We start from the raw sequence: 72,089 nt of genomic DNA, 5'->3' as shown, positions 1-72,089 counted from the left end.
TTGCCCTTAAGTTTCATTCACATAGTTGTATGCCTAACAACTTCATTTCTTCTTGGAGCTGCTCAGTAGTCCATTGTATGTATTCAGCATAGTTCCCCCTTCCTACCCTCACTTGTTGTACTTAGACCATCTCCATCCATTGTGAATCATGAACACTGCTGCCATAAACACCAGTGTTCAAATGCCCATTCGTGTCCCCACACTCAGTTGTTTCTTTTCCATTGTTGAGTTTTAGATCTCTTTATATATTCTAAATATTAAACCCTTACCTGATGTGTGTTTTCTAAATGTTGTCTCCCATTGCATAGGCTGTCTTTTTACTTTCCTGATGAATTTCTCTGATGCACAAAAGTGATTAATTTTGAGGAGATCCCATTTATCTATTTCTTTTTTATTGTTCGTGCTTTGAGTGTAAGGTCTAGGAAACCATCTCCTATGATAAGATTTATAGCTTATATCCCTACATTTTATTCTAACATTTTTATGGTCTTAGCGCTAATGTTTAGGTCTTTGATCCATTTTGAGTTTTTTTTGAATGGTGTGAGACATGGATCCTCTTTCATTCTTTCACATATGGATACCCAATTCTCCAAACACCATTTATTGAAGAGGCTGCTCTGTTCCAGGTGGGTTGGCTTGACCACCTTATCAAAGGTCAATTATCCATAGATGAGAAGGTCTATTTCTGAACATCCAATTCAATGCTATTGGCTTGTATATCTATCTTTCTGCCAGTTCCATGCTGTTTCAAGAACTGTAGCTTTGTAGTATACTTTAAAGTTAGGTTGTGTGAGACCTTCCACTTCATTTCTCTTTCTCAAGGTATTTTTAGCTATTTGGGGCACACTGCCCTTCCAAATAAATTTGGTTATTTGTTTTTCTACTTCTGCAAAGTCAGTTGTGTTTTTAATTGCTATTGCCTTAAACCTATAAATCAATTTGGGCAGAATTGATATCGTAACTCTATTTAGTTTTCCAATCCATGAAAAACAGTATGCCCTTTCATTTAATTCAGTCTTGCATAATTTCTTTTAGCAATTTCTCATAGTTTTCTGTGTATAGGTCTTTTGTATCCTTAGTTAAATTTATTCCTAAATATTTGATTCCTTTGCTTTGCTATTGTAAATGGATGTTTTCCTTTATTTCCTCCTCAGATGGCTCATTACTAGTGTATAGAAACACTACTGACTTTTGGGTGTTAATATTGTAATCTGTCACTTTGCTGTGCTCATTCATTAGCTCTAGTAGCCTTGCTGTAGATTTTTCAGGATTTTCAACATATAGCATCATATCATCTGCAAACAGTGAGTGTCTTACTTCTTCCTTTCCAATTTGGATGTCTTTCATTTCTTTATCTTGTCTCATTACTCTGGATAGAATTTCCAGCACAATGTTGAATAATGATAGTGACAGTGGTCATCCTTGTCTTGTTCCTGATCTTAGAGGGAAAGTTTTCAGTCTCTCCTCATTGAGGATAATGTTAGTTGTGGGTTTTATATGTATTCCCTTTTCATGTTGAGGAAATTCCCTTCTATTCCTATCCTTTGAAGTGTTTTCATCAAGATAAGATATTGAATTTTGCCAAATGTCTTTTCTGCATCAATAGAGATGATCATGTGTTTTTTCCACTTTGACTTATTGATATGGTGTATTACATTAATTTATTTTCTTGCATTGAACCAGCTTGCATACCTGGAATAATTCCCACTTGGTCATGGGGTATAATTATTTTAATGTGCTGCTGGATTCAATTGGCAAGTATTTTGTTGAGGAGTTTTGCATCTATATTCATTAAAGAGATTGGTCTGTAATTTTCTTTTTTTGTAGTATCTTTGCCTGGCTTTGGTATTAGGGTGATGTCAGCTTCATATAATGCATTATGTTGCTTTCCCTCCTGTATTAGCTAGGACTCTCTGGAGAAACAGAATCAACAGAAGATATCAGTAAACATGAGATTTATGAAAGTGTCTCATGCAACCATGGGGATGTAAGGGTCCAAGATCTATAGGGCAGGCCATGAGCTGGCAGCTTCAGTTGAAATTTCTCAATGAACTCTCAGGAGAAGCTGGCTGGCTGAAGATGAAAGAGTGATTGCCTCTTCTGAATCCTCCTTTAAAGCTTTCCAGTGATTAGATTAAGCATTACTCATTGTAGAAGACACCCCCCTTAGCTGATTGCATATGTAATTAGCTGTGGATGGAGCCAATGTGGTCATGATTTAAGTCCATGAAATTTCCTCACAGGAATAGACAGGCCAATGCCCATCCAACCAGACAACCAGGCACCACCACCTGTTCAAGTTGACACATGAACCTGACCATCACTGTTCACCCCTTGTCAACTTGGCAGCTGTACACATCACCTTAAACAATACTTAGTATCTAAATAGAAAACAATAACAGCAAGCACCTCAGCTAGCCGTGGTTCTTTACCTGGTTGGGTGACCCAAACCTTCATTCCTGAAGTTTGAGAGCCATGGGTAGCCCTGCCTGGATTGGGTTGTTCAATTTTCCATTGATATCACAGGGCATGGTAGTACTGAGAGACACCCTAGGGGATCTCCTATATTCCAGGAAAACTCTTTTTTTGCCTTCATTGTGTAGTTGCAGTCTTATTTCACCCTGATAGGGTCAATCACACCAGCCAGTAAAGTAATCCCCTTCTTGGTTTGCTGATCCAGGGGCAGGAGAAACCCAAAGTGACCAGGTGGCAGTCTTAGGCTCCAGTTCAATGAATCATTGTTATTTCTCCTGGTGGCAGCACTCCCCTTTCTGGAACTAAAACCTGTAAATCAGCAGAGCTCAAGGTTGCAGGGACAGGAAGCAAAAAATTTCCTAATGGATCACTAGGGGTAATAGTGAGTGGTGCCACTCCCATTTCCACCCCTTTATTCCTGGACCCAGGGATCCCGGCTGTTGGAGAATCAGCACCATACAGTGGACGCTGATTCAGTGCATACACAGTCTCCTGGAGAATATTGCCCCAGCCCTGCAAGTTATTGACACTTAGTTGGCATCGCAATTGAGTTTTAAATAGGCCATTCCACCGTTCCATCAATGAGCTGCCTCTGGATGATGGGGAACATGGTAAGACCAGAGAATTTCATGAGCATGTACGCACTCCTGCACTTCATTTTCTGTGAAGTGGGTTTCTTGATCAGAAGTGATGCAGTGTGGAATACCATGATGATGGTTAAGACATTCTGTAAGTTTGTAGATGGTAGTTTTGGCAGAAGCACTGTGCTCAGGGAAAGCAAACCCATATCCAGAGGATGTGCCTATTCCAGTTCAAACAAATCGCTGCCCTTTCCATCATGGAAGTGGTCCAATGTAATCAACCTGCCACCATATAGCCAGCTCATCACCTCAGGGAATGGTGTAATATCAGGGGTTGAGTGTCAGTCTCTGCTGCTGGCAGATTGAGCACTCAGCAGTGGCTGTAGCTAGGTCAGTTCATGGTGAGTGGAAGTCCATGTTGCTGAGCCCATGCATAACCTCCATCCCTACAACCATGACCACTTTGTTCACGAGCCCATTGCACAATGACAGGAGTTGCTGGGGAAAGAGGCTGACTGGTATCCACAGAATGGGTCATCTTATCCACTTGATTATTAAAACATCCCTCTGCTGAAATCAACCGCTGGTGCCCGTTCACATGGTACACAAATATCTTCATATTTTTAACCCACTCAGAAAGGTCTATCCACATACCTTTTCCCCAGACCTCTTTGTCACCAATCTTCCAATCATGCTTTTTCCAAGTCCCTGAACATCCAGCCAAACCATTAGCAACAGTCCATGAGTCATTATACAAATGCACCTCTGACCAGTTCTCCTTCCAAGCAAAAAGGACAAACAGGTGCATTGCTCAAAGTTCTGCCCACTGGGAGGATTTCCCCTTACCACTGTCCTTTAGGGACATTCTGGAAAGGTGCTGCAGTGCTGCAGCTGTCCACTTTTGGATGGTACCTGTATATCATGCAGAACCATCTGTAAAGCAGACCCAAGTTTCCTCTTCCTCAGTCAACTCATTGTAAGGAACTCCCCAAGAGACCTTAGCTGTTATGGGAAAGAGAAGGTACTGTGATAGGAGTGCAGACCATGGACATTTGAGCCATTTCAACTTTATGATGGAGTACTGCTCCACACACCCTATTTTATGGCTTGGTGGGTCAGACAACACCCAGCTCATGATAGGCAACTCAGGTCTCATGGTAACTTGGTGGCCCATGGTAAAGCGTTCAGTCTCTACTAAGGCCCAGTAGCAGGCTAAAAGCTGTTTCTCAAAAGAATAGTAATTAACTGCCACAGATGGTAAGACTTTGCTCCCAAATTCTAAGTCTGTGTTGTGATTCTTCTATAGGTGCCTGCAAAGGTTCCAGACAGCATCTCTGTTTGTCACTGACACTTCCAACACCTTTGGATCTGCTGCCTCGTATGATCCAAGTGGCAGAGCAGCTTGTACAGCAGCCTGGACCTGTTGCAGAGCCTCCTCTTGTTCAGGTACTCACTCAAAATTAGCTGCTTTTCTGGTCAATCAATAAATGGGCCAGAGGGGTACACCCAAATAAGGAATATGTTGTCACTAAAATCAAAGAGAACAACTAGGCATTGTGCCTCTTTTTTTGGTCATAGGAGGGGCCAAATGCAGCAACTTATCCTTCACCTTAGAAGAGATATCGCATCATGCCACACATCACTGGACACTGAAATTTCATTGAGGTGAAGGGGCCTATATTTTTGTTGGATTAAACTCATCCTCTGACATGCAAATGCCTTACCAATAATTATACAGTAGTTGCTACCTCTTGCTCACTAGGTCCAACCAACATGATATCATCAATATAATGGACCAGTGTGATGTCTTGTGGGATGGAAAAATGATTATGGTCCCTGTGGAGAAGATTATGACATACAGCTGGAGAGTTAATATACCCTTGAGGTAGAACAGTGAAAGTATATTGCTGATCTTGCCAGCTGAAAGAAAACTGTTTCTGGTGGTCCTTACTATCAGCTATTGAGAAAAAAGCATTTGCCAGATCAATAACTGCATACTAGGTACCAGGCAGTGTGTTGATTTGCTCAAGCAATGATACCACAACCGGAACAGCAGCTGCAATTGGAACTGCTGCATGGTTGAGTTTACACTAATGCACTGTCATCCTCCAATACCCATCTGTTTTCTGCACAGGTCAAATAGGAGAGTTGAATGGGGATGTGGTAGGAATCACCACCCCTGAATGTTTCAAGTCCTTAAGAGTGGCAGTAAACACTGCAATTCCTCCATGAATCTGGTATTGCTTCAGATTTACTACTTAACTAGGTAGGGGCAGTTCTAGTGGTTGACATTTGGCTTTTCCCACCATAATAGCCCTCATTCCATGAAGCAGAGAGCCAATGTGAGGATTCTGCCAGTTTCTCAGTATGTCTATTCCAATTATGCATTATGGAACTGGGGAAATAACTATAGACTGGGTCGGGGTCCCACTGGACACATTGTGAGATGGATCTGAGCTGAAACTCAATCAATCACCTGATTTTCATAAACCCCCACTCTGACTGATGGATCAGAGTGACGTTTTGAGTCCCCTGGGATTAATGTCACTTCTGAACCAGTGTCTAACAATCCCCCCAAATTTGATCATTTCCTTTTCCCCAGTGCAAAGTTTTCCCCAGTTGCACAGACCTATGGTAAAAGGCCATAGGTCTCGTTATGGAAGGCTTGAGGAAGATTAACAGTAAAAAATTGTGGAAGTATAACAGGGTCCTCCCCCAAAGGGACCTGGCCTCCCCCTCATTCAAGGGTTATTGGGTCTGTAAACTGTCTCAAGTCTGGAAATTGAGTAAGGTCCATAACTCTCTGTTTTTGTAATTCAAGTTAGACTTCTGTTCACTTCATCTGGAACTCCTCTGCTTATACAGATAAAACAAGAATTTAGTAGACTGCCCATCTATTGTACTTCTAGGTACCCCATGATCTACTAGGCAACACCACAAGTATCTGCAAGTCAGATTATTTTGATTCCCACTTTGTGTCTGTTGTCCATTATGATAACCATGGCCACCTTCCCCTTGGCGATTAAGTGGTGCCACTTGGCTTCTGCCAACTTGGGATCTGATCATCCCCATTGTGTTTAAGGATTCCAGCTCAGTGACAGCAATTCCCATAGTAATATCTGACCTACAGAGGAGGGTGACTTACAGAGCTCTTCAGGTATGATGGAGCTAGTCACACAAATTTACTACTCATACTTCTGTTAAGAGGTGTGTCCTCTAGACGTTCCTGGCTCAAAGTATGAACAGGTTTTCCACGATAAATCCACTCTAACATTCCAGTCTCTCTAAGCCTTTGGATCCCCTCATCTACATTATAACAGGGCAGTTCTGGCATTTCAACCTCATGTAATATTAGCCACCTTTGGATCCATGTTTCAACCAACCGCCCAAACAAATGGTTAATGCTTTTTCTAACCCCTCAATTTATAATGCTGAATGCAGAATCTCTGCTTAGTGGGCCCATATCAACAAATTCAGCCTGATTCAGCTTTATATTCCTTCCACCATTATCCCACACCCTTAAAATCCATTCCCAAACATATTTCCCTGATTTCTGTCTATATATATTGGAAAACTCATACAGTTCTTTTGGAGTATAGTGTACTTCCTCATGGGTGACATTTTGTACCTCATCTTTGGGGGCCTGTTGGAACTTCAGTCTAGTTATAGGTCTGGAAGAAAAGAGGGGTGGTGGTGGGGGTCATAAAAAGAATTAGAAGTGTCTTCCAAACCAATTACTTCAGGGCATTCACCTGCAGTTTCATCTGGTGAAACAGGATTAATCACTCCAGGCAGAGGAGCAAGGGCCATTTCCCCATGGGGGTTAATTACATGCTTCACAGGCACTGAAGGGTTAATCTCTTTAGATTGAAGCTGGGTGGCCAACTCCTCAGGACTGACCGGAGGTTAGGAAGCCATTTTCTCAGGGCAGGCTGGAGATGGGGCAGCTATGTCCTCAACACAGACCAATACAGGGTTATCTAGAAAAGACTCAGCATAATCTAGGGTTTCAATGTCTCTACAGCCATCATTATCAATCCAAATGTTGCCATCCCATTTTTCATGGTCGCACTCTTTTCCAATAGCCGACACATTACAAGGTTGAGATTTGAGTTTATGTTGTAAAGTTGCTACTCTAACAATGAGACTCTGGGTCTGATATTCAGAGTTCTCAAGTCTGTGGCTACAGAAAATAAGATCTTCCTTCAGGGCACTCATAGAAACATTTACATATGTCTATGGCTTATAACCTTCTTATATGAAGCTTTCAGCTCATCCCTTTGCCTCATCATTGTATCCAGCATATCTAACAACAACCAGCCAACATCTTTATACCTCTTAATTCTACAAAATTCTGTAAAGGTGTCAAAAACATTATCACCCAGAGCCTTGCCTTGTATAAGCATACAATTAGCAGAATCTAATAGTTGTATTCTGACTATCTCTTTTGACAGCTCACCCCATGGACTGTCAGTGCCATCCTGATTGGGAAATGGAGACATTAGTGTCTTTGAGTCTAGTCAGAGTAGAAAACCAATTGTAAAAACCCATTTTTAAGGTTTTGTTTCTTGAGAACCATTCCCGGTACCAAGCTGTATTAGCTAGGGTTCTCTAAAAAACAGAATCAGCATGAGATATCTGCAAATATAAGATTTATAAAAGTGTCTCACACAACTTTGGGGATGTAAGTGTCCAAGATATCTAAGGGCAGGCTGTGAACTGGTAGCTCCAATGAAGGTTGTCAATGAATTCTGAGGAGAGACTGGCTAAAGCAGAGAGAGTTCTTATCTCTTTTGAATCCTCCTTAAAATCCCCCCAGTGATTAGATTAAGCATTACGTATTGCAGAAGATACTCCCCTTAGCTGACTACAGATGTAATCAGCTGTGGATGCAGCCAACATGGTCATGATTTAAGTCCATGAAATGTCCTCACAGCAACAGACAGGCCAGTGCTTGTCCAAACAGACAACTGGGCACCACCATCTGACTAGGTTGACACATGAACCTGATCATCACACCTTCTTTTAAAAAAATTTGAAGAGTTTGAGCAGGAATGTTTGTAATTCTTTCTTGAATGCCTGGTAGAATTTACATGTGATAACTTCTGGTCCTGGCCTTTTCTTTTTTGGGGAGCTTCTTGATGACTGATTCAGGCTCTTTACTTCTGATTGGTTTGTTGAGGTTATCTGTTTCTTCTCTTGTGAATGTTGGTTGTTTATGCCTTTCTAGGAAGTTGTCCGTTTCATCTATGTTATCTAGTTTATTGGCATAGGGTGTATGTCCCCTAGAAAAGCCATGTTTTAATCTAAATTCAATTTTGTAAAGGCAGAATAATCCCTATTCAATACTGTATATTTGAAACTGTAATCAGATCATCTCCCTGGAGATGTGATTAAATCGAGTGGTTGTTAAGCTGGATTAGGTGACAACATGTCTCCACCTATTTGGGTGGGTCTTGATTAGTTTCTAGAGTCCTATAAAAGAGGAAACATTTTGGTGAGAGAAGGAGATTCAGAGACAGCAGAGCAGAGCAATATAGTCACAAGAAGCAGAGTCCACGACCCAGCAACCTTTGGAAATGAAGAAGGAACATGTCTCCCAGGAAGCTTCATGAAACAGGAAGCCAGGAGAAGAAGCTAGCAGATGATGCCGTGTTTGCCATGTGCCCTTCCAGATGAGAGAGGAACCCTGACCATGTTCACCATGTGTCTTTCCAGATGAAAGAGAAACTATGACTGTGTTTTCCAGGTGCCTTCTCACTTGAGAGAGAAACCCTGAACTTCATTGGCCTTCTTGAACTAAGGTATCTTTCCCTGGATGCCTTAGATTAGACATTTCTATATTCTATATTTTAACTGGGAAATTCCCCTTTTTAAAAGCTATTCTGTTTCTGATATATTGCATTCCAGCAGCCAGCAAACTGGAACAGCAGGTAGTTGGTCATAGTATCCTCTTATTACCTCCTTTATTTCTGTGGGCTCTGTAATTATGTTCTTTTTCCCATTTCTGATTTATTTATTTCCATCTTCTGTCTTTTTTTTTGTCAGTCTAGCTAAGGGTCCAATGATTTTATTTATTTTCTCAAAGAACCAACTTATGATTTTGTTGATTTTCTCAATTGTTTTTGTATTCTCAATTTCATTTATTTCTGCTCCAATCTTCATTATTTCTTTCCTTTTTTTGCTTTTGGATTAATTTGCAGTTCTTTCTCTAGTTCTTTCAAGTGAATGTTAATCCCTTGATTTTTGCTCTTTCTTCTTTTTTTAATATAGGCATTTAAGGAAATAAAGTTCCTCTCAGCACTGCCTTTGCATATAAGTTTGATATGTTGTGTTTTCATTTTCACTTTCCTCATAATATTTATTGATTTCTCTTTTAATTTCTTTCTTGAGCCACTTGTTATTTAAGCATGTTTTGTTTAGTCCCCACATATTTGTGAATTTTCTGGCCCTATCCCTATTATGGATTTCCAACTTCATTCCCTTATGATATGAGAAAGTTTTTAATATGATTTTTCTTTTTAATTTTACTGAGACATGCTTGGTGACCAAGCTTATGGCCTATCATTGAAATGATCCATGAGTACTTGAGAAAATTGTGTATCCTGCTCTTGTGGGGTGGAGTGATCTAAATGATTTATCATATCATTCAAAATCTCTGTTTCTTTATTGATCCTTTGTCAGATGTCCTATCTATTGATGAGAGTGAAGAATTGAAGTCTCCATCTACTATGCTAGAGTTGTCTCCATCTCCCTTTAGTTTTCGTCTCAGGAATTTTGGAGTATTCTGGTTCAGTTTATAAATATTTATGATTGTTATGTCTTCTTGTTGAATTGTTCCTTTCATTATACATAGCATCCTTTTCGTCTCTTTTGTTTTACATTTGAAGTCTAATTTGTCAGATGTTAGTATAGTTATCACTTGTCTTTTCTGATATTTGTTTGCATGAAATATCTTTTTCTAACCTTTCACTTTCAACCTTCATTTGTCCTTGGATCTAAAGAATGTCTTCTGTAGACAGCATATGGCTGAGTCCTATTTTTAAATACATTCTACCAGTCTATGTCTTTTGGTTGAGGAATTTAATCCATTAACGTGGAATGTGATTACTGTACAGGTAAATGTATTACTACCATTTGTCTTTATAATTTTATATGTCATGTCTATATTATATGGCAGCTTGGCCAAGAGAAGCAAAAGAGTTTCTGTACACATGGATACACATAGGCATATATGTGAAATAAATTAAATGACATAAATAAAAAAACAACTGTATTACATTTATTCTCCAAGTCCCCTTACCCCCTTAAATACCTTTAATTATACTTTTATAAGTGCTTTTATCTTTTCAACCCCCTAAAGCAGCACAGTGTTTGTAAACAAGGTTCAGCAAGGCTTATATGAAATTTACTAAAACTTAATAACCATAATTTTAATACCTTTCTTCTCATTTTTTCCTCAGGACTTATTAGCTTATTTTTAATTTGAAGACAATTTTGAAATTTACATTAAAATTTTTTATGATTTGATGGGCTGTTCTAGTTTGCAAGCTGCTGGAATGCAATATACCAGAAATGGAAGGGCTTTTAAAAAGGGGAATTTATTAAGTTGCAAGTTTGCATGTTCTAAGGCTGTGAAAATGTCCAAATTAAAGCAAGGCTACAGAAACTACAGTCTAAGGCATCCAGGGAAAGATACCTTGCTTGAAGAAGGCTGATGACATTCAGGTTTTTTCTCTCAACTGAAAAGGCACATGGTGAACATGGAGATGTCTGCTAGTTCCTCTCTAGATTTCCTGTTTTATGAAGCTCCCCTGGGACCATTTTCCTTCTTCATCTCCAAAGGGCTCTGCTGGTAGCTCTTTCCAAAATGGTTCCCTCTTAAGGGACTCCAGTAAGCAACCCCACCTTGAATGGGTGGAGACACATCTCCATGGAACCCTTCTAATAAAAATTACCACCAATAATTGGGTGGATCACATTTCCATGGATAATCAAAAAGGTCCCACCCAGTAATATTGAATGAGGATTAAGGAACTTGGCTTTTCTGGGGTTTACGACAGACTCAAACCAGCACATTCTACCCTTTGGACTCCCCAAAGACATGTTCTTTCAAAATGAAAAATACATTCATTCCATCATAATATCAGAAAGCCTTAAACAATTTCAGTAACAATGCAAATGTAAATGTAATACAAAGTCAGAAATGGTTTGTGCTGGTTTGAAAGGATGTATGGACCCTAGAAAAGCCATGTTTTAATCTAAATCTTATTTCATAAAGGCAGAATTATTCCTATTCAATAGGGTATGTTTGAAACTGTAATCAGAGCATCTCCCTGGAGATGTGATTTAACCAAGAGTAGTTGTTAAGCTGGATTAGGTGATGACATATCTCCACCAATTTGGGTGGGTATTGATATGTTTCTGAAATCCTATAAAAGAGGAAACATTTGGAGAATAAAGGAGATTCAGAGAGAGCAGAGAATGCTGCAGCACCACAAAGCAGAGAGTCCACAAGCCAGAGACCTTTGGACATGAAGAAGGAAAACGCCTCCCAGGGAGCTTCATGAGATTGGAAGCCAGGAGAGAAAGCTAGCAGATGACACTGTGTTTGCCATGTGCCCTTCCAGCTGAGATAGAAGCCCTGACTGTGTTTGCCATGTGCCTTCTCACACGAGAGAGAAACCCTGAACTTCGTTGGCCTTCTTGAACCAAGGTATCTTTCCCTGGATGGATGACTTTGATTGGACATCTTTATAGACTTGTTTTAATTGGGCCTTAGAACTGTAAACTAGCAACTTATTAACTTCCCCTTTTTAAAAGCCATTCTGTTTCTGGTATATTGCATTCTGATACCTAGCAAACTAGAACACAGTTCAAAATCTCATCCAAGTTATTTACAGGCATGGTCTGTCCTAAGGCAAAATTCTCCTCTGACTCTGGACCTGTTAATCTCAGAACAAGTTATTTGCTGCCAACATTCTAAGGAGGGACAGTCACAGGCTAAATGCCTCATTTCCATAGGGATAAATTGGAAGGAACACAGGGGTTGCAGGACCCAAACAGTTCTGACAACCTGCAGGGCAAATTCCATTAGATTTCAAAGTCATTTATGTTCAGGGCATTAGAAAGCAGCAGTCCTATCCTTTCCAAGGGCCTACACGATGGTGTGCCTCTCTCTGAATGCAACCTTGGGGGATATTGGGGAGACCAGCTTTTTCTCAGTTCCACCCTCTCCAAGCATCTGGGCCACACCTGGGTTCTCTGCCACCTCCAGGGCACAAGCTCAACCCTTCTATGTGGTGGCAGCCAGGCTCTTCCCAATCCCCAAGGAATGTGCTCCACACTCTCCAAGGTTTGAGGCAGCACAGCTCCTACATTGCAATGAGGTGGAAGGCCCACCCTCTGCCTTTAGGACAAACTCAGCCTCTTTAAGTACTTGGGTGGGCCCCCTTTCCCGGTCAGAGGTTTCTTGACTTCGGACCTCAGTCTCCATGGTTGTGTCTCTGAAGACTTTTTACCTTCCCTTTGTCCTTTTTTCTGAGACTGGCAGTTATTCTGTTTATACAAATCCCACAATACTCTTTTTAACTTTCTATGCAATATGCTTGGATCATGCCCATCAGACAGAAGGAGTTTCCACAAGTCCTTCCTGGATATCTCCATCTCCCAAACTGGCTTTTCTGTGATGGCTGACTGCTTCCAAGTTTGGTTAAATCCTCATGTGGGGAATTATTCTCTGGAATCTCCCTTTCTAGAAACTCAGAATTTTTCAGACCATCAATTTCTGGTTTCTTTATATCCAGGAATTCAGATTTCGGCTTATCTCTTCCTGTTATATTTCACTATAAGCTGCAAGAAGAAACCAGGCTGCACTTTCCATATTTAACTTGGAAATCTCTTCTGCTAAATATCCAAGTTCATGGCTTTTAAAATCTGCCTTCCTGGGGCAGGCCACGGTGGCTCAACAGGCAGAGTTCTCACCTGCCCTGCTGGAGACCTGGGTTCTATTATTCCCGGTGCCTACCCATGCAAACAAAACAAAACAGAAAACAAACAAACAAGCAAAAAACAAAAAACTATCTTCCAGCCAAAGCCACTAGTCAATTTTGCCAGATTATCTGCCATTTTAAAACAAGGATTGCCTTCCTTCGAGTTTGCGATAACACACACCTCATTTCTGTTTAGATTCTACCTTAAATGTCCACATTTTTCCCAATAGTCTATTCAAAGCATTCTAGGCCTTGTCTATCAAGCTCCTCACAAGTCTTCCAGAATCTTCCCCTTATCCATTTAAAAAGCCATTCCAACATGTTTTGTATTTGCAAATCACAGCAGCATCCCACTTCTCCAATACCAAATTCTGTTTGAGTTTGTAAGCTGCTGGAATGCAATATACCAGAAACAAAATGGCTTTTAAAAAGAGGAAATTATTAAGTTGCAAGTTTATATGTTTTAAGGCTGCAAAAATGTCCAAATCAAAACAAGGCTATAGAAACTTCCAATCTAAGGCATCCAGGGAAAGATATCTTGATTCAAGAAGGATGATGACATTCAGGATTTCTCTCTCAACTGGAGAGGCACATGGTGAACATGGAGACATCTGCTAGCTTCCTTTCTAAGCTTCTTGTTTCACGAAGCTCCCCCGGGAGCATTTTCCTTCTTCATCTCCAAAGGGCTCTGCTGGTAGCTCTTTCCAAAATGGTTCCCTCTTACAGGGCTCCAGTAAGCAACCCCACCTTGAATGGGTTGAGACACATCTCCATGGAACCCTTCTAATCAAGATTTCCACCAACAATTGGGTGGGTCACTTCTCCATGGATAATTAAAATAATCCCACCCAGAAATATTGAATGAGGATTAAAGAACTTGGTTTTTTGGGGTTCACAACAGATTCAAACCAGCACATGTGCTGATGTTTTTCCAATTCCAATTATGAAGGACTTTTCCCTTTCACAATACTGACATAGCACCCTGACTTTTTTCTAAGGATTTCTATTTCTTTTGAAATAGAAGCAAAACTTTCCTGGAGAGTAAATTTTAATAATAATACAGTTGACCTAAAGCAGCCACTAATTATGAAAGTGTTCAAGCTCAACTAAACTGGTTAGTTAAATACCAGGAATTAAAATCAACTTCTTGGGTGCATGGGTGGTTCAGTGGTTGAATGTTCATCTTACATGTGGGAGACCCGGGTCTGACTGCTGGACCAGGTACCTTCCCAAAAGAAAATCAACTTCTAATATAATATTGGAATAATTTGTTGTTATGTAGAAGAAATGATGTTAATATAAATAACAAGAACTCTTCTCCATTGCATAGGTTTTTCATCAGAACAGACAACTACTGATAGTTAACAACTAAATAAGTATAACCAAAAGGAAATAGTTGTAATAAAATAAAATTCATTGTTTATCTGAAATTCAAATTTCACTGGAAATTTTGTATTTTTATAATTAAATCTAGCAATCTTAGTTATTTGGGACAGTCCCAATTGAAGTCTGTTGCACTGGTAAAAGTATTAATAGCACTACCTCTTACTCTCAAAAGTATCCTGGTTTGGACAATAAATTATATGGTCACCCCACTTAAAGATCATAACAGTGAGGTCTTCCCAAGCTGTCTCACCTAAAATATCAAGCTCTCACCTGCCCAGTGTCACCAGCTCAAATTCCCCTTTGCCTGATTTATTTTGTTTTCTCTTTACACTTATCACCACTAACATATTATGCATTTTACTCATTCCCCCCCCCCCCCAGTAGAATGTGAACACCATGAGGGCAGGGATCATTGTCTACTTTGTTTATTGTTATCTCCCCAGGGCTAGAATAGTGCCTGGTACCTAGTAGTTGCTCCATAAACAGATATGAGTGGGTGATACCTAGTTGCTTTCCTTGCACACTTGTTCTCCATAGCATTTAGCACCAACATACTACATATTTCAGTATTTTTGTTTATTTATCATCTCTCCCTCCTGGAGCACATTGTTGAAACAAAGATCAGTAACCCAAAATCCAAGTTTCTGTCATTTTCTATGATTCTGTCAGTAGCACCTCCTTAGCTCCCCAATACACTAGGATGCATTTGCCCAAAGAATCAAAAACATGGATCTTAGCTCAGCTACTTCAGCAGCCCGGGACACCCTTATTAATATTTTGTAAACCAAGGGCACATCTGAGAATTACTGTTCTTTGTGGTTGGGAGTCTTTTTCTGAGGTCTGGTTTTCTTTGTAGATAGATGTCTTTCCACACAGATTGACTCAGCCTCCTTCTGCACAATTCCTGGAGTTAACATCGGGTAGGCTACACTAATGAAGTGCCCTACAGTTATGCACCAATAAGATTCTAACCATCCATCTGGCTGCCCAGCCTTCCAGCTGAGGCTCACAGGGGAGCTGTGGGTCTTTATGGCAGGGGAAGGATGTGTGGACTCTTCAATGGCAAGCTACAAGAGGTACAGCATGTTCGTTTGTTTTTTTGCCTGTTTCTTCCATCTTCAGTTAATCTTTGCCTTGACTATTCTCCCTCCATTTTTAGTCTAAATTATTTTCCCCATTATCCTAGATCCCCCTTTCCCCAAATCTTTATAATCCTTCACTATCTGCAATGGGAATCTGTGTTAGTTTACTGGGGCTGTTGTTACAATTCACCACAGATGGGGTGACTTAAAACAACAGAAATGTATTGGGGCGGAGGGGTAAAAGCCTGAAATCAAGGTGTTTGCAGGGCCATGCTTCCTCCGAAGGCTTTAGAAGAGGATCCTCCATGCTTCTATTAGCTTCTGGTGGCAACCCTTGGTATCTCATGGCTTCTAACTACATCACTCCAATCTATGTGTTTGACTTCACATGGCATTCTGTGTATCTCTTCTTTTCTGATAAGGATATCAGTCATATCAGATTAACAGTCCATCCTACTACAGTGTAACCTCATTTGAATTAAATAATTACATCTATAATGATCCTGTTTCCAAATAAAGTAACATTCTGAGGTACAGGGGGTTAGGACTTTCTGATGGCTTGAAACTGTATGTACACTAGATAAAACATGTTCTTAAAGTTAATCCATTCTTGAGGGTGTGAACCCATTTCTAGTGGGACCTTTTGATGAGACTACTTCAGTTAAGGTATTATTCACCTCAATCAGGATGAGTTTTAATGGACTCAAAGGACTGGGGTCCTTTATAGAAGAATGAAATTCAGACAGAGAAAGCGACAGGAATTAATAACCTGAAAAAGAATCAGAGGAGGAGACAAGACCAGGAGATGCCACCATGTGCCTTGCCATGTGACAGAGGTGCCAAGATCACCAGCAGGAAGCCCCAGATTGCCACAATCTTTGGGGGAAAAGCATCAACATGATGGTGTTTTGATTTGGATATTTTTCCTGCTGAATAAATTCCTATTGTTTAAGATGAAACATTTCAAGGTATTTGCTTGAGCAGCCTAGGAAACTAAAACAGACTTCAACATATCTTTTTGGGGGAACACAATTCAACTGATAACATGACTGATACTTATGATGGTTGGTAGTTTGGTTCATTTCTTTTACAAGAGAGCACAAAGCCCAGCCTTCAGTGTAGTTCTGAAGAATTCTAGAGGAGGGTTCTCAGACTCGTTTATCTACTGTGGTCATTCATGAAGCAAAGCCACAGTCTCTAAGACATATACTATCATGGGAATAGTGAAATCCTTCCGTGCAGTCTTATTATTATCCAAGAAGGAGGGAAATTGGGAGCTGGAGTGGAGTAGGGGTGTAGTGTAATCCCTTCCTAGGCTAAACATGAGTTAGCTAGGCATTGTGAATATTTCCACTATACACATGGTGGCAGGGAGGTGTAGAGAGGAGCCTTAAATTCTCAGGGAAACAACAGATTTATCCAATAGGGACATCAGGTTTTCTACTGAGCAATTATGCAGCGGAAAATGGCTTAGATTGGGAACCTACCTATTAATTAGGACAAAAGTGATTTGTATTCCCATCTAGAAAAGACAGGGCAGTCATCTCAATTAACTTTCTGAGCAAGGTCCCAAAGGAATGGGTATTCCACTCCATGTGCAGTATGTCTAACACATCTGACCTCTCTGCTAAACATGTGCCTTCTACCATTTTTCTATCTCAATTAATGGCAACATCTTACTTTTAACTTTGTAATCTCAAAACCTACACGAGTAATCTTCCCTGACTCATTTGTTTCACTGTCCACATCCCATCTGTGAGCAAATCCTATTGTGCTTATGTTCAAAATATACCCAGAATTCTACCACTTCTTCCCCACCTCTGCTATCATCTCATTAAACAGTGAGTGAATGAATGAACAAGGAACAGGTTCTGGGAAACAAAGCAAGCTAAGAAACACCAGCCCTGTCATACCTACAGTAGCATTTTCCCCTCTTCCCAGGGCTCATCTTCTCTCTCTCTCCTTAACTTGATTTATTTTTCTTTGTAGCACCTATCAGCTTTGGACACTAATAAAGGAAAAACATGTCATGTAACTTTGTATCTCACATCCTTATCAAGTGATTCATAAATTGAGCAGCATCCCATTCAGAAAGTAGAAGGGATTATCATCAAACAGAAAGGGGGACTTCATATAGGGCCAGGGCTAACGTGGAAGCAATTGAGGAAATGTTCTTGAGGCAGTAGGCAGTAACTGGCTAATGAGCAAAGCACAATTTCCAGAGAGCAATCAGGCTGCAAGGAGAAAGATATTTCTGAAAAAAAATGGCAGCAGACAACCCCTGGCCCTGAGGGAGCTACCTACAATTAGGTTTCGACAAAGGAGGAAGAGGGGGAAGCAATAAAAAAATTTTGTAAAAAATTACAAAAGGAACAGAAAAATTATAAAAACAAACCCTTCCAACGTATTCTGCACTTCTTGCCTTTTCCTCTTATAAGAGCATCTGCACATTCTTCATATGTACTGAAGAAACTTTCTACCTGCTTGCTTCACCTGTGCTGTGCCCTTGAATTCTTTCTTGCTGTGTAACCAAGAACCTAGAAACTCAAATCCAGTAACATTCTGATGGGCTGACATTAAGTTTCCATTTTACACAGTGGTGTACTGCAAAGTGGGGAGCAGATACCTATTGATTAGCATGGTATGCTTGTCTGTTTCAAAACTGGACTGAAACTAGTTTTATCACCAGGGATTGCTTACCAGCAACACTGTAGGGTTTGCTCCATTTTTTTTTTTTCCAAAAAACCCCTACTGGTCAATTGCTTTTGTCTTCTGTATAAGCCCTTCTTAGAAAGGAGGCTTCCTCTAGCAAAAGCCCAATGCAAGCTGCCATTTTATTTTACTTAACACATTTTCTACTTTTTCTCTTGAACGCCTCCCTCATTGGAACATGATTTTTTTCGTGTGCCCTCCTCATTGGACTGTGAGTTCCCTGAGAGCAAGATCATTTTGTTCATTGCAGTATCCCGGGCCTAGGGCCTCAATGAATATAAGTGGATGAATGGGGACAAATTTGTATGTGCCCTCGGCACCATAATTTCACAAAAATCCAATCCCAACTGGGCATGCTGATTTCTTTTCCCAAGCCAGTTGTTTTGGCACATACTTTTTAGCGACCAAAAGATCCTGTGGCGTTAAGTGCCAGGTTGGAGAGGCAAATGCAAAACCTTCACTACATAGTCCTCTTCTTGAATATTTAACATTGTTACCAGCCAAAGGTGGTCGATTTTTTGCTTGAAGCACTCAATGATCAATTCCTGAGACACCTGGGTTTCTAAGACAGCGCTTATGCTAGGCGAGAAGCAGGAGATCAGATGGCCTATTGGCTTCACAAGCTGTCTCAAAAACTGCAGTAATTCCGATAGTTTGATAGTATCAAAAGATGGGCAGGTCTTAGGATGATGAACACAATAACTCCAGAATATGTAATTAGAGTTGATGTAATTATTGAGCATGTGCAGTCTGATTACATGCTTAAGTCACAGAATGCATGTAAGAAAATGGTGGCTTTAAAATGATGGTGGGCGTGATTTTTAGTATTATAACCAGGTCTAGGTCACTTAAAGTCTAAGTTACTGCACTTATCAGGTGGGTCCATTTTGATTAGATTCAGTTTTGGTAACCAAGATAACTTTGGACTTGGAGTGGGTTAGTTCTGGCTGACCCTTTATTAATAAATATTAGGGGTTGTCTTTGGTGATCACAGACTCCAAAGTGGAAAAACTCGGTAAAATGCATACAACTGAGGATCAGTTGCAAGGCTTTTACAATCATAAGGACATAAGACAAGTGACATAGGATCACTACCAAGAGATCAATTCAATATACCAGAAAGCAAAAAAGGAGTATCCATGCAATGATTCAGCAACCATAACCATCACTTAAATCCTAACTTCTCAGTTATGAAATGGTTTGCATCCTTCCAGAGCAAGGCACCCAGTTCTTTGCCAGGGTGTTGACAAGCTTCGACGGGACAAAGACTCTACAGGGGAATGGTTCTGAAGGAGGGGGTGGGGACTGATTTTGACCCTCCAGGGAACATATTCTGGAGATATTTTTATTACACCTAGAGGGAAAAGGCCCTACCAGATGTTAGGGATGCTTTAAGTATCCTACAACTAAAGTTTCTGGATTTAGCAAACAAAAATACAGGTAAGTATCGCCATCCGGTATTTCAGGACGCCCACGTAAATCTGAATTTCAGGTTAATAATGTCGTAAATTTAACACTCAAATTTAACTAGGCGTCCTGCATTTTAAGCTCCGCACAATGTACAGGGCAGCTTCCCATGGCAAAGCTTTTCTGCTCCAAACGACGATAGCGTCAAGGTTGAGAAACTGCTCTCCAGCGGCGGCCGCAAGTCCACTGCGCGTCACCATCACCTGGTGGGCCTGGAAGCGCCGCAGGATCGGCCGTCCTCCCAGCAGGCTCCCAGGACGGCACCCGGCCCGAGGACCACCTTCCGAGAAGCAGCCCCATCGGGAGCGAAGGCTTCCTGCCTCTGCCAGGGGAGAGGAGAGCGTTCCCGCGCACGCGGAGCGGAGGGGCGTGGGCGGCAGCGGTGGCAGGGTCGCCCAACGGGGCCACAGGCCTGAGTCCTCGACCACCGCCCGGGCACTTCCGGGGCTGCTCTAGGCACCCCGGAGGCCGCGGCGTCTCGATGGTCCCTCGCCGCCCCTCCGCGGCAAGGCTGCGGGCAATCGGGCCCAGCAGGAGGGCCGGGGGCGTGGCGGGGGCGCGGCTCTGCACGGCAAGCGCTCGGGTGCCGGACGTTGCGCGTCCGCGACAGCCGGCGCCGTGCGGCGCTCCGGCCTCGGGCAGCGGATGGCGGTGGCGTCCGCCGTGGCGTCCGGCGGCCCCGGGGCCACGGCTCGGCCCTCTACAGGTAGCCAGCGCGGCGGGTCAGGCCGGCCTTGGGTGCGGGAGCGGCGGGCCCTGGCGTTGCGTTTTCTCAACGCCCGTCCCCTTGACCGCTCGCGGGCCATCCGGCCGGGGCCGGGGCGGGGGCCGGGGCGGGTCTTTGTTTCTGGCTGCGCGAGACCGATCCTGGGGTGGGCGGGACAGCGGGGCCTCGAGGGAAGGGCCGCCTGGGGGCGCTTTCAGTGCGCGGCGAGCGGGTTGTGGGCGGGACCAGAGGTGTGGCCACAGCGGCGGGGTGGGTGGGGTTGGCGCGTGGGCGGGGCCTGGGCGTGGGCGGGGCTCCGGGTAGGGGCGGGGCTGGGTGCGAGGCTTTTCTGTAGCTGGGTCTTCGGAGTCGCTGAGGTTGCAACAGAGGGTGTTTGTTTTCTGCCCGTGTCTCACAGTGCGCCTTTCCCAAGCCCTCTTAAAGCACCTTGCCCAACTGCTGATATGCGATATTCCAGAAATGGGCTGGCTTTTAACAACGGGGATTGCCCAAATTCTGAGCCTTGTGAAAATGTTCACATTAAGGCATGTCAGGCTATTCTAGGATTCTGAGCTCCTCTGTGATGTGGCGAGGCACTTAACAGCGTGTGCCGGTGCTTCTCTCCTAGGTTCAGTTGCTTTCAGCTTGTGGCTGCTCCATGTGGCTTTCTTTCTGAGCTTCTGTGTCCTTTTTCCTGTCTTCTGTGTGTTTCTCTGTGTATTTCATCCTATTATACAGGACTCCATCAAGATGATTAAGACCCACTTGGGGCGTCCTCTACTGAAATACGTTTATACCCACAAGAATGGATTAACTTTAAGAACATGATCTTTTGGGATCCATAAAACAAAGAAATTATTACACCCAGCTTTGAGGCATTTATATGTATAAGTTTTAATTTTTAAGGTTGAAATAACTCAACATTTAAAGAAGTTGTAAAAGTAGGAGAAAGAATTCGCATTACCCTTCCTCCAGATTCCCCACACTTTTATTTCATTTTACCTAACCACCATACAATTAGCAAAACTGGGACATCAACATTTGATACAGAACTGTTATCTACAGACCTTATTCAGATGTCTCTACTGGAACATCCATTACATTTTGTACACGATCCAGTTCAGGATTTAGTTGCATTTGGTTGCCCTGTCTCTTTGGAGAAATTGACGTGTTAAACAGTGGGAGTCACCTACCACCTCTCCAACCCTTGTCCCCTTCCTTCTGCCCAGGAAGTTAAGGATCTCAAAGATGACTTGCTCCTGGGTGCCAGGACCAGCTGGGCCTCTGGGTGGCTGTGGCGCAGGTGACCCAGGCTGCCCCTTGGCCACCCAACCTTCTTGTTCCCCTTCTACCTCTCCGGCCACCTCCCACCTCCTCTCCTTGGCAGTCCTGGCTGGCATAGTGGTAATTTTATTCATATGTGCCTAGCATTCTAGTAGACAATTTAGTTCTTTGTTGAATGAATGAAGAAGTGATGGGGTACTTATTAAGATACCCAACAGCCTCTTGGGACCTTATATTGTTGTGACTTTGTTTTACTCTGTAGAGGCACTTGTTACCCATGTCCCATTAAACTGTTGGTTCTGCAGGTCACTGCAAGAAGGTAGAAGAGCCTGGGGAGCATGGAAAAGGAGAAATGAACTTCTGTCACCTTTCCTGCTCAGCCAACCCCTCTGCTCTGGCTGAGTCTACTGTGTACGACTGTTCACTAACAGACATTTCCTCTGCGGGGTCTCAGAGTCCTTTTAAGAACATGTTTTTGGTTAGAATCAATCATATCAAGCATTCTGGTTTTTATCTAAATGGCTGTCTCAGTGCAAAAAAGTGAAGATGAAAGTGAGGACGTGCTCTGGGTTGAGGTAGATGGATCCTCTGGGGTGTGGCCATTTGCTCTGTGTCATGCTTCAGCTTGGTGAGCATTTATTGAGTGTGTGTTGCATACACGCTGGCTTCTGGGGTAAAAAAGATGAGTAAGTCCTGCACCTGCCCTGCCATTAAGGAGTACATCATGGGTCATTTCAGTCTAACGTGGTCAAAGCTGTGATGGAGGAGGCCTTGATGGGTGAAGGAGGGTGTTTTAGGGACTAGACTGGCCTGAACCAAAGCAGCTAGGGGCCCAGGCTGTGTGTGGCCTTTCCCTTACTCTGGAGCCAGGTTGAATTGTGGTGTGGGGCATTCCTCCATAATGATGAGGACATGTTAATGTTGAAATGACCAGCTAAGGGGTTGTCATCGGCTGTTGGTGAGTGGATGATGGCTGCCTAGGGCACAAAAAGAGAACAGGGATGAGCTGCTGAAGGGCAGTGTTTGTAAAATGGTAACACAGGTCACATCCCCTGACCCAGACTGGGCCAGACTGGTCAAGAAGTCATTGTCTGAATTTTTTAAAACACAGGAACACCCCTTGATCAAACAGTATTTCTGCCTGAAAATGTCTGAATATCTTCAGTGAGTGGTTATCTTCAGTGAATGGTCTACATGTGGATTATAAGGACATCAGATCAGTTTCACCAGGTTTTGCTGCCAAAAGAGTTTGCTGCAGACTTTGGAAAGTCTGTTTTCAGAAGGCCTTTGGCTGCAGAAGTTGTGTGTAATGGGTCGTGGCTCCGAAGTGACAGCTAAGGCTTGTAGAGCCAGAAGATGTGGTGCATGCTTTATACATGCTTTATCTCGTTGTCCGCACAGCAGTCCTGTCGAGGTAGGTACCACAATGGCCCCTTCCCCAGGCAGGAAACCGGGCAGAGATGGTGAGTGATGTGCTCTTCTAACTGGTGGCTCCATATCCTGCCTCCTTACAAGCTGCAGACTCGTGCATGGGGCTGGAAGGGCCATGGTCATTCTCTCACGCCTCAGACACCTGGGGTCAGCTTGCAGCGAGTCTGCCAAGGGAAGCCAGGGCCGAAGCTAGGCGGGGTCCCCAACATGCCTGTCACATGCCAGCATTCCCTCAGGACACACAGGGACTACAGAACCTGTGATGCACACATCCAGAAGCTTGCGCTGTGGTCAGATGGTGAGCTTTTCTTCCAAACTGCAGACAAAGTTACCATCCATGTCAGGGGTTCAGGGAGGAGGTAGGTGGACTGAGGTGCTGGAGGGACAAGCTGGGATGCATGCCGGCAGGGCTTTATGAGACTGTTGGGTGGGAGGACTGCCATATTCTGAGTTTCTTCCTCTAGATGTGCAAGCTGTGTGCTTTTGAACCCAGAGAGACCTCCCTGTCACTCCCTGCTCACTGCAGAACAACCGTGGGACTCCTGCGGCACTGATGGGGCCATCTCAGTACTTGCCCTCATGTTTTTTTGCAAGTGGCCATGTGTCTGGTATATGTGTGTGTGTGTGTGTGTGTGTGTGTGTGAACTATTCATACACAGATACATAAAATGCATAGGAGCAATTTAAAGAATAATGAATCAACTTTGAATATCCCACCCAGTTTAAGACATAGAAGCTTTTTAAAGTCTTAGATGCCCTCTCTGTGCCTGTCCCAGTCCCATTTTTAGTTTTCAGATCTGAAGTTTATCTTATTCATTTCCTTGCTTTTCTTTGTAGTTTTACTATGTATATATTTCCAGATTATATATTTTATAATTTTGGGGACTTTGTAAAGTGAAATCATGCTGCAAAAATCTTCTGATTTGATTTGGAGATTCTCTTGTGCTGTGGATGGCTGAAGTTCTCAGCCACGCTCTCTAGGGTGTATTCCATTACATCCGTTCTGTTGATGGCCCTATGGGCTCTCTCTAGGATTTTGCTACTGTAAATAAACAGTGGTGCAGTGGGGCATTCTTAAGATCTCCTGGTGCATAAGGGTGGGAATTCCTTAGGACACTGGTCCTCAGCAGGAGCGAGGGGTGGGAGAGGTGTCCCCCAGGGGGCATTTGCCTCTGTGTGGAGACAGTTTGGTTGTCACAGCCAGGAGGTGAGGTGCTGCTGGCCAGAGATGTGCTAAACGTCCTACAAAGTTCAGGACAGCTCCCACCCCCATGGACACACCACCCAGAGTTATCTCACCCGAATGCCAGGAGTGCTGAGATTGTGAACACTGCTGGGGCCGATTGCTGGGGGTTGGGTTTGTGCATGTTCAACCTCAGGAGATCCTGCTGCATTTTTACACTCTTATCAGCAGGACATGGTTTCTGGCATTAGTCATCTGCTCCAGCACTTGATAGCGCCTGCCTTTTTTACGGTCGGCCAGTCTGATATATTTGAAGTATCTCATCATGGTTTTAACTGGAATTTCCTTGAATAATAATGAGGTTGAGTGTCCGGTCGCAGATGAGACAGATGTCACATGCTCGCTGCAGAGATATAGCAAAGCTGTCTCTGTGGGAACAGGCACCTGATGTCCTGAAAAGACTAAAGTGTTGCAAAGCTGCTTGAATCTGGTGGGAAGGAGGCTGGGGAAACATGTAACTTTTGGCTCATCAGATCACAAGGAAGCAGATGGTTGAGCTCATTCTTCATCCTTTGCTTTTCCTTAGTTACATTTTGACTTTTTTTTTTTTTTTTATCTCACAGTCCTATAAAATAAACAGTGCTGAACCTCTCGGGGTCCTTGAGTCTCCATCTGAGCTCAGAGCCCCACCTGGTCCCAGCTTTAACTATGTCTTTGTCTCTTGTGCTTCTTCTTCCTCAGTTTCCCGGTTTCCCGTCACCTCCCTTCGGTCCTGACGCTGAGCCGCGCTGGGCGTGGCAGTTGAGCATCTTTTCATATGCTATTTCTTCTGCGTGTTTTTCTATTCCCTTTTTCTTATTGATTCCTGAGATTTCTTTGTATATCCTAGATTGTTTATATATCCTAGATACTAATACTTTTATATATTGCAGAGTTCTTCTATTTATGAATTTCTTCTGGTGAACTGTAAGTTCTTAATTTAACTGTAGCAGAATTTAGCAATCATTTTCATTATGTTTAATCATTTTCATTATGTTTAATATTTTTGTATGTCTTGATTTAAGAGAGGAGAGCCATGACAGCTACAGGAGTCCTTTGGAGCTGAAGAAGGAAAACGTCCCTGGGGAAGCTTCGTGAAGCAAGAGGCCTGGACAGGAAGCTAGCAGACGTGGCCATGTTTGCCATGTGCCTTTCCAGTTGAGAGAGAAACTCTGAACTTCATCGGCCTTTCTTAAGTGAAGGTAACCTCTTGTTGGTGCTTTAATTTGGACATTTTTATAGACCTGCTTTAATTGGGAAATTTTCACAGCCTTAGAACTGTAAACTTGGAACTTAATAAATTCCCCTTTTAAAAGCTGTTGCTTTTCTGATGTATCTCATTCTGGCAGCTAGTAAACTAGAATACCATACAGTCAAGCAAAGTATACAATCAGTGGTTTATGTTATCATCATATACTTGTGCATTTGTCATCACAACAGATTCTGGAACATTTTCATTACCCCCAAACCAATACTAATAATAATAAAATAAAAGTAAAAAGGAACACCTCAAATATTCCATACCCCCTTACCCCCATATTATTTATTTATTTTTGTCTTTTTTTTCTTACTCATCTGTCTATTCACTGGATAAAGGGAATGTCAGTCACAAGATTTTCACAATCACATGGTCACACTGTACATAGTTATACAATCACCTTCAAGAATCAACTATTGGGTTACAGTTCAACAGTTTCAGGCATTTCCCTCTAGCTACTCCAATATACCAAAAACTGAAAAGGGATATCTACATAATATATAAGAAAAACCTCCAGAATGAGCTATTTGAAACCTTTCCACTACTGAAACTTTATTTTGTTTCATTTCTCTTCTCCACTTTGGTCAAGAAGTCTTTCTCAATCCCGCGATGCTAGGACCAGGCTCATCCCTGGGAGTCAGGTCCCACATTGCTAGGAAAATTTGCACCCTGAGAGTTATGTCCCTCATAGAGGGGAGGGTAGTGAGTTCACCTGCTGAGCTGGCTTAGAGAGAGAGGTCATCTGAACAACAAAAGGAGTTCTCTGGGCGTGACTCCTGTAGGCTTAGCTTCTCCTTTGCAGGAATAAGTTTCATAAGGGCAAGCCCCAAGATGGAGGGCTTGACTTATTAAGTGAATTAGACTTTGTCTAGTGATTTCAGTATCTGGGCTTCTTCAGGCATGGCTTCTGTCAATTTTTTTTCCTGTGTGTATGCTATACTTTCCTTTTTCTTTGTATGCCTTCACATTTTGTGTAGATAACTGGGTGTTTTGAATATTATTTGTAAAGCACAGTTTCCTCTAACCCAAGGTTTTTCTTTTTTTGGTTAATTGTTGATTGCTGCAGTTATTCATTTGTTTAGTCACTTTTCTAAGCTTCTTTGCAAAGACTGTATTCATTGTCATGTGTGATCTCTGACAAAGGAGGTCGCTTCCTGACACATTTCTTTAAATGCCTGGAGCCGAAAGAAAGAAGAAAAAGCTACTTCCTGGTCTTTGCACCTTCTCTGTGAGGTGGAGAGATACCTTCATTTCTCAGGTTGCCCACAGACTTGCTTTAGTGTACACCTTCTTATGTGTGGTGTTGCTGTCTGCCAGGCAGCGCAAACCTAGGCTCCTCTCAGGTCTTTTCTGAGCATGCGTCTGTTTCTGGGCATGCGTTCTGCATCTGTTTTCCATGGTGTATGTGGTGAGCCTTCTGAGCCCTTATTCCCTCAAGAAGCTCCTTCTCAGCCTTGTCCTTCCCAAGCTTTTGGATATGTCTTTGCTTCTTCTCTTGTCTGTCATCCCTTTTCCCATGTGAGCACTGGCAGTGTATGTTCTTAAATCTTTTGACAGGTGCCACCCCCTGGAACACTGCTCCAGCCTGTTGTGGGTTGTGAGATAAAGGTCAGCTTCTGTGCTAGTCCCTCAGACAGATGAAAATGCACAGCAACACTATTTTAAAAACAAGGTCCACGTTACCCCCTGGTACCAGCAGGCCACACCAGGAATGCCTGGGCCGTCACCTCCACAGCTACTGCTGCTGCTGGGGAACAGGGCTGGCAGGATGATGGGCAGACGTGCCACACTTTCTTACCCCAAATCCAGCTCCCTTTTTCTTCATTAGGAAGTTCTGTGGTTGGTGAAAGCATTGCATTAGATTGCAGAGTTCCTAAAGTATTGATTATCTTTGCCAGATTTTGGTTGTTTCAGTGGAGGAACCAATTCTCTGAGTGCCCTATTCTCTCATTTTTCATGTGTCTTCTGTTGAGTCTTTCACCAGGATGTGTACTCAGAATGGGTCTATTGGGTAGGCCGTTTGCCGTATTCAGCTTCTCAGGTGTTCTCCAGGTGTCTACTGCCCCTGATATCGGCAGAGATAAATTTACTGGACGCTAATAGTTGGGGGTGGTTCATTCTATGGTCTTAATTTGTATTTCCTTGATTTCTGCAAAGTCTAGCCTTTCTCCAAAAATTTATTGCCCATTTAGTTTTCCATGTTTGTGAGTTTCCCTTTCACATCTTTTGCCCATTTCTCCCCTTTATTGGAGAAGTTGTGGGTTTACAGAACAATAGTGCAAAAATATGGGATTCCCATATATCCCCCTCCACCAGTATCTTGCGTTGTTGTGGGACATTTGTTACAATTGATGATAGTGCATTTTTATAATCATACTATTAATTAAAGTCCATAGTTTAATTTAGGGTATACTGTTTCGTAGTGCTTTGCCCATTTCTTTCCTGTATGGGGTGTTTTTTCTTTCTTCATTGTTTTTTTTTGAAATCTTTATGTATTTTGAATATGGGCTCTTTGCTTGTTATATGTATTGTGAATATCGCAGTCTCTGGTTTTTGTTTTTGTTTTTGGTACTTTGTTATATAAATGTTTTATTACTAGCTGTTTCTTCATCCCACATTACCCCCAAACGTAGATAATTAAAACAGCAGACCTTTATCATTTCCTGTGGGTCTTGATCGCAGACCTGGCTGCCCTCATGAGTCTCAGTGTGTCTCCCGGGTGGCAGCCACGCTGTCAGCAGGTGCTGTGGTCTCATCCGAAGGCCCAGTTGTCGGGGAGGATTCACTTCTTCATGAGTTGTTGGACTGTAGGTAGCTCAGGACATGGCAGCTTGTTTCCCTCAGAGTAAGTGAGAGAGAGAGTGGGAGAGAATGTGCATAAGACAGAAGCTCTGGCCTCTTTGTAGCCTGATCTCAGAAGTGACATCCCATCACCTTTGTTTATTTGAAGTAAGTCACTTGGCCAGCTCACACTGAAGAGGAGAGAATCACATGGTGGCACAAGTGCCAGGAAGTGGGGCTGCCTACCACTGATTTGTTCAAGTTTGCTGTAAATTAATCTGTCTTCCTTTATAGTTTGGGTTTTTTGGCTTTCTTAAGGAAAGATTTCCCCATTCTGGAATTTTTAATGTATTTCAAGAGTTTAAAACTCTTACTTTTTCAGGTTTAGCTCTTAATACATTTTAAACTGCAGCACCCGGTACCATAGCCAATAGCCACATATGGCTAAGTTAAAATTAATTAAAAATTATAATAAATAAAAAGTTCAGTTTCTCAGTCACAGTATCCACATTTCAAGTACTTAATAGTGAGCTGGTAGTTGCAGTTTTGAATGGTGCACATTTAGAACAGTATCACAGAGAGTTGTATCTGGCAGCACTGCTCTAGAACAGTGGTTTCAAACTGGGGGTGGTCTGTCCCCCCCCCCCAGCACATTTGGTGATGTTTGAATTTGTATTTAGTTGTCACAGTTGGGAGGTGGGGGAGGGCGTGTCCCCTGGTCTGTAGTGGATAGAGGCCAGGGATGCGCCTAAATATCACAACAAAGAATGAACTGGCCTCGAATATCAATAGTTCTTAAGATGAGACATCCTCTTCTAGAATGGTTTTTGTGTGAGGTATGAGGTGAGAGAGCATTCTCTTTTTCTCTCTGTGTACGCATTCGACTAGGCACCATTTCCTGAGATTATCCTGCCCATTTCCCTCCGAATGGCAGTGCTCTCCCTGAGCCAGCCAAGCTCCCAAAGTACATGATTCATTCCCAAGCTCTCAGAAACAAACGGAAATTAATGTTCTTCTTACATAAATAATATGTAAAATTAGGGGACCTTGAGTTGGAGATTTATTTTCCCTAAATGATTATTTTCTCTTGTTTATTAAGATAAGGGTTTTTAAAATGGACTTATATTTACAGATTCTTAGACTCTGGGAGCAAAGACAACACCCCCGTCTGCTGCTCAGTTCGTCATGGCTTCAACCTCCAGGTAGGAGAACTGCTCTATGAAATATGACTATGGCATGCTCCTGTCGTCCGAGAGTGGTGTCTCAGTCTGAGGACCATGGCAGGAAGGATTTCTACTTTCTTCTCCTTGCAGGTGGGTTTCCATTCCTGGCCCCTGCAGAACTTCATGAAGCCTGGCCTTTCCCAAGGTCTGCCGTGTGCCCTGGCACCACCAAGGGGGCTGGCAGAGTTAGTGTCCGGGAGGTAACATTGAATGAACCTAAAATGTAACATCAGCTCCAGGGTCCGTGGTAGGGCCTGCAGTGAAATAGTCTTTGTAAAGCCTGCACCCTTTTTCTAGGGAGGAGGGTCTTCCCGTGCCGAGCTTGGAGCCTGGAGGTGGACACAAGCAGCAGCAGGGTTCTTGGCGTGCCCTCTTCCCTAGTCCATTCATCTGCTGGAGTGATCTGTTCATAGCCTAGGTCTAACCATCTCACTGCTCTGCTCACATCCCCCGGCACGTCTTCCTGTTATTACTGAACACAACAGAAACGCTTGCCAGTGGCCCCTCCCTGGCTGCCTCTGCTTTGATCTCCTCCCCTCAGGTGCATCTTTGCCCACTGTATCTGCAGTCTCACCTGCTTCCCTGCTATTCGTCAGATGCCAGCTTCCTTCAGCAGCCTCGGGGCTTTGAGCTGTGGCTCTTTCTGCCTGGAACACCTGTGCTCCAGGTAGCTCATGGCTCATTCTTTAATTTGACCTGTCTGCTCTCCAAGGCGTTCCCTGACCATCCTGTTTAAAATAGCACCTCTTGCTGCACTTTCTGCCCATGATCTCGGTGGCACTCATTGCTACCTGACGTTATCCTGCATATTTACCTGTTTGTTCATCTGTTGTCTGTCTTCCTCCATTAAACCTAAGTGCTGTTCAGTCTGGGAGTGGCGTTTGCCCACTGCCAACCTTTGGGTAGCACCTGCGGATAGTAGATGGTCATTAGGTATTTGTGCGTCTCAATTTCCATTTGGTTCCTGTTTTCAGAGGATGGGAGGGTAAAGAGCTGGGGTTTCCTTGTTTTCTGAATTTGGCCTCTGGATTGTACTTAGACTACAGTAAGATATCAGTTTTCAAAGGAGCAGTCTAAAGGTCTCTCAGTCTATTCAGTGCCTAAATTCAGTTAGTTAAAATTCAAATAGGAAGAATTAGAAAATTTGGGAAGCAAGAGAAACTTAATTTACTGAAGGAATAAGAAAAGGAAAGAGCTAAGTAAGGCAGAGACATGAAAGAAAGCTGCTGGGTCCACTGAGGAAGGGGCAACGTGGAGGGTCACTGCAGCACCCAGGCTTTCCATAGCTAGTTACTATTATGGGATGAGGGCAGCACCATCCGGACTTATCCCTTGTGTGAATTGTCCATTCCAACTCTTTATTTAAGAAGAAAGTGTGTAATTCCTCTTTAGAATGATTCCCATCGTTCAGTTATTTCTGCACTTAAAAGTGGAATCTGGAGGTATCCTGTCAAAGTGCCACATGGGCTCTAGCTCCTAGAGCAGCGGAGACAGGGAATTTATTTCAGTCCATTTACCAAATTTTTAGAAGTCATCTGCATTGACGCTGGTGAGGAAGGTCCTGGGTTTTCAGATGGATGACGCACTCTGTTTTTCGTTGCTCCACCCATCGTAGAGCAGAGCACCACAAAGGGGTTGGGTATTTTAGAGCGGTTCACTAGGCATGTGCTTAAAATAACCCCATCAGTGCTCTGTGCTAGTCACTGCACAGAGTGAGGTGATACTGGGTACCAGAGGGAATGTTCACCACATGTGGAGCTACTCCATCATTTTATTGGTACATTTCTTGGATCCAGATCTGTCTTCAGTTTTATCAACTGTTTTTGCTTTGGGGATACTGCCATCCTCTCTACAAAGTGGGCAGAGGCATCCTTTGCCCACCCTTGTTTGACCAAATCCACTTCAATGGTTATGTTGATTCTTTTACAACCTGAAAATCTTAAAATAATTCCCTCTCCATAGCTAGGCACAAAGTTGGCATGATTTAATACAGTAGTCAATTTTTTTTAAGGGTTATGTTTTTAAGATTGCATCTTAATTACTCAAGACATTTACTGTATAATTAGTTTTCTTTTTAAAAATTCAGTGTGTATTATTGAATATTTAGTGAAAACAGGGTATGTGCAATGTGTTTGTACATAAGCCATATGTTGAGTGAAATTATCACCAAGCTTGGAGCTGGGCTCTTATTTTCCATCAAAACCTTGGTGGTTGTTTTGTCCTATTCCATGCTGTTCTCCATTTAAGTAGTCTACACTTGAGGTCACAAGGGAGACAGTCACTGTCTTAGAGATCCTTCCTTTTGTCTTGCTACAGACTAAGTAACCTACCAGAAAATGGAAAAATGCTGCTGTATTAGATTTTCTAATCATGTAACCTTGATGGAATGTGAAATCCCAGGCATCAGGAAAAGAGGAGGAACAATCAAATTCATTTTGTCGGTAGAGAGGGCATATTTGATACCAGTTACTGTGGTTTCTTTGGAAAATTCACTTAATGAAATAAAATGCATTTGTTTTGGGAATTTGGCAAGTACGGTGTAGTAGAGTGATCTGAATGGATAAAGATAAACCATTCACCCATTCTGTACTCATTTCACATGCAGTTATTAATGTAAAGCTAGGTGATTGCTGTGAGCGATCCTGGAAGAGCTGGGCCTGTTGTGCACCAGGAAACCACAGGTGTAGAAGGTTAGTGCGATGCCTCTTCTTTAGTTTCGACCGAGGTGTTCTGTTACAGGTCACTGCACCAATTTTTTTTTTTTCTTCAAATGATGCTAGCAGAACTTCATGCCCCCAGAGAGTTGAGTTGCTAATTTTTTTTTTTCATTTAAAAAAATATTTTTATTGACAAATCTTCACATACATACAGTTCATGTATGGTGTGCAATCAGTGGCTCACAATATCATCACATACTTGTGTATTTATCACCATGATCATTTTTAGAACATTTGCATCACTCCAGAAAAAGAAATGAAAAAGAAATCATACATCCCATACTCCTTATCCCTCCCTCTCATTGACCACTAGTATTTCAATCTATCCAATTGAGTTGCTAATCTTGTTAGAAGAGACACTCCCGTGTGAAATGGGTCTCATTTACGAGGCAGCATTCAGACAGATTTTAGGTAGTATGGTTGAAGATGTGTTAAATCTTTACTAACAGGTAAACAAACACCCCAGTGGACTCAGGGATGTTTTCATAATAACTTTACAATCTGATTTGTTAGTTACAAAATAGATCTGGTACCACTATAACCTGTTCTTTTTAATTATGTTAAAGACTACCCCTGTATGTTGCAGTAGGAATCATCTCTACAGAAAAATGTCCTTCATTAACATTTCTCCTGCACTGAATTCATAGGCAGGTTTTGGTACAGCATATCTGACCATTCAACTTGCCCAGCATTGCACCAATAAATTACAGATTTCTATCCAAACTTTGGAATAAGAAAGAGCTACAAGATATTAATCTATGGATTAGTTTAGGAATTCATCTGTGCTTTGTGGGTCTTTCTTTAAAATAGTATGTGAACATTCTAAAATTGCCTTTGTAGTTTCAAAATTTATTACTGCTACTCTAGGAAAAAAGTAGTCTGTGTTAATCTGGAAAATTCACTTACCTGGTACCTGTGCCCAGATCAGTGGTGCCGTTCAAGCTGAGGTGCTTTCATAGGGTCTGCCCTCCTTGCTGCTGGTGCCATGGCACTGTCTGCTTCTGAAAAATCTTCCTCTGCCTGGTGCAGAGACTTTGCTAACTCTGCCTCTTTCTGATTCTGCTTCCTGTTGTTGCAGAGATACCACTGCTGAGAGAGAGACACGCTCAAAGGTGAAGTCCACTAAGCTGCTTCAGGTTCTCAGTGCTCTAGAGGAAGAAGAGTCTGGCAAGGATGGGGAGATTTTCATTTCACCTCCTGAGAATGCTGCGGGGGACTTCACCGACGAGGACTCGGGTGATGAAGATGGCCAGCGAGGCGCTTACCTGCCGGCAAGCTTGCTGCATGCCTCTGTTGTGTCTGAGGACTCCGGTGCTGAGGAGGACAGCGGCGATCTGGAGCTGCAGCCAGTGAGGAAGAGGCAGAAGACAGGCATTGGATCTCAGCGTGTTTGGACCAAAAGGGATATCCGACCTGACTTTGGCAGTTGGACGGCATCAGATCCTCATATCGAGTATCTCAAAAGCCAAGAACTGAGTCCTGTAGGCCTCTTTGAATTGTTTTTTGATGAAGGAACCATTAATTTCATTGTTAATGAAACTAATCGTTATGCTTGGCAGAAAAATTTCAACCTGGGTCTCACAGCCCAAGAATTAAAGTGTGTTTTGGGCATTCTGATTTTAAGTGGGTATATCTGCTATCCGAGGAGAAGAATGTTTTGGGAAACATCACCTGATTCACATCACCACCTTGTGGCTGATGCAATAAGAAGGGACAGATTTGAACTGATCTTCTCATACCTGCATTTTGCAGATAACAGTGAACTCGCTGAGACTGATAGGTTTGCCAAGGTTAGGCCTCTGATCATCCGGATGAACTCCAACTTCCAGAAGCATGCACCCTTGGAAGAGTTCTATAGCTTTGGTGAGTCCATGTGTGAGTACTTTGGGCATGGGGGATCCAAGCAGCTGCACGTGGGAAAGCCTTCCCGGCTTGGGTACAAGATCTGGTGTGGGACAACCAGCAGAGGCTATTTAGTGTGGTTTGAGCCCTCTCAGGGCACCCTATTCACCAAGCCAGATGAGGGTTTGGATTTAGGAGGCAGTATGGTGATAAAATTTGTGGATGCACTTCAGCAGCGAGGCTGCCTACCATACCACATCTTTTTTGACAAGGTTTTTACAAGTGTCAAGCTGATGTCCATTTTGAGGAAGAAGGGGGTGAAGGCCACAGGAACTATCCGTGAGTACAGGACTGAGAGATGTCCCCTTAAAGATCCCAAGGAACTAAAGAAAATGAAGAGGGGTTCGTTTGATTACAAAGTGGACGAGAGTGAGGAGATCATTGTGTGCCGCTGGCATGACAGCAGTGTGGTCAACATCTGCTCCAATGCAGTGGGCATAGAGCCAATGAGGCTGATGAGTCGGTACTCGGGAGCAGCCAACACACGGACCCAGGTCCACCAGCCGTCGCTGGTAAGGCTGTACCAGGAAAAGGCGGGAGGCGTCAGCCGGATGGATCAGAACATCGCCAACTACAAGGTGAAGATCCGGGGCATGAAGTGGTACTCGAGCTTCATCGGCTACGTCATCGATGCTGCCCTCAACAACGCGTGGCAGCTGCACAGGATCTGCTGCAAAGATGCCCAGGTGGACCTCCTTGCATTCCGGAGATATGTCGCCTGTGTGTACCTGGAGAGCAACGCTGACATCTCCTCTCAAGGGAGGCAGAGCAGGCGGCTGGAAACTGAGAGCCGCTTTGACATGATCGGTCACTGGATCATCCACCAGGACAAGAGGACCCGCTGTGCGCTCTGCCACTCCCAGACCAACACGCGGTGTGAGAAGTGCCAGAAGGGCATCCATGCCAAATGCTTTAGGGAGTACCATATCCGGTGATGCCTCAGGGAGGGCGCGGGGCAGGACTAACTGGAGGGGACCGTGAAGGGCTTCTTCATACATGCCCTTTGGTTTGTAATAAAATGCTTACAACTAGCTATGAATAGCAGTTGGAGCACCCTGTTTTGTTTATATGTTGGAAAAAACATTAAAAATCCCTGATGATTTGGTTTTGTATTTTATGCAAGTACGAATTTCACTTACTGTCATAACTATCAAAATGTTTTGTGCCCTGCCATGGCAGCCGTCATACTTTGGTTAAGCTGCTTGCCTCAACACTGACCTTTGACCTAATTAATAAATGTGCTTTACAGCTCAGGGGTCCCCAGGGCCCAGACACACACCTCACCCAGAACCCAAATGATCAATGTCTCCACTGCCCTTGTGCCCTTAGTCCCTGTTCTGGTTTGCTAGCTGCCAGAATGCAACACACCAGAGATGGATTGGCTTTTTAATAAAAGGGGATTTATTTTGTTGGTTCTTCAGAGGAAAGGCAGCTGACTTTCCACTGAGGTTCTTTCTTATGTGGAAGGCACAAGATGGTCTCTGCTGGTCTTCTCTCCAGGCCCCTGGGTTCCAACAACTTTCGCTGGGGTAACTTCTTTCTGCATCTCCAAAGGCCTGGGCTGAGCTGCTAGTGCTGAGATGAGGAATGCCGAGCTGCTTAAGCTGTGCTACATTGTGTTCTCTCATTTAAGCACAAGCCAATTAAGTCAAACATCACTCATTGCAGCAGACATGCTTCCTAGCTGACTGCAGATGTAATTGGCAACAGATGAGGTTCACGTACCATTGGCTTGTGTCTGCAGCAACAGAACTAGGTATGCTCACCTGGCCAAGTTGATAACTGAATCTAACTAACACAGTCCTTTCCTTTTTAACGTGGATGCTTTAAACTAAACCAATCCTTGTTATTCTCATACAAGTTACATATTTCATGCATTGTGTTCTCATCAACGCAGATTTATAACATGGGTTTACTCAACCTTATTTTTAATTAAATATGAGAAAAAAATACTTGCAAACAAAAGAATATACTGTCTTAACTATTTACCTATGTAGTTGTTCTTTAGTTCTTTATGTGGATTTGAATTCCTATCTCAGTTCCCTGCATTTCAGCCTGAAATTTCATCCTTTAGTGTTTCCTGTAGAGCAGCTCTGCCAACTTTTATTTATTTGGAATGTCTTCATTTCTCCTTTTTATTTTTATTTTTTTGCATGGGCAGGCACCAGGAATCAAAGCTGGGTCTCTGACATGGCAGGCAAGAACTCTGCCTTTGTGCCACCCCTGCCCACCCTTTCCTTTCCTTTTAAATGCCACTTTTGTTGGGCATTGAAGTCTTGATCGGCAGTCTTTTTTTGTAGAGTTTAAAAATATCCTGATGCTTGTGGCATTCATAATTTCTTAGGAGAACTGAGCTGTTACTGAGTGCCTGATAAGTTGCCTCTGTCATGATTCTTTTTGTCTTTCTGCAGCTGAATTATAAAGAATCTTGATGTGTATCTCTTAATTTATTCTACTTGGAGTGGTTGAGCTTCTTGGAGGTATAGATTAATTTTTCATAAAAATTTGGGGCATTTTGGCCACGATTTCTTTGAGTACTCTTTCTGTGCACCTGCTCTCTTGTCTCCATGTGGCCCTCCCGTTATGTGTGCTTTGGTGCTCTTGACAGGTCTACAGGTCCTTAGGCTCTGCTCACTTTTCTTCCTGCGTTTATCTTTCTGCCCCTTGGACTGAAAAATCTCAGTGGATCCATCTTTAAATTTCCTGATTCTTTCTTCTGCCTGATCAAGTGCTGCTGAACCCTTTGGTGAATTTTTCATTTCAGTTAGTCCACCTTTTAACTCCAGAACTTCTGTTTTGTACTGTTTTATGATTTCTATCTAACAATAGTCTCTATCTTATGTGAAATCATCTCATGCATTCTTTTGGTTCTTTGGACATGGTTTTCTTTAGTTCTTTGTACGTACTTCAAATAGTTGGTTAGAGTTTTTCGTCTAGCAGGTCAAACATCTGGTCTTCCTCAGGGACAATTTCTATAGACTGTTTTTTCCCCTGTGTATACTTAGCCTGTTGTTCGCCCCACTTTGTATCTCCTAGTTGAAGCAGCCACAGTGTAGTTGTTTCTGACACACACTGCTTGGGAGAAGGCACTGGACCTGTTGTGAGTCACAGATAAAGACAAGCATGTGAATGGAGTGTTTCAGAAGTTCTACAGCTCAGACTTGAATGAGGCTTTGAGGGAACTCCCACCCCTTTCTGTTCCTTCCCCTGGCTGCCAAGGTGGGGTTCCTTTCCTGTGATTTGGGCTCTTGGTTTTTAATGCTTTAGTAGAAGGGATGTATGTGTGTGTGTGTGTGCACGCGTGTGCATGTGTAGGGGGGTAGGGCAAGTAAAAATATCACAAAGCTTGCTATTCTTACCAAGATTCAACTGCTTTTCTTTAACAAATGCTTCTGATTGCTGTAAGCCTTTTTTTTTTTTTGTAATTTCCAGAGTTTTGAAAGAGTTGATTTTGGCAATTTTTGCCATTGTTTTCATAGCCTTCATGGATGAGAAAAACTTCAGAGGTCCTTGCTCTGCCATTTTCACTGACATCCTGTCACTTAAATTTTTAAAAGGTATTTTTGGCTGTGTTTGTAATTCTAGTTTGACAGTTTCTTTTCTTTTTTTTTTCTTGTCTCAGTACTCTGAAGATGTCTCTCTGTTTTCTTCTAGCTTACATTGTTTCTGATAAGAACTTTTCTTTCATTCTTATTGCCTTTGTTCCTCCATATGTAATATGTCTTCTTCTCTCTGGGGCTTTAAGAGTATCTCAAACTGATTTTAGAAATTTAATTATTTTGTGCCTTGTAGTAGTTTTCATCATGTTCCTTCATGCTGCTTTGAGTTAACTGAAATTTTTAAATATGTGGTTTTGTAGTTTTCATCAAATTTGGAAATTTTTCAACCATCTTTTTAAACAATATTTTTTTCCTCCCTCATGCTCTCCTCTGGGGATTCCATTTACATGAAAGTTAGGCTACTTGAAGTTATCCTGCTGCTCACGAATCATCGTTTTTTTTTTTCTTTTTCCTTCTGTTGTTTCATTTTGGATAGTTTCTGTTGTTATATTAAAGTTCCTTAATCTTTTCTTCTGCATTGTCTGATCTTCTGTTAATCCAGTCCTTATTCATTTTCCATCTCAGATGTTTAAATTCTACCTCTAGACCTTTGATATATATCCAAAACATGGTCATGCTTTCCTTTGTCTTCTTGAACATATTGCATATATTTATACCTTTTTTTTAAATTTTGTTTTTCTTTATTTAAAAAACATGTGGAATGCTTCACGAATTTGTGTGTCATCCTTGAGCAGGGGTCATGCTAATCTCTGTATTGTTCCAATTTTGGTATATGTGCTGCCGAAGTGAGCACTATTTACACCTTTTTTATGATGCATTTTTATTTAGACTTAATGCAATACTATATAATCATCCAACATGCGCAATCAGTGGTTCACATTATCATCATGTAGTTGTGCATTCATCACCACAATTTTTGGATATTTTCATTACTTCAAAGAATGCATATGAGTAAAAGTAAGAATAAAATGAAAAATAACGAACTAAAATATCCCATATCCCTCCCCCCATTATTATTATTTTTTACATTTTTTTAAAAACATTTTTTAATTGTGTAATATAACATATATACAAAGCAAAGAAATAAAAAAGCAATAGTTTTCAAAGCACTCTTCATAAAGTGGTTACAGGACAGATCCCAGAGTTTGTCATGGTCTACCATACGATCTGCTCATATTTTTCCTTGTGACTTCTCCAGAATATAGGAGGCTAGAAGGCTAAAATACTTTTTTATCATCACAATTGACTTTCTTTTCCTTCTTTTTTTGTGAACAATAACATACATGCAAAAAAGCATAAATCTCTAAGTGTAGCACCACAATTAGTTGTAGAACATATTTCAGACTTTGACATGTGTTATAATTTCATAATTTTAGGTTTTTACTTCTAGCTGCTCTAAAATACTGGAAACTAAAAGATATCAATTTAATGATTCAGCATTCATATTAATTTGTTAAGTCTTATCTTCTATGTATGATCCACCATCACCTTTGATCTTTCCATATCTCATTGAGGTTGCTTGGGCTATGGCAATTCTAAATTTTTGATATTGGAAAGGTCTGTCACTAATATGGGGTAAGGAGATGGAACTATCCGATGTTCTTGAAAGGCTGGGCTAGGTGTCAGGACTTATCTGAACCAGGGACCCATCTGGAGGTTGTAGGTTTCTGGAAAATTACTTCAGTGCCTGGAACACTTGTGGGATCTTATAAATTACCCTAGGTGTTCTTTAGGATTGGTTGGAATGGTCCTGGTTGGGTGTTGGCAGGTTATGATAGGTAGCAAGTTTTACCTGAAGCTTGCATAAGAGAAACCTCCAGAGTAGCCTCTCGACTCTATTTGAATTCTCTCTGCCCCTCATACTTTATTAATTACACTTCTTTTCCCCCTTTTGGTCAGGATGTAATTGTTGATCACACAGTGCCAGATCTGGATTCATCCCTGGGAGTCCTCTCCCATGCCATGAGGGAGACTTTCATCCCTGGATGTCATGTCCCATGTAGGGAGGAGGACAATGATTTCACTTGCAGACTTGGGCTTAGAGAGATTGAGGCCACATCTGAGCAACAACAGAGGTCCTCCAGAAGTGACTCTTAGGCATGCCTATAGGTAGTCTAAACTTCTGCGCTACCTACATAAGCTTTACAAGAGTAAGCCTCCTGATCAAGGGCATGGCCTATTGATTTGGGTGTCACTAAAGTTTGACACAGTATCAGGGGGTTCTCTGATGGTAAGGTTTCGTAGTTCCATGGTCTTTCTCCCCTCCCTTAGGGGACTTTGCCAATACATTTTGATTATCTAGTTAGGATGTTTCCAAGGATTACAATAATCTATAGAGGAATAAAGGACCTCTTTCTCATTCTGTGCTCTCTGTTTCCATTGTTCAAACGAGCTATACAGATAGGTTGAATTAGATTATGCACTACAGAAAATTTCAGTTCAAGATCAAATAAACCTTTCTTCCATTGTTCTCAAAGAGTATGTGTGGTTCTAAAATATAGACACTGTCTTCCATACTGCTATGTTCTGAATTATTTTAACCCAAACCTGTTTCAGCTTCATCCTTATCTCTAAATATCAGGTTATATATATAAAATAGACTCTCAAATTCCAGAAATAAAAATCACCACTCCAGACTTAATGTGTCTCCTCTAAATGCTTACAATCCAGGCCTCTGTTTCTTATAATCATTGTTTAAAGGTTACCTGACCATTGTTGTTCTTTTGTTCCTGGCTTATTTTGTCTCACCAAATTCACACATGTTCATTCACATGGTTGCATGCCTCATGACATTGTTCCTGTTTGTAGCAGCACAACTTTTGTTCATAAATATACACCATTGTTTGCCAATCTACTTCTCCGTCAGTGCATCCTTCAGTCACCTGCATTCATCGGGCATCATGTAGAGGGCCCAAAGTCCACAGTCCGTCAACATTTTCAATTTTAGATAATTTTATTGTTCCCGAGAGTTACAAAACCAATAATCATACCCTCACCAAATAGGAGATCTAAACCTCCTCTTAAGTCTTGTCCCTCACCCCATTATTTACCTCTGCGGTTGCTGTGGTAATGCTGATGGTTTCCTTTTGAACATAGATCCTAGAATGCAATAGCACTTTTAGCCCTATACCCTGAAATTAAACACTTTTTATACAGGAATCATATCTTTGAAGTAATTCTTATGAGAACTCATTCATGTTTCTAGCGTAAGTCTGTGGGACACATAGGCTTAACAACCCCTTTCAATTTTGTTCATCTTCAATATGGTAATTACTTGTAGACCTACTAGAGAATCACCATCACTCCTATCTTTTCCCTTACAATGGAGTTCAATCTCATTAGCTAACGGTTCATCCATCTCTAGCTTCTATGTATCTCTAAGTCCCCTATATTCTGTATTATAAGCCTCTGATTATACCTTTATACTGGTCATAAAAGTGAAATCATACAGTGTCTGTCCTTTTGTGACTGGCTGATTTCACTCAGCATTATGTCCTCAAGGCTTATCCATCTTGTCATGTGCTTCAGGATGCCATTGTGTCTTACTGCTGCATAATATTCCATCCTATGTATATACCACATTGTGTTGATCCACTCGTCTGTTGATGGGCATTTGGTTTGTTTCCATCTTTTGGCGATTGTTAATAATGCTGCTATGAACATCCAGTTGCAAATGTCTGTTTGCCAGCTCTTCTGGCTGTATACCAAGTAGTGCTATTGCTGGATCACAAGGCAACTCAATGCTTAGTTTCCTAAGGAACCGCCAAACAGTTTTCTATAGTGGTTGCACCATTATACATTCCCATTATACATGCATAAGTGTCCCCATTTCTTTACATCCTCTCCAACACTTATAGTTTCCTGTTTGTTTAATAGCATCCATTCCTACAAGTGTGAGGTGGTATCTCATTGTGGTCTTGATCTGAATTTCCCTTATAGCCAGTGAAAATGAGCATCTCTTCACGTGCTTTTGAGCCATCTATATTTGCTCTTCAGAAAAATGCCTACACATATCTTTAGCCCATTTTATAATTGGATTGTTTGTTCTTTTGTTCATATGAACAAAAATCATATGATTTCTTTATATGTGCAAGAAATCAAACCTTTGTCTGATATGCGTTTTCCAAATATTTTCTTCCATTGAGTTGGCTGCCTCTTCATCATTTTGACCAATTCTTTTGACATGCAGAAGCATTTGTGTTTGAGGAGTTCCCATTTACCTATTTTTTACTTTGTTGCTTGTGCTTTGGGTGTAAAGTTTAGGAAGCTATCTCCTGTTACTAGGTCTTGAAGAAGTTTCTGTACATTTTCTTCTAGAAGCTTTATGGTGTTAGTTCTTATATTTAGGTGTTTGATCCACTTTGGGTTAATTTTTGTGTAGGGTGTAAGATAGAGGTCCTCTTTCATTCTCTTGGCTATTGATATCCAGTTCTTCCATGCCCAATTATTGAAAAGGCTATTTTGTCCCAGTTCAGAGGATTTGAGGCCTTGTCAAAAATCAGTTCACCATAGATTTGCTGGTCTATTTCTCTACTCTTGATTCGATTCCATTGGTCAACGCTTCTTTCTTTGTGCCAGTACCATGCTGTTTTGACTACTGTGGCTTTTTAATAAGTTTAAAAGTCAGAGAGTGTTAATCATCCCACTTTATTCTTCTTTTTTAGGATGCTTTTAGCTATTCGGATTCTCTTTTCCTTCCAGATGAATTTGGTAGTTAGCGTTTCCAAATCTTCATAGTAGGTTGTTGGAATTTTAATTGGTACTGTGCTGAATCTGTAGATCAATTTTAGGAGAATTGAAATCTTAACTATATTTATCCTTCCCATCCATTATCAGGGAATGTCTTGCCACCTATTTGTGTCTCCTTTGATCTCTTTTAGCAATGTTATGTAGTTTTATGTGTATAAGTCCTTTAGATCCCTAGTAAAATTCATTCCTAATTATTTGATTCTTTTAGTTGCTATTTTGAATGGATTTTTTCCCTAACTGACTCCCCAGCTAGGTCATTGCTTGTGTATAGAAATGTTACTGATTTTTGCACATTAATTTTATATCCGGCCACCTTGCTGAATTTGTTTATTAGCTCAAGTAACTTTGCTATAGATTTCTCAGGATCTTTCAAGCATAGTATCATATCATCTGCAAATAATGACAGTATTTAATTTTTCCTTTCCAACTTGGATGCACTTTATTTCTTTGTCCTGCCTGATTGCTCTCGCTAGAACTGTTAGCACAATGTTGAGTAATAGTGGTGACAGTGGGCGTCCTTGTCTTGTACCTGATCTTAGGGGGAAAGCTTTCAGTCTCTCTCCATTGAGTACGATGTTGGCTATCAGTTTTTCATATATTCCGTTTATGATATTGAGGTAGTTACCTTTGATTCCTATCTCTTGGAGTGTTTTTATCAGAAAAGGAGGGTGAATTTTGTTGAACACTTTTTCAGCATCAATTGAGATGATCATGCGATTGTTCCCTTTTAATTTGTTAATGTGCTGCATTACATTAATTGATTTTCTTGTGTTGAACCATCCTTGTATTCCTGGTAGAAACCCCAGTTGGTCATGGTGTATAATCTTCTACTGTGCTGTTGGATTCAATTTGCTAATATTTTATTGAGAATTTTTGAATCTCTATTCATTAGAGAGATTGCACTGTAGTTTTCCTTCCTTGTAGAAACTTTACCTTGTTTTGGCATTAAAATTATATTAGCTTCATAAATGAGTTATGTAGAATTCCCTTTTCCTCAATTTTTTGGAAGAGCTTGAGCAGGATTGGTGTTAGTTCTTTCTGGAATGTTTGATAAAATTCCCCTATGAAGCCATCTGACCCTGGGCTTTTCTTTGTAGGAAGATTTTTAATGACTGATTGAATCTCTTTACTTGTGATTGGTTTGTTGAGATCTTCTATTTCTTCCTAAGGCAGTGTAGCTGGTATGTGTTTCCCCAGGAAGTTTTCCATTTCATCTAAGTTGTCTATGTAAAGATGTTCCATGTATTCTCTTATGATTTCTTTTATTTCTTCAGAGTCTCATTTCTGATTTTGTTTATTTGCGTCATGTTTCTTTTTCTCTTTGTCAGTCTTGCTATGGGCCCATCAATTTTATTGATTTTCTCAAAGAACCAATTTTTGGTTTTATTAATTCTTTCTATTGTTTGTTTCTTCTCCCATTCATTTATCTATACTTTAGTCTTTATTATTTCTCTTCTCCTATTTACTTTGTGGTTAGTTTTCTGTTCTTTCTCAAGTTCCTCCAGGTGTGCTGTTTATATCTTTGATTTTTGCTCTTTTTTGTTTTTTACTATAGGAATTTAAGACAATAAAATTCCCTCTCAGCACAGCCTTGCTACATCCCATAAGTTCTCATAAATTGTATTCTCATTTCATTCGTCTCCAGATAGCTGTTGATTTTTCTAACAATTTTCTTCTTTGACCCACTCTTGTTTGAGTGTGTTATTTAATCTCCATGTATTTGTGATTGTTCTTTCATGGTTATTGAGATCCCATTGTGATCAGAGAAAATTCTTTAAACATTTTCAATATTTTCAAATTTATAAAGACCTATTTTCTGCTCCAGCATGTCCTCTATCCTGGAGAATGTTCCATGAGCACTAGAGAAGAATGTATAACCTTGTGCTTTGGGGTGCAATGACCTATATTTGTCTGTTAGGTCTAATTCATTTATCAAGTTATTTACCTTCTCTGTTTCCTTGTTGATCTTTTGTCTCATTGTTCTATCTATAGAGGAGAGTTGTGTATTGAAGTCTCCTACTATTATTGTTGAAACATCTATCACTTCCTTCCATTTTGCCAATGTCTGTCTCATGTACTTTGGAACTCCTTGATTGGGAGCATAAACATTCATGATTGTTATGTCTTCTTGGTGAATTGGCCCTTTACTTAGTATATAGTGTCCTTCTTTGCCTCTTATATGTCTTTACATTTAAAGTCTATTTGTCCAATATTAGTATAGCTACTCTTGCTTTCTTTTGGTTACAACTTGCATGGTAGAACTATTTTCCATTCTTTTGCTTTCAATCTATTTGTATCCTTGTGTTTAAGATGAGTCTTTCATAAGCAGCACATAGCTAGTGTTTCTTAATCCATTCTACCAATCTGTATCTTTTAATTGGTAAGTTTAGTCCACTAACCTTGAAAGTTATTACTGAAAAGGTGTTTCTTGATTCCACCATCTTATCTTTTTTATTTGTCAGATCTATATATTTTCTTCCCTCTTTCTCTTTGTATTATTTAAATTACCCTTAATGGTATTCTTCAATTGTGTGCCCTCCTCCAGACTGCCCTTTACTGCCTTTTTTTTCAGCCAGAAGAACTCCTTTTAGTATTTCTTGTAGTGCAAGTCTCTTGTTGATGAGTTCTTTCAGGACTTCTTTGTCTGTGAGAACTTTAATCTCTCCCTCAGTTTTGAAGGACAATTTGGCTGGGTATAGAATTCTTGGCTGGATGTCTTTCTCTTTCAGGATCTTAAATATATCATAGCACTGCCTTCTCACCTCCAGGGTGCTGGTTGATTAGTCTGAAGTTCAGTTTTATTTGATTTCCCTTGTTTTTAGTAGATTGTTTTTCTCTTGCTGCTTTCAGGATTTTCTGCCTCTCTTCAACATTTGGCAGACTGATTACTATGTGCCTTGGAGAAGGCCTGTTTTTATTTATTCTGTTTAGAGTTCTCTGGACTTCTTTGGCTTGTATATGTATGTCCTTTATGAGGGTTGGGAAGTTTTCCTCCATTATATCCTCAATTACTCTTCCTAGCTCTTTACTCCTCTCTTCCCCTTTTGGGACACCAATGATTCTTTTATTTGTGTGCTTTATTTATCATTTTCCTGAGTTCCCATTCAATTTTTTCCATCTTTTTTGACATTTGCTGTTTTATGTCTTCAAAGTTAATTATCCTGTCCTCCATATCACTTATTCTTTCTTCTGTCTCTTCACATCTGGTGTTGTGTGCCTCTAGTATGTTTTTTATTTGGTCAACAGAGTTTTTAACCTCTGTGATTTCTGTTATTTTTCTATTTATTCCTTCAAATTCCTCTTTGTGCAATTCTACTGTCTTCTTGCTCTCCTATATATTATTTGCTATCCCACTTATTTTATTAAGTAGAGTTGTATGAACATCTTTGAGTAGTTGTTCCAATATCTGTGTCTCCTTTGGTGTTTTAATTTGTTCATTAGGCAGGGCTATATCTGTCTGCATTTTGATATGCTTAGTGATACTCTGTTGTCTTTGTCACATGTAAATATCATTGTGTTTAAGATGAGTCAATAATCTTGATTGATTATTTTGGGAGTTGATTTCTTTCAGTACTCTAAGGCCTTGTGTTTGTGGGATGGTTGTACAGCAGGGAGCAGGGCACAGAGTGGAGCACTCAGTACAGTGATTTGCTCCAGGGTAGGTATGGTGCAGTTTAAGGATGTTACTCTGATGCTTGTGAATGTGGGCATCCAGTGGCCAGGGAGGATGTAGCTGTGTGGGTGCGCTGGTCTGGTGGTCGTAACCCTGGCGTGTGCTGGTCTAAGGCATGGGGTCTTTGTGCACATGCATAGAACTTTGGCAGCAGGTCAGCGTTAAGCCATCATGGATTGGAGGCAGATGTGACTGAGTCTTGCAGGTCGGCACTTTCTTAGAGCTGGGAAGTGAGACTGAGGGCTGTGTGCATGGGTGGTTCTAGGACTGCTATAAAGGGAGGTACCCAGAGCTGAATGATATGATTGGGGGCCCGTACATATGTGTGCACCTGGGAGTACCATAAATAGATGCGCTGAGCTCAGGGATGGCGCGGTGAGGCTGTGCAATAGAATGGGTGGGCGGTGGGAGTAGCCTTGGTGTGGAGGTTAGTGCCCGCAACCTTTATGCACTTGTAACAGCTTGCAGGGAGCAGGGAGGGAAAGGTAGTGCATGGAGGGATGCAGGAAAGGTGGGTTAGGCTGCAGTTGGGGTGTGGGTGTGGGGGGTTCAGGTCTGTGGGGTGTGGGGTGAATCGCCAGTCATGGAGGTATGCTGGTGAGGGTAGCGTGCCCAAAGAATGCGGCCTGGCTTACTTCCTAGTCCCACATTCCTGTCCGTGCACCCCTATGGGCTCCATGCCCCCGTGCCAGGCTCCAGCTTTCTGCCTCTGAGTTCCTCGGCCTCTGCAACCAGGGCTGACACATGTGGTGCTGAAGCATCTCCCAGGTCAGCCACACTCCGGAGTTGTCGCCTCAGTCACCCTCCTGTCCCTTCTCTAGCTTTTCCACGGAGCAGGGCTATCTCAAGCCACTCTAGTCAGCCATCTTCACGGAAGTACCTATTCTTCCTTTATTTTGATCCAGACTTGGGAAATTGATTTTAAAAGCTGAACTTGTTCATGGGCTCAATATATTTGATTGTATGAATTAAAATTATATAAAACAAGTAAATTTCTAGTCCATTATTTTAATATTCTAAATATCGTTCTCTACTAATAGCTCATTGATAGCTCATTGATACTTAGGATGATACTTTATTATGATAATAATGAAAACTGGTAATATCTGTATATAAAATGTAATGAAGAATTAAAGTATGTAACTGAGAGGATAGAATCATCAAATGGCAATTCGTTATAAACCAATTTCACTGTCTCACCTGAATTTCAAAGATATATATTTCATACCATGAAGTAATTATTTTAAGAAAATATGGAATAACATTTTCAAGCTAAAAAGAAAAAGAAAACATAGGGGCAGGTCTGTGAGGAGAAAAAATGCAACAAGTTAGCCGTAACTTTTTATTGTGGTTGTTGATAGTACCTAAAAAGATGGTTTTGGAGATGTGAACAAGTTAACTGTTGCAAACAATTCACCGTGTTGCCTGACATACAGCAAGAAGTCAATAAATATTAGCTTAAACTGTGATGACTATTATTGAATTTGCTGTTGCTGCTCTTTCTCAAATTATCATTCTATATAAATGATGTAGATTCAAAGATGGAGAAACTTTCCTCCAAAGATGAAGGAAAGGGAAATTATGTATGTGAAGTCACTAATGAGTGGTGAAGCCAGGAAGAAAACACACTCACTCTCAAGTCAAGGCAGTGGCTATTGAGTGCTGCCCTGGGATGTCACCACAGCACCTTTCCAGTTCTCACATAGCATTAGCTGGGTTGTAAATGTGTTACTGTGTGTCTCATATTTTTGTTTGCTTTTTTTCAAGAGAACAGACTTGCTTAATTTGAGCATTTGAAGGACAATGGAATCATGTTGTTTGGCTTACCTAAGGGAACATAAGGGCACATCAGGGACGTTTTCTCTGAGGACAGTGCGGGTAGAATAGTAATTGGCCAAAATATCTCTAGCAGAGGATTTTGTGTTGTATTTAACCTCTATAGTTCATTGGTGATGTATGGCCCTGACAACAAAGAAAGATGAGTCGTTTTAGATTCTTTTCTATGCATCTCTTCTTTTTACAGAATTAGAGTTCAGGTGATACCTTGAGGAGAAGACTAAAAGGTACGTTAGCCTATATCTAGTATGTCTTAAAAGAAAATAAGGCTTAGTTTTCAGCCAATAAAATTTCAATTAAATAATAAGCATAATGATAATATTATTACACGAGTAGTTAATTATTTTGACGTCTTCAGCCTTGCTTTTGCAGCATAGCTATAAGAAATATTACATAATAATCAAATCTAATCTGAGTCAGTATAAATATAAATGAAATTGAGCAACCCTTAAATAGCAGCTTTTTTCTATTTACTATATATGCTTTTGGCCATGCACCTTCAGAGGTCCTTTTAGAAGAAAACAAAAGAAACACTTTCTTAAACAATATGTGAGTTAATTACAAAAATATATTATTAATATATACTCTTTGAATAACTTTAAAATGGGAAGGTGAGGTTTATGTATTATTTATTAATTTTCCTATGTGGGTTCATATTAGAAATTATTTTTTAAAGATTTAAATGCAAAAATTTTGACTTTATGCAATGAAAAAACTGCATAATAAGTTGATATGCTAACATTGGGCAAAAGCATATAAGGCAAAAAGATCCTTCAATCCCAGGAGTGATCAAGCATAAGTGAATTGATATTTGATGGATTTATTATACATAGGACTTACAAATCTACAGTTAACTAGTTGAGAGAAAGATGGATGGAACTTTGAGTTCTTTGTGTTTGGAGATCCTTCTAGTTACTTAACATGAATAAATTGTCTCTGTAGATTAAAGCATACATTGTTTTTAAAAGTACTAAAAAGTACTAATTACATGTGCATTTCTTGTTGACACATGTGCCACTGATTTAGTGTGACTATCTCCAATCCCTGTATATATACATGTATCTATGTATTTATTATCTATCTTTCTAACCATCTATCTATCCTTTCAATTAAACAATTGCATGCAGAGTCAACAAAATAAATTCACTCTCAGAAACCCAAAAGCTTTGTGTGACTCTTATTTTGAATTTCAGATTGACCGTTTTACTCTCTTTCTCCTTTACATTGAGTCAAATACAAGCAGTTTCACACACATTGCTAATAAAGACACAGCTTAAGAGAAAATTCCAAATGAAATCTCAGTCAAAGATAATGTTTTCTTCAATTGAGTTTACTTCTTAGAAGAAAATGCTTTTGTGTTAGTTAGATTCAGTTGTCAACTTGGCCAGGTGAGCATACCTAGTTCTGTTGCTGCAGACACAAGCCAATGGTACGTGAACCTCATCTGTTGCTGATTTACAACTGCAGTGGGCTAGGAGGCGTGTCTGCTGCAATGTGACGTTTGACTTAATTGGCTGGTGCTTAAATGAGAGAACGCAATGTAGCACAGCTAAGCAGCTCGGCATTCCTCGTCTCAGCACTCGCAGCTCAGCTCAGGCCTTTGGAGATGCAGAAAGAAGTCACCCCAGGGAAAGTTGTTGGAACCCAGGGGCCTGGAGAGAAGACCAGCAGAGACCATCTTGTGCCTTCCACATAAGAAAGAACCTCAGTGGAAAGTTAGCTGCCTTTCATCTGAAGAACCAACAAAATAATTCCCCTTTTATTAAAAGCCAGTCCGTCTCTGGTGTGTTGCATTCTGGCAGCTAGCAAACTAGAACAGCTTTTATACGTTAAAGTATTCAATTTTCAAGCAAAATTGACTGTAAAACAATGAGCAAACATCAGGCATATTGTTATTTTTAAATAGTACACATTTTCATGTTACTTGTGTTTATTAAGGTCCTATTATAAAGACTACTTTTGAAGTAAAAATTAATTGACAGAAATACAAGCAGAACTCTGATTTTTTAGGATTGTAGCACTTCCCTGAGTTAAAGGCAAAGAAATGATTCCACAAGGTTTTGAACTTCTTTCTTTGATTTAGTTGTTTTGTATTCCTCTCACTATTTATTGGAGAACTGGTAACAGATATATAGGGCTATACCCCTTCCAATAAACATAATGAGTATAATGCAGTATTCTTATAGCCAAAATTTCCTACTTGTTAAGGGGTCAGTGTCAATTAGCAGGACAGCATGGAACTTCCTCCACAGAGCCCAGCAGGTGGCATGACCGTGACACGATCTGGCAGGAACGAGGCTAATCCTCTGTGTTCAGTGAAATCGACGTTTTGATGTTGTCATGGTCGTTGGGTTTTGTATAATCCAGTTTTGCAGGAACATCCTGAAGGAGAAAAAGCTGTACATTAACAAATTACCTATGCACTCAGTTCAATCTTGTTTCCACGAAAAGCATGTGACCCAGTCGAGGCTCCCTCTATTTACCCCTCGCGTCCAGGTTACTGTCCTGGGCCAGGTAGTTTTTTGTTTCCCTCCACACAGAGCTGTGCTGACCAAGCACGGAGGAAATGCATCACCAGGCCCACTGGCCAAGTTACATGGCTAATGGCAGCTTTTGCTTGTTTGTTTGTTTCCATGGTTTCTATAGTTTGTCATATCACCTGCAGTGTTTTGAATTTGTGTAGTCAAGTTACTGAATCTATGCGACAGGTATTGGTTTCACACTGGGCATCGTCTGCTCCTCCTTGGATGGTCTTAGGTTTTCAACTCTCAAGTTACTAAAAAGGAAAGGCAAACTTAAGCATCTTGATTTCACAATAAATGACACTTAAACCAGATGTGTCTTCTAGAGGTCACAGTTGTTCAAATGCTGAGACAAAGAAAAGGGAGTCAGGAAACATTTAAATATTATGGTCCTGGTTCTGGAATCATTGATCCCATGGTGCCAGGACCAGACTCATGCCTGGGAGTCATCTCCCATGTCACCAGAGAGACTTTCACCCCTGCATGCAAATTTACCCGTTACCTCTGAAAATCAAAATTGCCTTTTGAAACAAGGAAGGTAATCCCTTGCAGATATGTTTTAAAGGTAAAACGGCATTTATGAAAAAAACTGACATTTCATATAGAAGATTACTTATGACCATTATCTCATTTACAACATCTAGGTCTTGATTCAGGACTAAAAAAACAAAATGTCTTTAAATATTACCATTGGCGATATCCATATATAAGTTTAGATATAGATATGCATATAAATATGGAAATTACTTTATAGAATGAGAGTTAGATTTATATTGATATAAATGTAGATATCGATGTATTTGTAAATTAACAGAGAGAGAGAGAGAGAAAGACAGAGATAGATGATTGCTATATGGAGAGATTATACGTGTATGAATTAATAATTTTTAATCAAAATCTACTTATAAACATTATTAACATTATCCAAATCTCAAGGGTTCTAAATATGTTTTCTTAAAATATAAAAAGTTTTGTATATGGATAATTTTTTATTAATCTACTATACATCAGCATGAACTGTTATTGCAATAGCAATGAGGACCATTCTGTGGTAAACAGATTTTAGAACAGTTGTAACATTCAATAGCATTATACAACTGGAAGAGAATGAAATTGGCATATTGTAAAATCAGAGTAGACCCAATTTTTGCTGGGAGTAAAGATTCTTGTCTATTGTATCCAGGCTAAGGAATGAGGAAGGAGAGATTGTGGCGGTGGCCTAACCAGACAACTGGAACTGACTTTGTCCTCCTGGGGCTTTTTCACCAGGAGGACAGGCCCCCGGCCTCCTGTTCTCTCTTGTCTTCTCTGTTTCTTGTAGCACTTTTTGGCAAAATTATGATGCTTATTCTCATTTGGTTGGGCTCTTGACTGCATATGCCTATGTACTTTCTGCTCAGTCAACTTTCCATCATGGACCTCTTGTACAGCTCCACTATTGTCCTCAAGGCAGCCACTGATTTCCTGTCTGGGAAGAACACCATTTCCTTTGTGAACTGTGGGATTCAGCTCTTCCTCTTCACAACCATTGTTGGAGCAGAGTTCCTTCTACTGGCAGTCATGGCTTATGACCGCTATGTGGCCATATGTCACCCTCTCCGGTACTCGGTCCTCATGCACCCTACCGTGTGTGCCTTCATGGTGGCTGGCAGCTGGCTGGGTGCTCTGCTCAATGCCTTGTCCACGTCATATATACTCTCCATCTCCCTTACTGTGGTTCCCGTGAAATCCACCATTTCTTCTGTGAGAACCCAGCGCTCCTGAAACTGGTTTGTGTTGATACATCTGTTTATGCCAACAGACTTTATTTTAGTGGCATTATTTTCCTCCTCATTCCAATAGCTGCAATTATGGCATCATATGGTCAGATAATCTCTACTGTTTTGAAATTAGGATCTGATTTAGGAATGGCAACCTGCTCTTCCCATATGATCGTGGTGTCTCTCTTCTACGGGACAGCCATCGTCATGTACATTTTCCCCGAAGCCTACCATACCGCGCTGCAGGACTAAGTCATCGCTGTCATCTACACTATCGTCACTCCCCCGCTCAAGCCCCTCATCTACAGTCTTCGAAACAAAGACGTGGCTGCAGCCCTCAGGAGAGTGCTGAGAAGGTGAACCTCCTTGAAATACTGGTATCTATTCAGAAGGAGATAGGAAAGGACAGATCTCGTATACAGAACAGCATTATTATGAAAAAATCGGCAAGATACATAAACCAAAGTACTGCTTTTCTGGAGACAACTCATGGACAATTCCTTCAACCAATTTTTGGTTACAGGATAATGGATCAGATCACTCCTTCCTGCTGAGCCTCATTTGAGCTTCAGATATCTGTTAAACAGAGTGGTCTATGTCAGAAAACACTGAAACGTTTTAGGGAAATGTGTTCCTGATAAATACTTAGATGTGAAAATTGTATATCCAATGATATCGCCATTTTATATGTATTTCCATATTAAAAGTTACGGGTTATGTACACATAAGATGTGGCAAAATGGATTTATTCCAATAATATGCATGCTTATGTAAAACCACTATCTGCCACCCAGTTTACAGCAAAATTTAAGGTAATAGTTCTATAATTCTAATATTTTCAAATAAGTTTGTAAGTGTAGAAGGAAGCTTGTTAGAATTGATATTGTAATAACTATTTTCTTATTTAGTTATATACCACTGAAATTGCATATGTGTCTTGTAACATTCTTTGGGAATATTTTTATAATTACTTTCAGTTTTGTATTACTTCTGGTCTTTATGTTTTCATATACATTTTACTGATTAATATCCATTTGTTACTAATGGAAAAAATCACCAACCCATTATGTTTGTTATTGTTTAGTGTTCTCATCTGCTATATATCTGAATTTATGCAACTTTCCTTTTTTCAGTTTGTTGTAAGTTTCATCACCCCCACATAATTGGTTTATAATTCTATTTTTTTCTTGGCATTGATTGGTCTTTTCCTTTAAAATTTAACTTACGATTACACTTTTAGCCAGCTCAACAGCACCTGGATGTATGCCTAAATATATATCTACTTAATTTGGTGGCCTTTAATTAATAATCAAGAAATTGTTTCTAGTTTTCAAAAGATTGATGGTTAGGATTAAACTGGCTCACAAGAACAATAAACGATTACAGAAATACTGCTCAACAATACCAACTTATTTCAAGTTTGCTAATATTTGATATTGTTTATCATTGCTTCTACATTTTGACAGGTATAGCCTATGGCTTATTAATTGCATGATAATCAGCCTTATGGGAATTTTCTAGAGGAATGCTACTTCAATACATAAATCTGTTTAAAGATTTTTAATAAATATGAGATAAAATAAATTGGAGTACATGCTAAAGAGTACCTGCAAAATGATTATTTCTTTGCATCAAACACAATCATTTCATTTTTATAATGATTTCAATTTCATCCTATTCAAAAGACAGCCAATATTTCAAAACTATATTATATTTCTAGTAGCAATACCCCCAATTGCCTAAACTGATATGGATTAAATTTTTCTTTCTGCTTTGCCATAGACAAGTCTCGAAACCAATTAAGAGTTTATTTAGATCCTTCTTGGTGAGTAAATTGTTTCACATATGGAAATGGAAGGATTAGCATAGACCTTAAGATCCAGTTCTCCTTTCAAGCAGTGGGTGTAAATCTTAATCACCTTGGACATAAACAATCACTGAAAATTTCCAATGTTTACTACAGTACAAAGTGCAAACTGATAATTGCAATTTATAGAAGAATCATGAGGTTGGTGTGGAAGAATATGCAGTAGAGACGATGGAGTGGGTGGCCAAAAGCTGGTCATATGTATCCCACTACAGTGCCTTGTACCTGTCTGCCATGGTTTGGAGTGGCGCAACTTTTAACGCATCCTCGACAGAGATGTGGGGTTAGTATTTTTGTAATCTGCTAAGAGCATTTGAAAAGATAGTGTTAAATATAAATACAAGAAGACAGCATTTGGAAGGTGGTTGCAGGAAACAGAGTTCATTACATAAACATTTAGGTCAAAACCAGCCCTTATATTTGTCCAGATTTCTGCATGTTGTTCAAGAACTACCAACATATCCAAGAAATGAAAAGCAAAAATATCTTCCCTATGATTACTAAAGCAAAGGCAGAGTTTGAGAACTAATTTTGAATTGATTTTCCCTTTTCTTAGTTATATCTGACAATATTGTTTTAGTAATTTGGAACTGAGAGGTATTAAAATAGAATTAGTGCAGGGTGGGCCATGGTGGCTCAGCAGGCAGAGTTCTCTAAGGGAATATTGAAGAGAAGAATTTTCCATTGAAGATTATTTTACATTAAAAAGAAATGAATTCTTCCACAGACACCACCTCTTTTTCCAAAAAGACCTGTCTTCGTGGTAGGGTGTCCCTAGTAGGGCCAGCACGTCCGCTGGTGTTTCATCCCACAGCTCAGTGCCAGACGGAAACTGGAAACCACGTTTCCAGGAATCCTGTTCTCTGCATGGCTCATGTTGATCATCTATGTGAGGGATTTGCACTCGATTTGGAAGATTCAAAGAAAAAAAAAATGGGTTATTCTCTGGCGCAGGTAGATGTGTGGACAGTATCAATACCAACACAGGTATTCAGATGCTTTTGAATTATTTACATCATCTCACAATGATTCATAATTGAAATGAGTCAAATTCAGTTGGCTCCTAAATCCTTTCCATTTCTTGTGTTCATTCATTTCATAATACATGGAACCTTCTATCTTTGTCTTAAAGACAATATTTTTCAAACTAAAAGTTACCAAACTTACAAATTAAACAGGATGTAAGAAGTAGATGACATTTATATGAAGAAAAAGCAGAGATAAACAGCTTGAAATAATAATTGCCATTTGTTTTTTCCTTCCCAGTTTAAGATCCAAGACATCTGCTAATTCTCTCTACTGTAAATTTCTCCACACTATCTCATGATTCTTTTATAACTTGAAATTTTTAGGTTTCACTTTATATTGTAGTAAACATTGGAAATTTTCAGCGATATTTATTTATTATTTATTAATTTTCCTATGTGAATGCATATTAGAAATAATTTTTAACGCTTTAATGCAAGAATTTTGACTTTACTAAAAAATTGTTTAATAAGTTGATATGCTAACATTGAACAAAAGTATATAAGGCAAAAAAAGATCCTGCAACCCCAGGAGCGATTAACTATAAGTGAATTGATATTTGATCAATTTATTATACATAGGACTTAAAAATCTACAGTTTAACTAGTTGGGAGAAAGATGGGTGGGTTTTGTATCCTTTGTATTCTAAAATCCTAGTTAAAATAAACAAATTGACTCACTAAATTAAAGCATACATTGGTTTTAAAAGTACTAAAAAGTACTAATTATAGATCAATATGTATTTACATCTGATGATTGAAAGGAGAATTGGATTTTAAGGTCTATACTAATCTCTCCATTTCCATATATAAAATGATTTACTCACCAATAAAATGAGAAAATGTGAGGAGCATATTTACATTAATAATTCAATACGAGTTCAATGATATTTCATAATTTCTAGATAAAATACCAGAAGAAGATTTGGGATGCTTATTCTGTTCACATAATCTTTTTCTAAATGTTTACAAAGAAGATAAACACAGAAACCCAATCCATCATTAAATCTGATGCTATGACATCAAGTATTATTTACATAATTAACCATGTCAGAGTATCATACTTTTTTTTGGAGAGTGGGGCCTTATTTTTTTATCATAAATATTGTTAATGCTGGAACTAATGACCACAAAAGGAGATGCCCAAGATATTGAACGAAGCATGACTCATTCAAAATGGAATGTATAGCTGAGCAGCGGGGTTTCTTTGCAAAATATATTGCACTACAAAACTTGATATTGAGTAGACTTTGGAAAGCCAATCTTTAAATCTCTGCTTTGAATTGGTTCTTCATCAGGAACATATTTTCATTGCTTTGGAGATTCAGTTTTCTTTAGTATCAAACTCCAAATGTCCCTGACTTTAAAGAACTGATGTGCCACTGCTTAATTAATTACTCTTAAGGAATGTCACCGGCGAGAGGAATTCATCTATACAGTTTCTCGTGTCATGTATGCTTTAAATTCATTATCATCAATCTTGATCAAGTAGAACAGGATGATCTTTTTAAGCCTTTCCCCTTCTTTGGGTTAACTTAAATGGCTTACATTCAGTGATTAGGAAAATTCAATGTTCTTTCCTGCCCGTCTGTCTGAGCCCAGCCTCCCGTATATGTACACCTGGGGACGGGGATTCTCAGCTACTGTGGGCTCCTCAGCGAGAGCAGGGAGGAGTGGTAGGGGTGGGAGCCCAGCTGAGTCAGCCTTAAATTGTGACCAGGTGTTGTAATGGGCTGAGCATGTGTGCAGTGTGAGAGTGGCTTTATTTAAAGGATCTATTTTGTTATTCTTTGTCTAGAGAGTTTATTCCATTTACCCGTGTGTTTGCTTGTTTTTTTGAGAATTAATGAAACAAGGTCGCAGTAGGATGTGGGTCATTTTGAAATGCTTTTGTCTACATTTGAGCAAAGCGGTGAAGAAGATGTCTCCATCTTTGAATCTACATCATTTGTATAGAATTGTAATTCGAGAGACAGTGACAACAGCAGCGTCAATGATAGTCTTCACAGTTAAAGCTGATATTTATTGAGTTCTTGCTGTGTGTCAGGTAACATTGTGAATTGTTTCAACAGTTAACTTGCTCAAATCTCCAAAAACATTTTTTAGGTACTATCAACAACAACAATAGAAAGTTAGGACTAAATTACTTTGTAAAGAAAGGAAAATAAAAAAGTTCCTGCTTCTCCAAGTAAATATTTTGTTATCTCCTTTGTCTGCAGTATTCTTATTTTTTTCTTATTTTATGTTGTCCAGTTGTCCCAATATCTTATCTAATTTGCTTCTCTAAATTTCATGTGTGGCATTTTTTCTCTTCACAGTCTTGTCTCTATGTTGTCTTTTTCTTTTTAGCTTGAATATGATATTTCATATTTTGTTAAAATAGTTACTTTATGGTATGAAATATGTAACTTTGAAATTTAGGAGAGTCTTGCTGGAATTGATTTATAAGGAATTAACATTTGTTGATCCTATCCCCTTCGGTACATGCTTTAATTTTTTGTTACATTTTATATACAGATAGAAATCAGTTTTCATTATTGTCATAATAAAGTACCATACCTAGGTATCAATGAGTACTTGCTATTAGTAGTGAACAATATTTTGAATACTAAAATAATTCATTAGTATGTTACTTATTTTGTATAATTATAATTCATACAATCAAATATATTGAGCACATGAACAAGTTCAATGTTTAAAATCAATTTCCCAGGTCTGGATCAAAATAAAAGGAACATATAATTCGATTTCTTAGCTTGGATTGACCACTTATCACATGTTCCTTGAGTCAAAAGCAGATTAGTACATGTTAAATTACATTTTAATGACTGATCGTCAAAACGGTTGCAATGTCGGACATACCTTTTTTCACAACTGAAAATGTCTTATCTACATTTACATTAAGAAGTAAATATCAATTCATAAGAGTGGTGATATTCTTTACATACATATTTTAATAGAACTTGCATTACAGTGTATATCTGATATAAGTTCAGAATCGAAAAATGCATTAAAGAAACCTTTAAAAAATTATACTGAATTTGCCAAACACTGTCCTGCTGGACTGATGACTTATGTCAATGAATTCAGAAAGATAACATTTCACAATATGTGCTAGAAATATATACAAATGAGGAAATTAAAAATATGGGCAAATCATCTAAGTTTTATACTTCCTCTGGTTTCATGTGACTATTTTAATTACAAAATAGAAGATATTTATATCCTTTTCATTATTTGTCAAAGTGGCTATTGCTCAATAGACACAGAGTTAAGTGTTTTTAAATGGGGAGAAACACATTTCCCTGAGGTGATTCAAGAAAAAAATTCCCTTGCAGTTAATAATCATCATTTATTTTCTTAAAGGACAGTGATATTACATGGATTTATTGGCATTGATATTTTATTTAAAACATGAAGACAGAAAATCAGAATTTTGGAATAGATCTCATACATATTGGTCATTTCCAATAGGGTCAAAGGAACAGTTTGATCCTTCTTGCTGTTGTCATCCCCTTTCAGTTGTGCTGGTAAGAAATAAAAAACTGATTCAACCCATCCAAATGGGGACTGAATTCCACACTCCAGTGCACTTTCTACTCAAATAAAACAATTCTTGTCATATTCAAACATCTCCATTTTTGGGCCTTGGTAGAAATGGAACACTCGTTGATTTCACGTCTTTTGATCGATACTTAGTCATTGGTCCCCTTTAGGTTACCCTGTGATCATTAGCAAAATGGACTATTTGTCCACGGACATATGTACATGGGTCAGTGATTCCAGCAACTCTGTAATAGACACTGTTATGTATTTCAGCTTGTGTTTTGTAGATCTTACCTCCTTAACTGTTTTCTGTAAAGTCCATCTCCCTATGGACATTAGAGTGTCGTGACCATTCCCAGTATGGGTACACAGCCACCTAAGCGGTGCCATGATTCTGTTGTGTCCATTCATGGACAGCTTAGCTTCCTGTGCCCATGTGCTCACTGCAGTGCTCCAGGTGAGCTTATTAAAAGTTTCTCCAGCGTCTAACCTGCTGTGGCAAGTCTGTTCTATGGAAATGTCCTCTCCACCTATATGAGAGCACTCTCCCTATGCGCTATGGTGTTCGACACCATGACTACACCTTTTCCAAGCTAATTCATCTAAACCTTGAGGAATCAAGAGACCAAGGAGGTCATGAGAATATTTTTAGATAATGAAATTTTAAGAACTCCATATTGATTTAGAATGTGGCAAATATAATGGCTCAACTCATCTTCTGCCTGTAAAGAAGTGACTGTTGGATCCTTTTCTGATCTGGGAGGAGAGTTCCCAGAGATGGGACATCATTCAATGGTTTGGCTGAATATCTATTTCCTGTGAATATTAAGTTTATGGTGCATGAATTCCAACAGCCATCTTTGAGGAAACATGAGTGGAAATATCACTGTCTAGAAAGGATCTCTTGAAGATCCTTTAGTCCAGCGATTTGAACCTGTTTACACTTTCCTCAAAACCCAGAAGTATTTTGAGAATTTTAATGTGAAGTATTGCCAGCCTGGACTGAAAAGGATAGGGATGTAAAAAAGTAGAGGAAAATAACTTTAGAGCAGAACCATGGAAGCAGAGATCTATGCAAAGAAAATTATCAGGTCCAAAGTAGGGGGGCTTCCACCTTGGTGCTCAGAGGGTGTGGTGCCTAAGGGACAGGCTGACACCTCAGTGCTTGTAGAAACCATCATCCCTGATTTGAACTACTTGATTTGGGACTTCTGACCTCTGAAACTGTGAACTAAAAAGTTCTTGTTTATATGTCAGCCCATTGTGTAGCATTGTCATAGCACCTCTACCAAACCAAGAAAAACCCAATCATTATGCATTGGGTAATAGCTACAGAATTAAATATGTGGATTTTCATTAATCTGGCAGGGACGTTGGCTGTTTAACATTTGCTATAGCTATTTATTCCAGAGCCTTCAAATTTCTACATTTTTCTTATTTCTGTGTCACATGTGGGCTTTGGGTTTTCTAAGAACTTCTGAAAACATTCCCAAATAATATTACAAGACACATATGCCATCTCAGTGGTATATAAGTAAATAAGAAAATATTTATTACAATTCTAGAAAGCTTCCTTCTACACTTACAAGGTTACTTTTAAATATTAGAAATAGAAAACTATTATCTTAAATTTTGTTGTGAACTGGATGGCACATGATAATTTTGCAAAAACATGCATGTTATTGGAATAAATCCACTTTGCCACATCACACTTGTGCATAATCTGTAACATTTAATTTGGAAATACATATAAAATAGTGATATTCTTGAATGCATTATTTTCACTTCTGAATATTTATCAGGAAAAAATTTTCTTCAGCACATTTCAGTGTCTTTTTGCCATAGACCATTCTGTTTAATAGATATCTGAAGCTCAAATGAAGCTCAGCAGGAAGGCATGATCTGATCCATTATCAATTTTTGTAAACAAAAATTGGTTGAAGGAATTTGCCCACGAGTTGTCTCCAGAAAAGTAGTAATTTGATTTTTGTATCTTGTCACTCCTTGATAGTAATGCTGTTCTGTATACGAGATCTGTCCTTTCCTATCTCCTTCTGAATAGATACCAGTATTTCAAGGAGCTTCACCTTCTCAGCACTTTCCTGAGGGCTGCAGCCACGTCTTTGTTTCGAAGACTGTAGATGAGGGGGTTGAGCTTGGGTGTGTCGGTCATTTCATCCTACAGAGCGGTACGGTGGGCTTCTGGGACAATGTACATGATGATGGCTGTTCTTGAATTATTATTTTACATATTTTAGTTATAAGAATTCATTATTTTGTATGTGCAAAGACAAATTATTTTAATCTGTTCCTTGTCTTACAATTTATGTAGGTGACTTTCAAAAAATGGAATTTTAAAATTTTATCGGATATTTTTCAAAGATTTTCTTTGAAATTATAGTTTTTGTCCTGTATGAAGGTGTTTTCTACACATTGATTGTAAAGTTATTGTCCTATATTTGTATTTAGAAAAAAATATTTTGATATTTATATTACATATAAAATTACAGTGTGTGCTTTCATTACATGATGCAAACATATTTAGTGTTTCATATTTTATTGAAATGGTTTATAAAATTGCTTTAGCACTATGATTTGAAAAGATTATCTCTCAATTTGCATTGTTGATTTATTTTTAAATGATTTTAAAAATATGAGTGCAGGAATATTTCCTAAACCTCCTACTCTATTGTATTCATCTACTTTATGACATTGTACTTTAATAAATTTGTCTTCATATGTCAGTGATATTGCTTTGCCATCCTTTGTTCTTTTACTGTTCGTATGAATAATGAATAAACACATACATGCATATAAACTCACCTATAATACATGTGTATATAAATGCCTTACATAAGCTTATATTTTTTTGTATGGGCAGGCACCAGGAATCGAACCCGGATCTCTGGCATGGCAGGCAAGAACTCTGTCTGCTGAGCCACCATGACATGCCCACTTTTTTTGGATGTGCTTTTTTAAAGCAGTTTTATTTAGATAAATTCACATACCACACAGTACCTGAAAAGTGTAAAATCAATGTTTTTTAGAATACATAAACTTTTGAAGATCATCGTGTTTGTAATAAATCTCTTTGTTTGATGAAAACTGGTTTTGTAGAGATATTTAAATATTTAAGGCATGTGAAAAAGATGTTTTGATATAAGCAAATGGAAAATTATTTATTCAAAATATTTGAAAACTATCATTAAGAACAGCAAGGGTTTAGAGCTTGTGCTTGAAAACCTACTCTCACCTCCCCCAAGCTGACCTTTGGTTTAAAATTCTCTAGTAAAGCCTCTGTATCCAAGAATGTAGGGCTCCTTCATCCCCCAGATCCCAAACTTGGGCAATGTTTTTCCCCAGAACAGTAGCTAACAGAATTTCCCATCTCATTGCAGCACTGTGTTGTAGATGCTCTATTCCAAGCAAGGAGAGCTAGGATCAGTTTTTTCCACTCATAAGGTGAAAGCCCCTCCGAGGCCAAACAGACTGACCTGTTTTGCCTTAGCTCTTTCACATGTCCACCATTCCATACTAGGTGAGGCAAGTGGAAAAGAAGAGGCCCTACCTCTCTTGCTCAGCATCCATTTCATAGAGCAGTGTTGTTACTCTGAAGAAAGTAGTCCGCCTTCCCCATTCTTACCGCCAGAGAAGTGGTGCAAAGTTTTTGCTCTGGAGGATAAGCATTATCTAAGGACAGAGAGCTCTGTGCTCTCCCAAAGTAGTGCATACACCTTACTTCAAGTGTAAAGAGTATAAGCCTAGGGGTGTGGTGAATAAAAATATAGGTATTATGGATAACAATTGGTTAAAATTTGAGATGGTTGGTATGCCTATATTATCCATATTTAAAACAATACAAATGATACAAAAAGAACAAGTTTATTAGAGACATAATTAATAGACTTCACTCAATTTCACAACCACTACCCTTCGTTTATTATTTATGGGATTAACTAGTCTAAACCCTTGTGAAGACTGAGATTTAATGATAAAATTTTATGATGCTTCCCCTCCGCTGCTAATAAACAATGAATCAATAGGGATTCACTCTTGTAGCTTACTATTGAAATACTGAATGCTGCAGATTTTATCTCAGAAGTTCTTAGGAAACCCAAAGACAACATGTGAGACAGTAATAAGAATAATATAGAAATTTGAAGGCTCTGGAATAAATAACTATAGCAAATGTTAAACAGCCAATTTCCTTGCCAGATTAACAAATACTCCATATTTAATTCAGTAGCTCTTACCCAGTGCCTTATGATTGTTTTTTTTTCTTAGTTTAGAAGTAGTGCTAAGACAATAGTTGACAGTGTGCTGACATGTAAAGAAGTTTTTAATCCACAGTTTTAGAAGCCAGAAGTCCCAAATCAAGGAGTTCGAATCAAGGGTGATGGTTTTTATGGAACTGAGATGACAACCTGTGTCTTACCACAACTGTGTCTTAGGCACCACACCCTCCACACCCTCCACTACACCAAGGTGGAAGCCCACCTACTTTGAACCTAGTAAATTTCTTTGCATAGATCTCTGCTTCCATGGTTCTGCTCTAAAGTCATTTTCCTTCCTTTATTCCATCTTTATCCCTTTCATTCCAGGCTGGCAATTTTTTTGCATAAAAATTCTCAAAATACGTCTGGGTTTTGAGGAAAGTGTAAATGGGTCCAAGTCATTGGACTAAAGGATATTCAAGAGATCCTTTCTAGTACAGTGATATTTCCACTCATGTCTTCCTCAGAGATGGCTGTCAGGAGTCATGCGCCATATACTTAATCTTCATAGGAAACAGATGTTCAGCCAAACCATTGCATGGTATTCCATCTCTGGGAACTCATCCCCCAGGAAATCAGAAAAGAACCCAACAGAGTCATGTCTTTACAGGCAGAAGATTAGTTGAGCCCTATATGTGCCATAATCTAAATCAATGTGGAGTTCTTAAAATCAGATGTTACAAATTTCATTACCTCAAAATCGCTTCATGGCCTCCTTGACCTCTTGGTATCTCAAGGTTTAGATAAAATAGTTCAGAAAATGTGTAGTCACGGTTTAGAACCCCACGGAGCATAGCGAAAGTGCCCTCATATCGGGGGAGAAAATGTTTCCATACAACCGACTTACCACAGCCAGGTTGGAGGTTGGAGGTTGGAGGAACAACCATTAATGGAACTCACCTGGAGTACTAGAGCAAACATATGGGCACAGAGAGCTAGAATGTCCATGAATGGATGCAACAGAATTATGAGGCCCCTGAAGTGAATGATATACCCATAATGGGAAAGGACCCAGCACGCAAATGCCAATAGGGAGATGGACGTTACAGGAAAAAACAGCTTAAGGAGCAAAAATCTATAACATATGAGTTAAAATACATAACAGCTTGTATTAAAGAGTTACTGGAACCACTGACCCATGTATATATGTCCATGGACAAATAGTCCATTTTGCTAATGATTACAGTGTAACTTATGTTGGAAAGATAAATAAACATTGATCAAAAGAGATGAAATCAAGGAGTATTTTATTTCTACCAATGACAAGAATTGTTTTACTTTGAGTGGAGAGCACACTGGAGTGTGGAATCCAGTACCCATTTGGGTGAGTTGAATCAGTATTTATTTTGCACCAGCACTACTGAAAAGAGGATGACAATACCAAGAAAGGTGAAAATGTTCCTTTGACCATATGGGAAAAGACCAAGGTGTGTGAGATCTATTTCAAAATTCTGACTTTCTGTTCATGTTTTAAATAAAAATATTAGAGCTGATAATTCCATGTAACAACATTATCTGTCCTTTAAGAGAATAAATAATGATTACTAAAAGCAATGGAATTTTCTTGAATCATGTCAGGGAATGTGTTTCTTCCATTTCAAAACACTAACTCTGTGTCTATTGAGTAATAGCCACTTTGACAAATAATGAAATGTATATAAATATCTTATTTTATAATTAAAATATCATATGAAAACAGAGGAAATAAAGATTCTAGATGATTTGCCCACACATTTTTTTCACCCATGCATTTTATTTTCCTCATTTGTATATATTTCCAGCACATATTGTGGAAAAGTTGTATTTCTGAAATTATTGACATAAGACATTAGTCCAGCAGGACAGTGTTTTGCATATTCAGTATAATTTTTAGAAGTTTTCCTTAATGCATTTTTCAATTTTGAACTTATATATACATTGTAATGCAAGTTCTATTAACATATGTATGTAAAGAATATCACCACTCTTATGAATGTATTGATGCTTATTTCTTTCTGTAAATGTAGTGAGATATTCTCAGTTGTGAAAAAAGGTCTGCCAGACATTGCAACCATCTTGACAATCAGTCGTTAAAATGTAATTTAACATGTACTAATCTGCCTCTGACTCAAGGAACCTGTGATAAATTGTCAATCCAAGTTAAAAAATTGAATTATATCCTTTTTCTATTTTATTTTTCTAAGATATTTTTATTGTATCACAGTACATTTATTTTTTCTTTTTAGCTTTTTTATTGTTTTGTATAAAATATATACAAAGCAAAGCAATAAAAAAGCAATAGTTTTCAAAGCACTCTTGAACAAGTGGTTATAGGACAGATCCCTGAGTCTGTCATGGGTTACCATATGATTCTTTCATATTTTTCCTTCTAGCTGCTCCAAAACAAAGGAGGCTAGAGGGCTTAAATACTTTTTTATCATCACAATTAACTTTTTTTCCTTCTCTTTAGCTGCTCTAAAATACCGGAGACTAAAAGAGATAACAATTTAAAAATTCAGCATTCCTACTCATTTGTTAAGTTCTATCTTCTCTGTATAATTCCACCATCACCTTTGATCTTTCCATACCTCTCTTTGGGGTTGTTTGGGATATGGTAATTCTAAATTTTTACTATTGGATGGGTCTGTCACTAATATGGGGTAGGGAGATGAAACTATCTGATGTTCTTGAGAGGCTGGGCTAGGTTTCAGGACTTAGTTAGCGCAGGGACCCATCTGGAGATTGTAGATTTCTGGAAAGCTACTCTAGTGCCTGGAACCCTTGTGGAATCTTATATATTGCCCTAGATGTTCTTTAGGATTGGCTGGAATGGTTCTGGTCGGGGGGTGGCAGGTTATCTACCTGAAGCTTGCGTAAGAGTAACCTCCAGAGAAGCCTCTCAATTCCATTTGAACTCTTTCTTCCACTGATAGTTTACTAGTTACACATCTTTTCCCCCTTTTTGTCAAGATGTGATTGCTGATTCCACGGTGTCAAGTCTAGATTCATCCCTGGGAGTCCCCTCCCATGTCAGCAGGGAGACTTTCACCCCTTGATGTCATGTCCCACATAGGGTGGAGGGCAATGATTTCACTTGCAGTGTTGGGCTTAGAGAGACTAAGGACACATCTGAGCAACAACAGAGGTCCTCCAGAAGTGACTTTTAGGCATGTCTATAGGTAGTCTAAGCTTCTGCACTACCTACATAAGCTTCACAAGAGTAAGCCGCATGATCTAGGGCATGGCCTGTAGATTTGGGCATCCATAAGGTTTGACACAGTATCAGGGGATTCCGTGATGGTAAGGTTTAATAGTTCCATAGTCTTTCTCCCTTCCCTCAGGGGACTTTGCCAATACTTTTCGCTTATCTGTTTAATATACTCTAGGATGTATACAGGCATTATAATAATCTATACAAGATTAAAGGACCTTTTTCTCATTCTGTGCTTCCTTTGTTTTAGTTGTTCAAATGAGCTATACAGATAGGTTGAATTAGATTATGCACTACAGAAAATTTCAGTTCCAGATCAAATAAACCTTTCTTCCATTGTTCTCAAAGAGTATATGTGGTTCTAAAATATAGACACTGTCTTCCTTACTGCTATGTTCTGAATTATTTTAACCCCAACCTGTTTCAGCTTTGTCCCTAATCTAAACATCAGGTTATATATATATAATAGACTCTCAAATTCCAGAAATAATAATCACCATTCCAGACTTAATGTGTCTGCTCTAAATGTTTATAATCCAGGCCTCTGTTTCTTATAAGCATTGTCTAAAGCTGACCTGACCATTGTTGTTCTTTTGTTCCTGACTTATTTTGTCTCACCAAATTCCTACATGTTCATTCACATGGTTGCATGCCTCTTGACATTGTTCCTGTTTGTACCAGCACAACCTTCATTCATAAGTATACACCATTGATTGCCAATCTATTTCTCTGTCAGTGCATCCTTCAGCCACCTGCATTCATGGGGCATCATGTAGAGGGCCCAAAGTCCACAGTCCATCAACATTCTCAATTTTAGATAATTTCATTGTTCCAGAGAGTTACAAAACCAATAAACATCCCCTCACCAAATAGGAGATCTAAACCTCCTCTTAAGTCTTGTCCCTCATCCCATTATTTACCTCTGCGGTTGCTGTGGTAATGCTGATGGTTTCCTTTTGAACATAGATCCTAGAATGCAATAGCACTTCTAGCCCTATACCCTGAAATTAAACACTTTTTATACAGGAATCATATCTTTGAAGTAATTCTTATGAGAACTCATTCATGTTTCTAGCATGAGTCTGTGGGACACATAGGCTTAACAACCCCTTTCAATTTTGTTCATCTTCAATATGGTAATTACTTGTAGACCCACTAGAGAATCACCATCACTCCTATCTTTTCCCTTACAATGGAGTTCAGTCTTATTAGCTAACGGTTCATCCATCTCTAGCTTCTATGTATCTCTAAGTCCCCTATATTCTGTATTATAAGCCTCTGATTATACCTTTATACTGGTCATAAAAGTGAAATCATACAGTATCTGTCCTTTTTTGACTGGCTAATTTCACTCAGCATTATGTCCTCAAGGCTTATCCATCTTGTCATGTGCTTCAGGATGTCATTGTGTCTTACTGCTGCATAATATTCCATCCTATGTATATACCACATTGTGTTGATCCACTCGTCTGTTGATGGGCATTTGGTTTGTTTCCATCTTTTGGTGATTATTAATAATGCTGCTATGAACATCCAGTTGCAAATGTCTGTTTGCCAGCTCTTCTGGCTATATACCAAGTAGTGCTATTGCTGGATCACAGGGCAACTCAATGCTTAGTTTCCTAAGGAACCGCCAAACAGTCTTCTATAGTGGTTGCACCATTATACATTCCCACTAGCAGTGCATAAGTGTCCCCATTTCTTCACATCCTCTCCAACATTTATAGTTTCCTGTTTGCTTAATAGCATCCATTCCTGCAAGTGTGAGTTGGTATCTCATTGTGGTCTTGATCTGAATTTCCCTTATAGCCAGTGCAAATGAGCATCTCTTCACGTACTTTTGAGCCATCTGCATTTGCTCTTCAGAAAAATGCCTACACATATCTTTAGCCCATTTTATAATTGGATTGTTTGTTCTTTTGTTGTCGAGTTGTATGATTTCTTTATATGTGCAAGAAATCAAACCTTTGTCTGATATGTGTTTTCCAAATATTTTCTTCCATTGAGTTGGCTGCCTCTTCATCATTTTGACCAATTCTTTTGACACGCAGAAGCATTTATGTTTGAGGAGTTCCCATTTACTTATTTTTTCCTTTGTTGCTTGTGCTTTGGGTGTAAAGTGTAGGAAGCTATCTCCTGTTAGTAGGTCTTGAAGAAGTTTCTGTAGTTTCTTCTAGAACCTTTATGGTGCTTGTTCTTATATTTAGGCATTTGATCCACTTTGGGTTAATTTTTGTGTAGGGTGTAAGATAGAGGTCCTCTTTCATTCTCTTGGCTATTGATATCCAGTTCTTCCATGCCCATTTATTGAAAAGACTATTTTGTCCCAGTTCAGAGAATTTGGAGGCCTTGTCAAAAATCAGTTGACCATCAATTTGTGGTCTGTCTCTGCATTCTCAATTTGATTCCATTGGTCAATGCTTCTGTCTTTGTGCCAGTACCATGCTGTTTTGATTTCTGTGGTTTTATAATAGGTTTCTAAGTCAGGGAATTTTAATCATCCCACTTCGTTCTTCTTTTTTTAGGATGCTTTTAGCCATTTGGGGTCTCTTTCCCTTCCAGAAGAATTTGATAGTTAACTTTTACAAGTCTTCAAAGTAGGTGGTTGAAATTTTGATTGGTACTGTGTTGAATCTGTAGATTAATTTGGGGAGAATTGACATTTAACTATATTTAGCCTTCCTATCTGTGAGCAGGGAATATCTTTCTACCTATTTAGATATCCTTTGATTTTTTAAGCAATGTTATGTAGTTTTCTGTGTACAAGTCCTTTACGTCCCTATTTAAGTTCATTCCTAAGTATTTGATTCTTTTAGTTGGTATTTTGAATGGAATTTTTTTCCTTAATTCACTCCTCAGCTAGCTCATTGCTTGCGTATAGAAATGTTACTTAGTTTTACACATTAATTTTGTATCCCACCACCTTGCCGAATTTGTTTATTAGCTCAAGTAACTTTGCTGTAGATTTCTCAGGATCTTCTAAGTATAGTTTATTATCTGCAAATAATGAGAGTATTTAATTTTTCCTTTCCAACTTGGATGCAATTTATTTCTTTGTCCTGCCTGATTGCTCTAGCTAGAACTTCTAGCATAGTATTGAATAATAGTGGTGAAAGTGGGCATCCTTGTCTTATAACTGATCTTAGAGAGAAGGCTTTCAGTCTCTCTCCATCGAGTATGATGCTGGCTATTGGTTTTTTGTATATTCCCTTTATGATATTGAGGTAGTTACCTTTGATTCCTATCTTTTGTGGTGTTTTTATCAGAAAAGGATGCTGAATTTTCTTGTACCTTTTCAGCATCAATCAAGATGATCATCTGATTTTTCCCTTTTGATTTGTTAATGTGCTTTATTACATTAATTGATTCTCTTGTATTGAACCATCCTTGCATTCCAAGTGCGTATAAACTCCACTTGGTCATGGTGTATAATTCTTTTAATGTTTTATTAGATTCAGTTTGCTAATATTTTATTGAGAATTTTTGCATCTGGGTTTATTAGGAATATTGGCCTGTAATTTTCCTTTCTTATAGAATCTTTACCATGTTTTGGTATTAAAATGATATTAAGTTCATAAAATTAGTTAGGAAGAGTTCCTTTTTCCTCAAATTTTTGGAAAAGTTTGAGCAGGGTTGGTGTTAGTTCTTTTTGGGATATTTGATAAAATTTCCCTGTGAAGCCATCTGGCCCTGGGCTTCCAAAAATAGGAAGATTTTTGATGACTGATTGAATCTCTTTACTTGTGATTGGTTTGTTGAGATCTTCTATTTCTTCTTGAGTCAGTGTAGCTTGTTTGTATGTCTCCAGGAATTTGTCCATTTCATTTAAGTTGTCTAGTTTGTTGTCATATAGTTGTTTATAGTATCCTCTTATGCTTTCCTTGATTTTGTCTGGGTCTGTGGTAATGCACTCCTTCTCATTTCTGATTTTGTTTATTTGCATCCTCTCTCTCTTTTTCTTTGTCAATCTTGCTAGTGGCCCATCAATTTTATTGATTTTCTCAAAGAACTAACTTTTGGTTTTTATTGATTCTATTATTCTTTTATTCTCCCCTTTATTTATCTCTGCTTTAATCTTTGTTATTTATCTTCTCCTATTTGTTTTGAGGTTAGTTTGCTGTTCTTTCTCAAGTTCCTCCAGGTTTGCTATTAAGTCCTCAATTTTTGCTCTTTTTTGTTTTTTAATATAGGCAACTTAAAGCAATAAATTTCCCTCAACACAGCCTTTGTTGCATCCCATAAGTTCTGATAAGCTATATTCTCATTTTCATTCATCTCCAGATAGCTGCTGATTTCTCTAGCAATTTCTTCTTTAACCCACTGGTTGTTTAAGAGTGTGTTGTTTAATATTCATATATTTGTGAATGTTCTCATTCTTTGGTGTTATTGAGATCCATCTTCATCCCATTGTTATCAGAGAAAGTACTTTGAACAATTTCAACATTTTAAAATTTACAAAGTCTTGTTTTGTGCCCCAGCATATGATCTATCCTGGAGAATATTCCATGAGCACTAGAGAAGAATGTATAACCTTGTGCTTTGGAGTGCAATAACCTATATTTGTCTGTTAGGTCTAATTCATTTATCAAGTTATTTAACTTATCTATTTACTTGTTGATCTTCTGTCTGGTTGTTCTATCTATAGAGGAGAGTGGTGTATTGAACTATTATTCAACTATTATTGTTGAAACATCTATCACATCCTTCAGTTTTGCCAATGTCTGTCTCATGTACTTTTGAGCTCCTTGTTGGGAGCATAAACATTTATGATTGTTTGATCTTCTTGGTGAATTGACCCTTTAATTAGTATATAGTGTCCTACTTTGTCTCTTATGATGTATTTACATTTAGAGTCTTTTTGTCTGACATTGATATGGCTATTCCTGCTTTCTTTTGGTTACAACTTGCATGGAAAATCTATTTCCATCCTTTCACTTTCAATCTATTTGCATCTTAGTATCTAAGATAAGTCTCTTATAAGCAGTATATAGCTGGATTATGTTTCTTAATCCATTCTGCCAATCTATATCTTTTAATTGGTAAGTTTAGTTCGTTAACATTCAAAGTTATTACTGAAAAGGCATGTCTTGATTCTGCCATCTTATCCTTTTAAATTTATTTGTCAGATCTATATGTTCTTTCTCCCCTTTCTCTTTGTATTCTTTAAATTACCCTTAGTGGTACTCTTCAAGTACCCCTCCAGACCTCCCTCTCCTGTGTTTTTTTTCAGTTGGCAGAACTCCTTTTAGTATTTCTCGTAGGGCTGGTCTCTTGTTGACAGATTGTTTCAGTACTCCTTTGTCTTTGAAAGCTTTAGTCTCTTCCTCAATTTTAAAGGACAATTTGGCTGGATACAGAATTCTTGGCTGGAAGTCTTTCTCTTTCAGGATCTTGACTATATCATACCACTGCTTTCTCACTTCCAGAGTGCTAGTTAAGTAGTCTGAAGTCAGTCTTATTTGATTTTCCTTATATGTAGTACATTGTTTTCCTCTTGCAATTTCAGTATTTTCTGCTTCTCTTCAACATTTAACAGACTGATTAGTATGTGCCTTAAGGAAGGCCTATTTGGATCTATTCTGTTTGGAGTTCTTTGGGTTTCTCTGATTTGTATATTTATATCCTTTATGAGGGTTGGGAAGTTTTCCCCCATCATATCCTCCACTACTCTTCCTAGCCCTTTACTCCTCTCCTCTTCTTATGGGACACCAGTGATTCTTATAGTTGTGCACTTTGCTTTGTCTGTCATTTCTCTGAGTTTCCATTGAATTTTTAATTTAATTTCTGCTATTTTTCTATTTATTCTTTCAAACTCCTCTTTGTGCTTTTCTACTGTCTTCTTGATCTCCTTGACGTCATTTGCTATCC

The 72,089-nt window shown here is 39.5% G+C and overlaps 1 protein-coding gene and 1 non-coding gene across 8 annotated transcripts; one reads left to right on the top strand and one right to left on the bottom strand.

Annotated features, from left to right (window-relative positions):
• The first annotated feature begins 20,262 nt into the window (after nt 1-20,262).
• On the top strand, nt 20,263-35,336 carry PGBD2 (piggyBac transposable element derived 2). 7 transcript variants are annotated; one of them, XM_077138284.1, is made up of 6 exons: nt 20,781-25,099; nt 25,232-25,265; nt 25,364-25,540; nt 29,510-29,579; nt 30,142-30,267; nt 33,396-35,336. In XM_077138284.1, exons 4-6 carry the CDS (start codon nt 29,563-29,565, stop codon nt 35,152-35,154), a joined length of 1,902 nt encoding a protein of 633 aa, XP_076994399.1. In that variant the 5' UTR covers nt 20,781-25,099; nt 25,232-25,265; nt 25,364-25,540; nt 29,510-29,562; the 3' UTR covers nt 35,155-35,336. The 7 variants fall into 7 exon arrangements, 6 of the variants coding, with proteins under 6 accessions (XP_076994397.1, XP_076994400.1, XP_076994401.1 ...); XM_077138282.1 differs by lacking the exons at nt 20,781-25,099; nt 25,232-25,265 and adding an exon at nt 20,263-20,401; XM_077138285.1 differs by lacking the exons at nt 20,781-25,099; nt 25,232-25,265; nt 30,142-30,267 and adding exons at nt 20,263-20,401; nt 29,691-29,800.
• A 3,132-nt stretch (nt 35,337-38,468) lies between these two features.
• Nucleotides 38,469-38,572, bottom strand: LOC143665098 (U6 spliceosomal RNA). Its single transcript, XR_013166771.1, has one exon. It is a non-coding gene; the product is annotated as a U6 spliceosomal RNA (small nuclear RNA).
• Between the last annotated feature and the right edge of the window lie 33,517 nt (nt 38,573-72,089).

The sequence above is a fragment of the Tamandua tetradactyla genome, chromosome 20 (genome assembly GCF_023851605.1).
Source record: "Tamandua tetradactyla isolate mTamTet1 chromosome 20, mTamTet1.pri, whole genome shotgun sequence".
NCBI lineage: Eukaryota > Metazoa > Chordata > Mammalia > Pilosa > Myrmecophagidae > Tamandua > Tamandua tetradactyla.
This window is presented reverse-complemented; position numbering and strand designations above follow the sequence as displayed.

What these genes read in the sequence shown, in the direction of transcription:
- PGBD2 (XM_077138282.1), top strand. An exon ending in CTGGAACACCTGTGCTCCAG is followed by an intron (nt 30,268 to 33,395) that starts GTAGCTCATGGC and finishes CTGTTGTTGCAG; the next exon opens with AGATACCACTGCTGAGAGAG.